The sequence below is a fragment of the Dipteris shenzhenensis genome, chromosome 25 (genome assembly GCF_047967505.1).
Source record: "Dipteris shenzhenensis isolate YYH24624 ecotype China chromosome 25, Dip_SZ_1.0, whole genome shotgun sequence".
In the NCBI taxonomy this organism is placed as follows: Eukaryota; Viridiplantae; Streptophyta; class Polypodiopsida; order Gleicheniales; family Dipteridaceae; genus Dipteris; species Dipteris shenzhenensis.
In genome coordinates, this window is record NC_141620.1 from 26,093,377 (window position 1) to 26,165,465 (window position 72,089).

Consider the following 72,089-nt stretch of genomic DNA (forward strand, 5'->3'; position numbering starts at 1 on the left):
ATAGGAGAGTGTTCACCCTTGGCAAAATGTTTAAGAAGAGATTGGCCCTCCCCACTTGTGAGATTGCCCCTAGGAGTTCCTCCTTTATTTAATTCAAGCCCTCTCCCCTTTATCCCACTCCCCCAAAACAAATTAATTAAATGCCCCCAAATTTAATTAGGGCTATCTATTCATAGGACTTGGCAAAGTGTGTAAGAAGTGGTTAAGGAGGGAAAGAGTTTAAGAAGAGTTCAAAGGAAGAAGGAAAAGAGGGTGGTTTGAGAGGGCTGCTGTGACGAAGGGCCGGCCGGCAGTACATTCCCATTGTTTGACTGCCCACCTAAGGAAGGATCTCTCTCTCTCTCTCTCCCATACATATATATATATATATATATATATCCCGTCTATGGGCACCTCCTCACAACATCATCAGCTCTCCCAGCCTCGCCCTCCATATCATCTCCCTGCACCTCCTCAATACACAAATCTTCTGCCTCAGCCCGCCTCCATATCCTCTCCCTCCCACTCTACCCTCCTTGCCATGCTCCGCCTCCGCCACCCCACCGGTTCCAGCTGCCCATTCTGCTGCCTGCACACCCTTGTCAGCATTTTCTTCTTGGTCGCTCTCCTCGCCGCTTTCCAGCCCGCTTCTGCTCGCCCTGCTCCCGTCGATCATGAGTGGAGCATCATCTCCGCGTCCCCCAGCCCCTGGAATCATAACCATACGCTTGAGTATTACGTCCATGTTCGCACAAACGACGTCGACCTCGGCCAACTCATACCTCCTATCAATCAAACGCTCACAAACTCCTTCGGATCCACTCAGCTGTTCGCCTTCAACGTCACCCGGGGGGCTGATCCTCAATCGACGCAGTTGGGGTTCATCCGCGGATACACAGTGCAGGCTAGCTATGATTCCACTTCCATTGGCATTGAGGTGGAGGGCTTGTCTTACGATGATGGCTCCTTCAAAGGCACCATACAGCTTCAAGGCTTCGTCGCTGCTGGAACCAACGAAATCGCAGTGGTGGGAGGCACCGGGGCTTTCAGAGGCGCAAGAGGTTATGCCGTCGTAACACAAGTGAGCTCCCAAGGGAATGCGCTTCTTTATCACCACCAGCTGCATTTTCTCTAATCTGTTTATGCTATTCACTGTTTCTCATGAATGTGGATATGCGGGAGCCACGAATCGTACCGTTTCAATTTCCAACATGGATCCAATGGTACTTGTAAGCGCCTTGCGCGTTTGATAATAAGATGAGCTGCAATAATTTCAATCATCAGTTGGTGAATTCAGAAAACTTATATGAGCTCTTTTGCTTTACAGAGCAAATGCGAATGACTTTATAGTTCTAAGCTCAATTGGAACGTAATAAGTACCTTATGAGACGTTATCTCGTTGACACAAAGTCGACACAACAAGTAACTCTTCATCCATTCTTACAAACTTACGCGAGATGGAATGTTTGGTCAAACTAAGATGTATTCAAATCTACGTCTATATCTCATAAAAAATCTTCCAAACAATCATCATAAACTAGGATGTTCGATTCCCTATGGGAGTAGAGGCAGGGCGGCGTCCCCTCGAAGGCCTCAACCGGGTGTGTGAGTTAGGTGGGTGAGTTTTTTTTTTTTTTTTTTTTTAACTCTTTCTTATAGCCTTCTTATCACTAAGCTTCCCATTTGTGTGCCTAAACCTTCATATATGTTGCTTTACGTATTCAAGTTCGGTCTTTAAATGTGATCCAATTCTTCTCCAAATTTGCAAAGCCTCTAGCTTCATAGCGGCGCTTGCTCTCTTTAATCTTCTCTTAATATTATCGATAAGATGGATCCTACCCAAGAAGAAGGCATGCCCTTGGAACTCCAAAAGTCCATGTATACTGAACTTAAGGTCAAAGTTATCATCCACTTGGTGATGAGATGCCAAACAAAATAGAATATGTTAGAATGCGGGTTTTTCCATGTGTAAATTAGAAAATTTGGCATGTCTATCATCAGAAACATAACAAAGCAAGGAAGAAAATATTCTACTAGTATCCATTATCAACCAAGGCGATGCCCTAATACATGGCCTACTTCATATAGGCATGTTTAGCATAAAGTCTTCCAAGCCTACTCAAAGACAAAATTTAGTCCTATGGTATACTCTAGAGTATACTCTACACTTTTTATGACATGTTTATACTATATAATGTTTGAACCATGCATGCCAAAGTTTTCTTACATATTCTTGATATTGGGTAAGAATGCATCCAAATGGTAAAACATCTTTCTTGGATACAAGTGAGTGATTATCATTTGTATTTTGATTCTTGAACTAACTACACTTTCAGCAGCAAGTAATTCCTCAGTATGAGGCACTCACATCTCCAGTTGCATGTGGAGATATATGCCACAATGCATTCAGCTTTTTAGGTGACTCCATTCTAGCATCCATCACTAATGCTTACACCTCTAAACAGAGTATTCAATCAGTAATACAGATCAGAAAATCAGTCTTTAAGACATTCCAGCATCAACTCAGTCATGCTGCATTGCACCACCCTTGGATCCAATTATCACCACCTCCGATCAGTAGATCATTCCTCAGCATGAGGACATTTATACATCAGTGCAGTCCTACCCCAGTGCAGTTGACATCATCAGGTTCAGCCATAGCACAACCTGTGGAGCTTTAATGTTTCAGCATGCACTTATGGTTGTCGTATACAGTCCATACTTGATGCAGATTAGTGGTTGGATCCAGGACTTTAAATCAGTTCCTACATCAGCATTCGATACCTCATATGCCTCACATGCTATGGTTTTTTATTGATATTCCAAGCTTATAGTCCTTTATATTATTATCAGCTCCACCTTGAGCCTTTGACAAATCCTACATCCCATGCTGATGACGGATCTTTAGCCATGCACATATTAAATGACCTCCAATTCATGATCGTTGAGCATACAAGTTTGACAGGTTGTTGTACCTTTTCAGTTTTGCAGGCCTCTTCACTAGCACGGTAGTGTATCATAGATGCACCTTCAGCCCCAAAATTTCAGCCCCTGGATCACTCTGTCCACACCGACTATGAGGTCTTCTTCGACCTCGCATCATTCAATAGAGATCATAGTTCTACTATAAGAGGTATATTCATTGCTAGCTAGAGTCTCATTAAGACAGACTTCTAGAAGACTCCACAGGCATTGGGGTAGGCATAGATGAAACCTTAGGATTTCATAACAAACTACTTTTTTAATCAACTATAACATGTTTGGAAAGAAGAAACTACTTATAGTAGCAGAATCCCATAATCTATATGCTTTGCTCTCACCATTGTAGCTAGTGAGAACACACTTTTGAGATTTAGCACTAGCTTCTATTCTAGTTGATATGTTACATGAGCATAAGCAACAACAAAAAATCCTAAGATTTGAAATTATGGTCTTGAACCTATAAATAATATAATATTCCATAAAACAACAGTTGGAGACCTGTTCATGAGATAGACTATTGTGTTACATGTTTTAGCCCAATAGCCACATAGGAGATGCCTCTCTTCCATGATACATGATGCTATTTTAGAGATAACTCTATTTTTTCTCTTAGCCCCACCATCTTAATAGTTGCTATATCCATGGGTGAATTCCCTTCTAATCCCATGGTAGCTCAAAAAATTTATTGAATAGAAAAGACTTGTCTACTCACCACCATTGTTACATCTCAATGTGTTTACCTACTCTCTGTTACAATGCTTTACTACTAAGTAGTCTTACTGCAAGAACAAATTCTATTCCTAACACTCGCGGTTTGTTGAGCCGTTGTTCATCATTGGTCTACCGCCCTTAGCTTTAGGATGACTCCTCCTCGGACTCGAAGTCACTAGCTTAGCTGTTGTTGTTGCTATTGCTCGCCACTCGGGAAGTTGCTAAAGATGTGCTTGCTACTCGAGAAGTTAGCCAAAGATGTGCTACCATGTTACCAACTAGCGGGTGCCACATGCTCGTACCTATGTTGGTAAGTTCTCTGCGGTTCAACCTTTGTCGACTTGACCCAAGGGTAAACATTTCATCTCAGCTTTCTACAACCAACCCCTCACGATTTCAAACTAGCTAGAACTAAATGCTACTAGAAGGAAGACACACGTGGACTAAAGGTGCAGGGTCACCATGCAACACAACAGTCCCTTTTCTTGGAGGTTGGCGAGTAGTTACTCAGGGAGCAATAGAAGAAGGGCCGAGGGCATCATTTGGAGAAGCATGGCAGGAAGATGGTCTTGGAGAGGGAGGGTCAAAAGGTTTAATCATTGCTGATGGATCCAAAGGGGGCCAAGGATACAAGGAGCATATGTAATGGGAGGCCTCTTGAGATTTGTAAGCCAATCCATAGACCATAGCTCAGCGAGTGGGTCCTCGGAGGGGTTGGTGATGTCGGAGGCATTGTCGAAATGAGTCATATAGCATTTTTACTAGCGTGGATCTCTTCTGCCACTTAATACTTAGGTCCTTGTTCAGGTCTCAGACATTTTTGCGCATAGCAGGCAACTGCCTCCGTGATGTGGCTGCCGAGTAGTTTCTCATCCTCCTTAAGTAATGCCACATAATATATTGAAAGGGTTGACATAATTGGATGTGGAAGAGCATGGATTTGAGCTACAATAAGGCGCCTCTCTACCTTATGTATATTGTGATGTGGTAGGCTACTCGATCTTAAACAAACAAATCAAATTTGTGACAGGTGTGGTTATAGATGTAATTCTTCAGGGTGATTGGCCCGAGTGTCGCGCCGTGAAGAGATAGAGGTGGGGTTGTAGGACTGGGACTGACAAGTTGATGTGTTGCCAAGCCTTGTGAATAGGGAATTGGTGTCGGGGCTAGGCACTCGACTTAAAACTTCAGTTTGCAAAGGTGGCAATAGGAATGACATCTTGCCCGTCCAAAATTGGCCTTGCTTCCAAAACCCACCCAAGTAAAGACTGGGTGGTCAACTAAAAAATGAGTGGGGTGAACACCTATAGCACCCTATCAAAAAGAGACACAAAGGGAGTTTGAGTCCCTACATCATATCCTGGCTTTGGGCCTATAAAACGAGCCAAGGTAGACACATATACACCCTTCTCACAAAAACCCAAGTGGGTCTGTGTTCCTAGTTCAACTTTGGCTCAAAAATCCCTTGGCTAGTAGGCTCTAGTAAGAGTAAAGCCTAAGTCGTGTCAATTTCAATAGGTGCTTTGAAGTGACCTGAAGTAGTTGTGCCTTTGGATCTCATAGATACATGCTTCTAAATCATTGGTCGGACTTGACGAAAGGCTGAGAGGGGTGTTGGGGTTCTTCTTGGCCTATTGACAGGTCATCATCATCGAGCTCTCTTCATGTGGGAAGCTTTGCCAAGTGCTCGCCAGGTGCATGGAGAAGTTGGATAAGAGACTGCAATTGAGATTAATGCACCAAATTTTCTTTGATTCGAGTATTTGTGGCTTGCAAATCCTCCACTTCCTCCAGATTTGGGTGGAGCTATGCGTTCTTTGCTCAAACTATCGCTGCCTTAGCATGTGCCTCTTGAAGAGCCAACTAGTCAACCCACACCTGTTGTGCGTCCTTTAGTGCTGTCTGTTATAATCTGTTTCATAAAACAGGTTGATTTGTGACTTGTAATTTTGGTGTACACAATGATTGTCTCAATAATTGTAAATAATCATGATTTTCTAATATAACTTTGTGGAGAGGCCTTGATTACAAGAAGTGATGATAAAAAGCTCATGAACACTCTCACATAACGGCTAACTGGCAAATCCAAAGATCTTTAATTGTGGATCTAGGAAACTAGTAGCTAAGTGTATGTGATGTGGACGATACAAATTGAGGATGTGCATTTTTATGAGAGAAATTTTGTAAAACTGGAGGTCTAGAGTGTGCATGGGTGCTTTTCAGCCAAAAATAGGGGCATATGTCATTTTTCGCATGAAGAGGCCACTTGTAGAGGAATTTAGTGCCAAAAAGATGAAGAGTTTATTTTTTGCTAGAGATAAATGATTGGAAGGTTCTAGGGGCTTCTTTTGAGAGGTAGGTTGTTCTAGAGAGTCATGAGAGCCAAGGAAGCTTATGCTACAATTTTCAAAGACTAACAGGGCTTGTAGCAAGCATATTTGGAGTTATGAATCTAACTTTGCCTTGTTATCTGAAAAAAAGTTGTAGAGTGAGTTCAAGGGATACAATTTTTTATTTTTATCGTGTGTCAATCCGACTTTGGTAGAAACATTTATCACTTCTGCAAGGACTAGTAAGTGTTGTTGAGATTTTGTGCTAAGGTGGACAAAGGTTTTCAGCTATTGTGGTGAGGATCGTCTTGGTGCTGCTAAGAGTTTTTTGTTGTTTGGCAACTTCTTGGCTTGCTGATTGTTTCTAGTTCATGCTAGAGCTTTCATGGTTGAGCAGCAGTCGTTTGTGAAGTCTGCACACATATGTGGAAGCACGTTTGGAGAAAAGGTGTGTCGAATTATTTGTAGGCTTGAGAGGTGTATGAGGGATACCTTCTCAGACTCTGTGGGTGTCAGCTATCTAGATTGATTGTCAAAGAGCTCCCTATCCGATCATGTGAGGGTTTTTTCTACCAGTTTTTGTGTTCTTTCTTTAAAATATAGCACAATGCGTGTGATTTATGAAGTGGAGTCTTCTTGCTTGACGTTCATGTGTTTTGTAGTTGAGGTAATGTGTGCTCTATGTTCAAGAAGTATGTGAAACGTGACATGTCATGCAGCTATAAAGGTAGTTTCTTTTTGCTCTATCCTTCCTATCAATGCCTACATGAGCCTAAATGATTCCATACAAACTTGCACCCTAGCAACTTCCTACTACAAATGGTGCACTATTGAGAGGGGACCGTTATTTAGGGAATGTAATTTTCAAGGACCATAGAAAGGTCACTATAAAATTGAAGCAACAATCCTCGGAGATTGAGGAGGATTGGCAGAGTGAATCCTCTAGGGTGAGCAAGACCATGCTTGAAAACATTGGTTCACACCAAATTTGTGCATGCATTTTTGCAATGTGAGGTAGATACAACCCGCAATCTGACATTACTGATCCTATTGATTATCAATGAAATGGTGTAATTTTTCTTTGATGCATGTAAATACTACCTTCTTGGCATTGAGTATCAATGGAATTTGGTGCTAGCATATCTTGGGTGGAACTCCACGTAAACCAGTGTAGCTCCAAACAAACAACATTTTTAGTAATCAGCAATATGTGTGGCTCCTCGTTCTAACCCAATTCAAGTCCTAGGTTGGTTCAGGAACAAAGCACTAAGTATTGAGCCGAGTGATTTCACCTTGGTCTCATCTAGCTCTTATTATCCAACAGGAGCTCTCATTACCCAACAAGAGCTTCAAACCTATCAATTCTATTGGGCTAGACAATAGTAGTTCAATTGCAACTATGACGAGATCACGTAGATCTTATGTGCCTTCTCAGAGGTCTTTAGTGGAATATTGTGTCCTCGCTAAAATTTGTAGCTCTGTGGCTACTTTAAATTGACTTTTACAAGGACTCTCATTAAGTGACTTTTAGCATATCGTTCCATAATACTATGTAAAAAGTCAATGCAACATGCTATCTAAGAGAAAAGTTGATCATTGCCGATTGAATGGAGCACTACAAAACCATTTTTCTTCATGGATTGGCTAATAGGACGAAAGCCTCTCTTTGGTCCTACACTCAACTAGTATCGAAAACAAATAGGATGATGCACATAGTGAAACAATGTTGAATTCATTAACCAAATAACACACTGCATGCTTGACCAAATTTTGAAGTCCATTGCACAAAATATTGGTGACAAGATAATGTCAACCAACCCTATGGAGAAAAAACCCTCAAGTTGCAACAGATTGTTGCAATGGGGAGCTAGCCATGTGGCTCATGAAATACGTGGATCCAATAAAACTTATGGTTTGATGTCTCCGTTTTTTGGCCTAACATGATTAGAGCAAATGTGACCTAGGGCAACATAATGGAGGGCATATTTTCATCGTAGCATGTAACATATTGTCCATCTTATTGCATCTGATAATATCTGAGCACATATTTTCTAAAACGTGAGAGTTTGAAACATCATGCATTGGGATCTTATGCATTTTGTAAAACTTGAAATAGCATGCATGCGATAATTTATAAAAATTGAAATGTGACATGTCACACACTCCTTGTCCATGAACTGAATATGTCAAAGTGTTTGACTTTATGCATGAAGAATGTTTTGCACTCTTGTTGATTTCATGCGAATAGCAATCACATGTACATCACCAATGTAGTTCATGCAACCCTAGTGCACTCACTGAACAACATGTTGCATGGAGAAGATCCCCCACATTGGTGACAGAGCTTGTAGAGCAAGCAAAGACTTCTAACATGAGAGAAGGCACAAGTGTACGATATGACCTCTTGTAGAGGATTGCTAATTCACCTCCATAGCATTTTCTAAAAACGATGTACCATGCATTAGTCAATGTGCAATGATTTTGTTAGAATCCACTAGAAGGACATGAAAAAATTGGTTGAGGAGGATGTACTTTCCATTTGGCCCCTAGAAGTAGAGGATGATGACCACTGAAGGAAGCCAGAGAAGACATAAGCATCCAGTGTCGGATTCACACATCGTGGGGGAAGACTGGATGTAGTCCGCTACCCTAGCTATTTAAATCGCATGGGAGATAGAAGATCATAAACTATGATTATCTAGAGATCCCATAGATCGCATAATATACAGTGTGGAAGAAGATGGATGTACTCAGCTCCAGCCAATTGAATCAGATAGCAGGATATAAGATCATGAGCTATCATTATCTAGAGATCCCAATAGATCACATGATATACATGTAATGTACAAGAAGCCCTACTGATGTGCCACTACTTGTGAAAATGTTGTTCTTGCACTTTGTGAAAGGGTCCGAGAATCCTCATTGTACATGGACAAATGATGGAAGCCTCAAATTGATATCTTTACAGAAGGATACTACCTAATGCACTAGAGGGATCATGTGAGTTGCTAGAAGACCAAGTAGAGAAGTCAACTCATAGTTTGCAGAAAAATGTGATCGAGGAGGAAGTATTTCCTATTTAGCTCCTAGAAGTAGAGGATTATGATGATGCAGAGGGAAGCATAAGCACGCACAATCTGGTTCACACACTATGGGGAAAGATGAATCCAATTAACCACAACCAATTAAGCACATGGTAGATAGAAGATCACAAACTATCAATATCTAGAGATCCTATTGGATCACATGATATATATGTCGATGTATATAGCAAGGTTCCTTGCCATCATGGGGATGTGCCATTGTACCTTGTAACAATGTTGCTCTTGCATTTTGTGAAGGGAGTTGGGGTTTACTTCTCATCATATAGAGACAAATGATGGAAGCCTCAAACGAATTTCTTTACACAAAGAATACCATCTGATGCACTAGAGGGAGTATTTGAGTCATTAGAAGAGCAAGTAGAGAAGTTGCAAGATGAAAACACAGCTCATAGTTTCTAGGGATTCAAGGCTTGCAAATTGCAATGATAGATGCCAACATCGGCAACATGCGGATAGCTCTCCAAGTGCAGTTGAGGACTTTGTTGGACACAAACTTGTGCTTGAGACAAGAGTGCCTTGATTAGAGAGTTGCATTACATGGAAACCTTGCAAATGACCTGGCAATGATATGTACATATGCTGCCCACATCGAACAAACCAGTTTCAATTGATGGCAATTTCTAGCAAAAAATGTGGATGCACTCATATTCACTGTTTGCCAACCACTTTTTGATGCAACATGAGATTTTATGGAGTAATCAAATCATGAAGAATGCTAAATGGGATCTAGTGGAATTGCCACTAGTTCAAAAACCAATTCCTTACAAATTGATCTATGAAGTAACGTACAAGGTAGATGGGAGCATCAACAAGTACAATGCGAGGTTGGTTGCACGGCTCACATGGGTGTTAATTGTGATTAGAATTTTACTTCTATTGTCAAAGGACAACATCTACATGGTACATCTATTACAATTTGATAAAAAGAGGAAGAGCATCTTGTGTGTAAACTCAAGAAGGAATGTTATGGTCTTAAACAAGCACTGAGAATTTGGTATACACTAATTGACAAATATTCTCTTTAAAAAGGTATGGTTGAGAGTGTTAAAAGGTATATTTGAGAGACTTTGGTATACACTAATTGACAAATGCTCCTTGTAAAAAGGTACGGTTGAGCGTGATGATGTTCCTTTTTTCAATCTATTGAAACCTAAAAATTTGTAGTGTATATTGTCGTATATGTGGATGACTTGATCATAACAAAAAATATCAACATTCAGTGTATGAAATCAAAACGGTCTAAAAAGGCAACTAGTGGGAAGTCTAATATACTTGATGCGTTCTTGCTATGATATTACATATTAACTTGGACTAGTAAGCAATTTCTACAAGAAGAGAACATGGATATCACAAATAATAAGAGGATCTTACAATGCATCAATGGTGTAGTTTGATATGGGTTCTAGAGTATACCAAGGATGGTGAAATATTATTAAATAGATATTCTAATGTAGATTGGCTTGTAATGTAGATGACTAAGAGTAACAAGTTAACAAGTTATTTAGATGAATAAAGATTAACAAGTTATTGTTTCTCTTAAGAGATAGCAATTAGTGTTTGGTGTAGTATGAAATGATGATGTTGCTTTGTTGTCCATGATATCAAGCGTACAGCTAGGAGGGAATGGATCTATGATTTGCGAGATCAAAGGATCAAACCATTTATATCTTCACAAAGGCTCTACATAGATATAAGTTTTGACAATTCAAATTTTCAATATGACCAATTCCATTCCAATTACGCATTGAGAGGGAGTGTTTAGAAGCCAATGCTTGTTAGATTTCCTATGCCAAGTGTCTACATAATAATACATATGATTAGGGCTAATGCTAGATGAGTCATAGTAAACCTTGTCTACTTTGTATGCATATACCCTTTCATTTGTGGGATAATCTAGAGTGCTAGAGTAGTTGTACAATACTCATGTGTGGTTTGTCTCTGGCTTCTCTTCATGTTTTTGCTTCTTGTGAAATACTCACTACTTTATTGTCATTCTTACTTCTGCATTCCTTTTGAGAGCATGTGTGTAACCAATGTATAAAGTCTTAGATGTTTAGATGTAGAATCTAGCTCCAATTCATGTTCATTAGCTTAACCATACATCTGGACCATTTGCAAAATAGCATTTACCAACATTTATCATTTGCCTCATTATTTTAGGCTAAAGTGAGGCTTAAACTCTTTATTACATTGAGAGTTGATACGAAATCATAGAAAAAGACTGTGAACTATTCTAGAAAATGCTCAAATTTGTGACTCATGATAGAGTGCTTACACATGGAAGAAAGTCTCTTAAGACATATGTGAATTATTCTAGAAAATGCTCAAATTTGTGATTCCTGATAGAGTGCTTACTCATAGAAGAAAGTCTACTAGTTCCCTTAAGACATATGTTAACTTGTTCTTGGAAATGCAATTTAGTGACACATTTTCCAAAAAGAGGGGAAATTTTTAAACACAATAACACACTTCATTTTAAGAGGGTCCTACCCATCTTTTTTCCCCTTTTTTTGTGTTTTAAGTAACCCTCTAAACATCGAGGTGAACTAGTTAAGCGCCTCTCCAGCAATTGTTTTGCCAATAATGCAAAGAATAATGAGTTTCCTTTTGTTGATCACAACACTTTATTTTACTTAATAGAATGCAAATCTCAATACAAGTAACATAAAATTTCCTAAAATGCCTTCCAAAACATTTGGGCCCAAACATGAAGTTTGAAGGCTACACTAGGACTTTCTTGCATGTAAGACCACTTCATGCATTGCTATGCATGCACATATAGATCACCTAAGAGAGGGTAAACCAACCACACTTCGTCGTTTTCATGCTTATTGCATATATAAAGCTTAGAGAGCATAAGGATCAACAAATTTGGAATCTTTGAGTGAAAACCAAATTATAACATGTACCCTTGAGTTCATTACCAATGATAGCTTATAGCATGTTCACATGCTACCTCCGTTGCTAGACGCAAAGGCTAAACTAGCCACATAATGGCCAGAATAGCACTTGCTTGCAAGCGGGGGCTACAAGGCTGCAATTTGACTCTAATTGTGTGGTCGGATATGGTGAGTTTGACCTCGTTTCAAGCTAAATTAGCCCTTAGATTGGGCAACACATGAACATGCAGTAGTTGTAATGTACCTCGATGCCTTTACCACATTGTTTGTCTACAATCACTTGTAGAATAATGGTGATAAGCACCCAAGCTTGCCTTAGAAACGAGGTTGTAAGATGTCCCTTTGAGATCATTACCACCATTAGGCGTGAGTCCAAACATTAAGGTCTTCACCATCGTTCCTAATAGGTCATAGTACACTACTTGCACATCAGTATTACAAAGTGGTGTGCAAAAAATGTATTCTCACCTGTAAAATAGGCGTATAAAGACCCCAAGGTACACTTTATTATCTAAATTTGGTTCACTTTCAAAGCTGCAAATTTGTTCAGCTTTGTACCCTCTAAGCAAAATTACAACCTTACAGGTAAAGTCCTATTTGACTTCAGATCCAAGAGCTTTTTGTAGCCAAAACTTTCCTTTACTCATCTGGAAAATGCTTTAGAAGAGGTATGCGTTTTTACTCTCCCATCTTCCCCGTATCTCACACTCTCTACCTAGGAACTCAAAATACCATGCCATTAACAACTCCTTCAATTTCCCCTCATAGAAAAGTAGGGTTTATGTTGAGTACCTCTCACTAGGAGGGCATCATATACATGATGGTGTAATGTGTGATCAGTGCCAAACTAGACACAAAAAAGAGCCACATATTGTTTGGCGAAAGGATCGATACTATCGTTAGTGTGTGTGTGGGAGGATATCAGTCCATAGATTATATAGGAAATAGATATTATGGTTAGTGATAGAACCGAACCTGCAGAATCTATTAACTGTTGACCTAACTTCTTGCATGCTTTTTAATTTGGACACTGGAGGTCTGCATATTTTGAGGTAAAAGAGTTTTAATAGCTGGAAAAAGAGTAATGAAGTTTCTTCGAATTGTGTTCTCCATTCATTACCATCATTTCAAAACTTCCTATAATGTCTTTCACCTTCGACACAGTTTTTTGGCTCTGGTTTACATTGTTCTCCTACCTGATTGGAAGACCAAGTATACCAGCAAAGATGGATTGCAGTTTCCCCAGGATATTGTTGAATATACTTGTCAAGAACAAGAAAATTGAGTGTACTCCGTATTACTTTTACATGTACAGATATTCGTGCATCCATAAATTCTCAGATACCCAACTGTCTAGTGGGTTTTTGGACCCTCCTAGGTATAGGAGGAGACTATAGCCTTCTTGGCAACACATCATAATCTTAGTAGAAATAATCTTGCCATCTCCATTCTGTTGTGTGAGAATGGTTGTACAGCTAATTGTACACATCCATTTCCTCCCCTGTATCTGAAATTATGGTTCTTACATTTCGACTTCGAGCCATGTAGCTTCAAATGGAGATTCACAGCTAGCTAAACATGGCACACAATGCATTAAATGAACTATAGCATTCTAGAAGTGGAGAATTACTTGGGTACCTCCAGTTCTCCTGAACTGTTTATACTGGCAGATGTTGCCACCCATTAACAGCAAGCCATGTGAGAGTCGCACTGACAAGATTGTCAGCACACACTGTAGGATGCCTTAGTGCTGCTTATTGGATCAACGTGAATTCATTTTGTTTCTCCAGCATTAAAAACATGCATCCTAATATTAACCAGAAACAAGAAGTTGCCACAAGGCAGACTTAAACTCATATAGACACTCATGAAGCATTAGAATAGTTAGGCACACGCATGCCTGTGTGCAGATTCTGACCAGCCCATGGTTTACCAATGATGCCATTGGCGTGCATCTGCTCCCTCGTCAAACCCCCCTGACCCAAGTATATTGAACTCAAGCTGTTTTGAGTGCTTTGATTTTCTGCGCCTGTCAAAATCTGGCCATCCATCCATCTGACAGTCCCCATATTCAAATCACTATACTTCATTTTCTTACTCAATGTCATAAGATACATCAGACAAAAACATTTTTCTTTTGTTCCTGATTGGAAGCTGAACAAGCTAAAAGACACTCACCTCCCTGAGAGACTCTATTGTTAGCTCATTTCCATGCAAAGAAAGAGTGGAGAGCTCAACACAACCTTTAAGGATCTCATCAGGGAAGCTTTTAAGAGCATTATTTCCCAGATGTAAAGCCTGCAAAGACAATTACTGTTATCATCTGTACAAATAAAAGAGCACATTCATTGAATTGCAAAAATGCTGATGTCTGTGATTAACCTTTACCTTCAAGCTCTTAAGATCACCCAGAGATGATGGAACCTCTTTCAAAAGATTTGCAGAAAGGTCCACCTTAGAATAAACCAACCATGTTCATTGTGAGCGATTAAAAAAAATATCCATATATACCTTTGTAAACTAGAATATATCCCATCTTACAAATTGATAATTGTCTCTTTTTTTTCTGTGAGTATGAACAGAGGGGAGAGGGAAAGGGAAGCAGGCAGGCGCCAGGAGGGCCAGGGAGGAAAGAGATTAAGAAACAGAGTCTTTAAATCCTTTCCTTCCTAAAGCCTAAAATCAACATGCATGGCAGAAGATGGTATCAGCAAACCCTTCTCCCATCACACATATGACAGAACACGTTGATTCAATTCACTCCAGCCTATCAAAATTTTCTACAATAAGTATCAGGAGAAAAAAGAAATCTGTAAGTACTAAGTGCACCACCTCCATAAGTTGACCGCATCTTCCTAGTGATGGGGGCAGTACGGTCAAGCTGCATATCACAAAAGAGGATTTTCAGATATTCACATCATTTCAACATCACATAATTTACAGATTTTAATCATACAGAATGCAACAGAACCAGCCCTATTTCTGGCTATCTGTTCCTAATCTGACCTTTGTCAGATCTATGCCCTGCCTTTTCCCTAAATACAAAGCAATACATGACCAGGAACTGGATAGGAAAATGTGTAGCTAGCAAGGGAAAACCACACTAGGAGGGAAATGCAGGAGTACAGCAGGAAGTACCTTCAAGGGATTGGAGAGGAGTGTAGGTCATGGGCTGGACCTGACAACAGCGCTTGTGAGGGGCTGCACAAGGACAGGATTTTATTTTGTATTCAGCTTGAATAATCACTCAGCTGTTCAATCACATTAATGATTATCAACAATGACACCCCTCCCAAGTATTCTTTCATCCAGGCCTGAGCTCTCATCATATTGTCCGTGCACTGCTGCAACAGAGCAGTCATTTGGCCAGATCAGCCTTAGCTTGTTGGTTAGTGAGTGCTTTGTCAATAACGGTGGATAGAACATGGGCTTTCCAACCATACAAAGCCGCAAAGGGACTCGTACCAATAGAAGTATGCTTTGTGGCATTGTAACAAAACTCAGCTAGATGTAGCCACTTGTCCCATGCAAATTGAATATAAAAGCAATAGTGCCTAACATACTGTTCCAACCATCTACTAACTCTCTCAGTTTGTCCATTTGTCCGAGGATGATCTGTTGTACTTGGAGTAAGGAGTGTGCCCATAGACCTGAAAAGCTCCTGCCAAAACTGTCCCATGAATTTGGCATCACGGCCACTCACAATTTCTTGGGGTAAGCCACGCAGTTTGGATACATTTTCCATAAATTGTTGAGCAACCATTGAGGCTGAATATTGGGAATGAAACGGGCAGCCTTAGTGAGCCTGTCAACCACCACATATCTGATGTTCCAACCTCTAGAAGTCAGAGGTAAACCTAAAATAAAACCCATAGAAATGTGTGTGCACTTCCCTTCAGGATAGTCGTAGAAGACCAGCAGGACTTAGGTTCAGCTCCCTGTTTTGTTGACATGGCTTACAGCTCTGCACATATGTATAGACATCCCTCCAAAGTCATTTCCAATAAAAACTTTGCTTGACTTTTTCATAAGTCTTGAGCTGCCCTATGTGGCCAGCCATAGGAGGCGAGTGCACCTCCTGCAGAAATAGCAGCTTTCTCAACAAGAAATATTCTGCCATTGTACCACAATAAACCATTGTGCAAACTAAAGTTTGGATAGTATGACAGTCAAGCTTTTGCAAGGCCTGGAATAGAGCAGCAGCTTTGGAATCTGAGAGGTACTTCTCTTGAATCCCATGGATCCAATCCTTGTTAATTTTTGAAATTGATGATAAACTACAGGTCCACATCCTAGAAAGTGAGTCCGCCACAATATTCTCTTTGCCCACTTTATATTCAATATCAAAATCATAATTTTGCAAAATCGATGGCCACCTTCTCTCCTTAGGAGAGAGTTGGGTCTGAGATAGGAAGTATCTACGAGTCTTGACCTTAAAATGGCTGCCATAAATGTAATGAAGCCAATTATAAATTGTGTGCAGGATAGCAAGCATCTCTTGGTCATAAATGTGATACTTCAACTCCTTATCATCCAGCTTACGAATTTCATAGGCTATAACTCCATGACACTACTTAAGAACAGCCCCAATGCCATGCAGAGTGCAAATGCATATGCCCTCCGCCTGTCCGGTCTCATTAGGTGATCAATGGAATGAAACACAAAAATGGCCGATCGAGATTCTCATGGAGTGGTGGAGGTGGATATATGCATAGCCTAACGGATCAATGGATCCCTCCTCCACAGGAAGCTCACTAGGCGCTAACTAGAACCTGTATGTGTGTAGCTGTATAAGATTCTCCCAAATGACTTGGTTAGACTCCTGTGATAAGCGAGCACCACAGAGAGGGCCTCGATCAGTAAGGGGTGCAGCAATTTCTGCAAAGTGTTCAATGAACCTCCTATAGAAGGAAGCTAGCCCAAGGAATCCCCTCAACTGCGTAGTATTCGTGGGTCATGGCCAGTCCCTTACACAGATCACCGTATTGGGATCTGCTCTTATTCCATGGCTGCTTACAAAATGGCCCAGATATTCAACTTCATCAGCCATTAAGGTGCACTTGCTGGCCTTCGCAAATAATTGGTGCACCCTTAGCACTTCCAAAACCTACCTTAGATGCAGTAGGTTCTCTTCTTTGGACATGGTGTAAAATAATATATCATCAAAAAATTACCAAAACAAATTGTGTAGAAAAGGTTGCCGGATCTTGTTCATAAGAGCTCGGAAGGTTGCAGGAGCATTTGTGAAGCCAAAGGCTATTACCTTGAATTGATAGAGACCCATTTCATTCCTCAAGGCAAATTTCTGCTCATCTTCCTCCTTCATTCTTATCTGGTCTGAGATCAATTTTCATGAAGAACTTAGCCCCCTTCAACTCATTCAATACGTCATCTATCCTGAGACTAGGGAAGCTGTTCTTGACAGTGACTTTATTCAAATCCTGTAGTCAACAAACATTCTATAGGAGCAATCCTTCTTCTTCACCAAAAGAATAAGAGAAGCACAAGAAGATTCACTGTGCATAATAAGTTTTTTGTCTTCCTTAACTTATCTTGCTATTGGCTTCTCTTGAGCAGGTCCAGTCTTCTCTTGACAGTCGCACATATATTTTGCACCCTCTGGTCAGCCCTCTTGATTATTGGCCTTGATTTCATTGATCAATTACTTAAATATCTGCAACATAGGATTCATACAACTCTTGATAATCTGCTCCTGGCTTAATTGCAACTGATCTTGATAGGCCCTTCACCACAAAATGAAGCCTTAGGCTACCCACCAGCTATTGGTCCCAATCCCTGAATTGCAATGCCCCCAGTCCTTATTAAATCTTCAATCTCTTCACCATCCATTCTAGGGTCTAAGTCAATTAGTACCTTGGCTCTAGACTACGTTGCAGACTTCCTTCTAGGCATTATAGAAGCAGGAGAACTCACTGATCTGATCCAGAAATGCAATAATTCCCAAAATTTGAAACATAATTGAGTTCGATCATGATCGATGGAACCTGAGCAAAGGATAGAAGTTTGTGGCATTACTCTAGGTGATCACAGCAAATTTAGAAATTTGCTTGCACCAGCTCTCAGCACCAAATGCAGCTACAGGCCAGAAATTCCACAAGGAACAGTTAGGGCTTTTAATCGCGAGACCATTCCAATCACATCAATGCAAAATTTTCTCAAATCTGAGAACATTAGATTTTTGGCTGTTTGTAGGCTGACACGTGGCAAACCAATGATTGGAACATCTTTCTATGACAAAAATTTGTACAGAGGTGTGCCATAGGCTCAGAAACACATACTCCAATTCTTAGGTGAAAAGGATAAAAGATTCTCACAACATCCCATGATTTAAGGCTCTGATACCAATGCAACAGAACTAGCCTATTTCTGGCTCTGTTCCTAATCTGACCATTGTCAGATCTATGCCCTGTCTTTCCCTAACTATAGAGCAGGAACTCAATAGGAAAATGCACAGCTAGCAAGGAAAACTAGACTAGGAGAGAAATGCATGAGTACAGCAGGAACGGATTGGAGAGGAGTATAGGTCTTGACAACAGGGCTTGTCAGGGGCTGCACAAGGACAGGATTCCATTTTGTATTCAGCTTGAGCAATCACTCAGCTATTCAATTACATTAATGATTGATCAATGAACAAATTGTAAGTACAAATGAGCAGCCAAGCCTTTATATTTGTGCCAGCTGTGGTAATTTTACAACTGTATATGTGGGATTAAACCCAAGAGTGCCATGTAGCAGTGTCTGAGCAGCCTACTTTAAAAAACTATTAACTAGCTAAGTAGGTAGCTAACTAACTAGCCCATTTGTTACACAAAAACAATCTTTGAGAATAAGGACATGATACATTCACAAGCCATTAAGAGACTTAATGGAGAATTGTGTGGAAGAAATACAGGCTTTTTTAAAATCCCAAGGAGCTTCAATGCCAACCAATTTAGTAGTAATTTAGTATAGGAGATGATAACACTTTTTCAACAAAACGTGCTTTTAGAAATTAAACTAGGTTCAAAGATTTAGCAAAATTTAGAATCTCTGGACTGCACCATGCTATCAAAGGTGAGGTCATGCGCGTAAGAACACTCTAGAGGAGTTAACCAAGTTTTGGCCACCAAAGTGTGGCTCATTTGAAAAAATTGGTGTTTCAACTCACTTTGGCCTCTTAGGCCTTTTGGCCTTTCACCTACAATAATCTCTCTCTCTCTCTCTCTCTCTCTCTCTCTCTCACTGCAAGCCTACACGACCCTTCATAATACCCAAAAAGGCCTACATGGCCATATATCTTACTTGTTGTTTGTATACACACTCATTATTCATGTTTGTATACGCACTCACTATTTGTATTGGACTTTGCAAGGAAGCACCATCATTGAGACCCTTATTACATTGGAATGTTCCCTGCTTCCAGCCTCAAGAGTAAGGAAACATCTCGATATTGCAAACTGGCTCAAGAGTATTCAAGATCCCTACATATGACTTTCGCATTGAAAAACCAAAGTCAAGATATAAACACATTCATCACCATGTAGGCAACCCATTCATGTTATCTGCAAACTTGCAAAATTACTTAACCCCACCTAAAGAAAGACTCTCTCAACACTCAAAAATCCAAAGAAATGTCAGAAATAAGCATGGAAAATAAATTTACCCCTTGCCTTCAACTACAAATGTAATTTTAGTGAAAGAATCTCTCAGAGAGGCTTTGATTCGAAGCACATACCCAAGCTAGAACCATACAAAAACATGCATGTGTCTGGAGAGGCACACATAAGTACACGATTTGGTGTGCAGGCATATATGCGCATATTTTTGTGTATGCACACATGCACGCACATGTGCACATGTTTGCACATAGATTACCCCCCAACTCACACACACTGTAAATCCAACTCACATCTGAAACTGGGTAACATAAAGGTGCACAGTACTGAATTTAGACAATCTCGCCAACAAAGCCGACCAAGCATTGACAAAACCATGTACAACATATAAATGATTTGAATTATACCATTGCATTGCATTTCTAGTCAAAGAAACTGAACTTATAGATCAAGATTTTCTACAATATATAATACACGCTGAAGACAAGATTTAAGAAAACGAAGATATTCCCTTTAAAGGATAGAAGCTCTCAGACATTTTGTAGCTTATACATTCACAAATCAAGAAGAGAACGTACATCCCATCACCAAATAGTTCACTACGTTTTTTCCACACAAAAAAAGGTTCAGTACTAGTATCAAATTAAAAAAATTGCATATAAAAGTACGAAACTGACCTATTATAACTCAGGTCCAACCTTTCAAGGTTTGAGAGAATTCCTATGTCCTCTGCAACACACTCTAACTTGTTGTGGGCAGCAGAGAAATATCTCAATGAACAGAGCAGTCCCACTTCTGAAGGCACATGAGTCAAGCTGCAGCATACACCCACCACAAAGTTGGACTTATTGGGAGCTTACTATTTAGTTTGTGAACTTAAAACAGAACATGTATACACAGTGAGTAAACAGAGTCAATTCTCGTTACACAAACATCTCCCAATTGATTTCTTACTGCAACACTCCAATCAGTGATCACATCCCTCTTGGACACAACTACAATTTTATATCTAGGATCAACACAAAAATAAGCTCAGAGACAAACAGATTGTGATCCAAAGCCAATGTTGTCAACTGTTTCAGTGTTATAAGGCCCTGCCAATCAATTTGCTGATTGTTGAAACCATTTGCACTTAAGCGCACCTTCTGTAAAATCAAGAAAACATTGAAGTATATCATGACACATGTAACAATAACAAAAGGAACTTCTGCAGAGAAAAACAAATAGCTGATATAGCAGCTCACTACATTACCTGCAAATTTGACAGAGAGCAAACTTCAGAAGGGAACCTCTTTAGGTGATTTCCACCCGCATCCAAAATGCGGGCTGATGAGCCAATTGTCCAAACTTCGCTTGGAACAACCTAGTGACTCTTGCAATATCACAAAAGGAGAAAAGTCAAAATTTCTAAAAGAGAAAGGAGGAGAGAAAGTAAAAGCACAGTTTATTTCTTTCAACTCTCAAGAAACAAATGTGTGCTGCTTGCTTGTGAATCGAGAGTCGAAACACTAATAACTGCATTCTTCTTTCACTGACAGGCACCCAAATAAACTAAGTATTTTATATTCATGCCATCCAAACCAATATGCTGATCCATGCAGCAGTCTCCAGGCACCCAAATTTTAGATCTGAAGGTTCAAGGAAACAAGCCATCCCCATTCAAAACTCATGCAGCACATTCCTTAGCTAAAAGAGATTGTATCAGAGATCAACCATCTATCAGATTTTGAAAGAAATCGATAGGGCGATCCAAATCATACAGACGTAGTGCACAGCAGAAAAAATTTACCTCTAGTGCAGAATCCCTCAAAGAGATGATTCCTGTAGCCCGCCAAGTGTCCACCCTGGTCCTTGTAAGGGACTTTGATATCACAGGAGTGCTTGCTGCACCACGTTTTACCAACTGTCTCTTGACCACCATAGCACTCTGCAAAATTTCCAAGAAGCCACAGGCCTGAAGAAATGGAGCAGGAGACGTTCATTGCAAAAACACTACAGGACTCTATAGTATGCAAGGAATATCAATACCAATTGTACCATTAAAAGCTGCTTAGGATCAAAATCACACGCATCCATCCCCAGACCTCCATAGGATTTGGGGCACATATTCTGCTCCTCATTATTTTGTCTAGGATTTGCATTGGAGATCAGTAATCTGCACTCTAGTGGACGGTGAGACCACTCTTGGATTTCAAATTCCCCTAAAGCATATGGAGTCTTTTTTAGAAATACAACCCTTCCTATTGTACATACTAATGCCCTCAACACAAACTTCTAAATTCGCATGCAACTGGCATTAACAGTCATCTAGTACTTTCTATCATGTATAGCATAGTGTGTGCCCATGCCGGGTGTAGTTCTTTGGTGAAATCTTTGGGAATTCCCTACTTTTTGGTGAGCTTTTTTGGCAATTAGGGATGAAGGCATTAAATTTATCTATATACATCCCAAATACCTTCATGCATGCATGTGTGTGTGTGTGTGTTGGATGCGGAGAGGGGGGGAGCGGGGGGGGTATGTGTGTGTGTGTGTGTGTGTGTGTGTGTGTGAAGGCATCACCTCGGTTGCTGATGTCATAGATGATGCTGGTATTGTGCTCCCCTTTTCTCTCGCAGCCACCAGATATGGATTGGGCTCTCATTATCGTCCTTTGTGGCGACAAATTACTTCTATGCTTTTGCCTTTTGTTCTGATTCCTCCTTTTGGAACTCCAAGACCGGCTGGAAGATTGGACTTTGACTTCTCCAAGGTCCTCTTCTCATCCTTTGAGGCTATCTCAGATTACTGTACCTATATTGTATAAAATCCTTATGCCTCGACCTTGGGTTTCAGAGAGAGGTGATTCTGTTTGGAGAATGCACTGTTTTCTTTTCGCGAGATCTTTTGGGAGTGTTTCCATCTGGACAGCTATTAGCTCATCGACACATTGCTCCTTGTCGAAGACTATGCCTCACTTGTTTTGGCATTGTCCGTGCTCTCGTGAGTTTTTTTATCTGCTTCGACAGCACCTGCGAGCGAGATTCCCATCTATTCTGTTTAGGAAGTTCTTCTAGCTATTTGGGTTTCATCCATCCAGACCAGAGTTTATCTTTTCTTCGTTTGGGTTCGCTACTGGGCACTATGGACTTTATGGACATATAGGAATTGTAAAGTCTTTGGTGATCCTACTTTCTCTCTGTTTGGCTTTTTCAGGTGTTCTCTGCAGCAATCTTTCTTTGATTGCTTGCAAACCCGCTGCATAGATCATGAGGTCTTTTTGGCATATACTGAAATTTTCAATTGATGTAATTGTAGCACCTTGTTTTGAGATTGCCACTCATATAATATAATCAATCAAAGATTTCACCCCAAAAAAAAAGTGTGTGAGTTCCTGCTTATCTAAAGAAGAATCACAAGGGTAAAAAACACGTTCATTTTATTGATGGTGATGTGGTTCCTTTACAATAGTTTTTGCAAGTGAATAATCTCACCTTGGCGGATATCCTCTTGGATGCCTCCCCTGGTGATTTGTGATTATTCACTTTTTCAGTTTTCAGTTAACCTCCTGGATTTTTCCAAGAGCCTACTTGTAATCTTTTTACTTTTGTACTTCATGGTGGGTTTTCACCTCTTCTGAGGTTTCCCACGCAGAAATATAAGATTTCACTAAAAGAAAAAAAAAGTGTGTGTGTGTGAGTGTGAGGAGAGAGAGAGCTGTGGAGAGCCTGCTATGGTCATTTAGGGTTACAACAGCTTGCTTCCCTTCCACATCTCGACCTCTGTGGAGGAGTTCCTCAAGTCGGGCTGCCCTCGTAACACCCTCTTGGGGTCGTTTGCACTCCTCACCAGCTGCTGCCAGCCCTTTTCTGCCTATCGCAATTTTTCTTGGACCTTGTTGTAGATCCCACGTTAGCTTTGGAGCCCCCATCAGGTTCACCTTGCTACAAGTAGCCTACTTGGAGGTTTGCATTTCTCGTGTCACGAAATCATATTTCTCCCAAGAAATAAAGAGGAGTCTTTATTAGATTGACTACGGTCAAAGAAAATTGACTTTGGTTAACTTGGAATAAGTTTTATTGTTTGGACTTTTGCTTTGCATTGGTATAAGAGAACTGGAGGGACGCCCACAAGGGACTAAAATTAGTCCAAGAACAAGGAATGCATGCATTTGGCTAACCTTTCATGGAATAAAGTGTTGGTGATTGTCTAGGACTTGGAAGAGTGCAAAAAGGCTCACAAACGATGGAGCAAGTGTCAAAAAGTAGGTCCCGCAAGCCCAAAAAGCACCAAGAAGATGGTGCCATTAAGGAGGGCCCCACGGGGTTCTAAAAGGATCAAGAAAGCTGCCCCAAGGTGGGCTAAAAGCAGGAAATCTCAGCACTTGTAGAAGTATCTTTAGAAAAGCAAGACTAGCTTTTTGGTAGGCCAAGTCTATAAAAGAAGAGCCTCAGTGCTCCTAGATTCATTCAGGAGTTGTACTTAACCTAATGCTTTTTTATGAGCCGATTGTACAAAGCTTATTCTATTGCAATAAAGACCTTCGGAGGAGTCCAGCCCTTTATTTTGGGCCCTAGTGTGTGTGTTCTCTGTTCTTTCTCCCCCTCTCTCAGTTTGTTTTGTTTCCCAGAAGAAATATGCTGCTGCACCCCATTAGATGAAGCCATCAGATGCTGTTTTTCCTTGTTATTCGTGAAATTTGAAATGTATCTTGGTGATTATCTGGTGCAAATTGAGGATCCAAGCTGTGTTTCTACCAAAAGTGATTCGTTTTTAGGGTTTTTGGGCTGATTACAGATTCGTTTTAGGGTTTCTGGTCCGATTACAATGGTATCAGAGCTCAGGCATGTCACTTTCCCTACTGACAACGATCCAAAGTACTTCTACATTCAAGAGGACAGTAGCGATTTGGAGAAGGGAGATTCCAATGCAAAAAATCCAGCCGAGAAAGCGCAAACTGATTGTGAATCAGTTCAGCTTGCTTCAACCGAACCAATACGCCACAAATCAGTGAACAAAGTCCAAGCAATTTGATTTGCAGCCCCCATAATTTTGACAAAATTTGGATCAGTTCAAGTTTTGAAACAATCCTGCATTCACTCCCTTGAGAGAGCAGCATGGGATGCCTTCCTTTTTCAGTTTAGTGGCAGAGATGTTTGGTATGATGATGCTTTTCACACTCAGCCACAGTCTCTTTTGTTTTCTTGATCAAACAGGAGAGTACGGATGCCTATCCACGCACAGATTGACAAATTTTATGTGGATGATTGGGCACTGGACAAAGGTGGGACAGTATGCATCAGCGCTGGGGTGTCCACTTTAGATCATTTCCGGTTGTTTTGGTGGTTTCAGAGCCTTAGGCGAGAGGCCGCTCTACCAATATCATGATTCCAAATGCCTTTTATGCAGAGAAGGGCCTCACAGAGGCAATGCTACAGATTTGGGTTTCTCACCTATTGGGTGGGCAGTCGTCCCCGTCACATGTCGCTGCAGCCCTCACTGACATTAGCAACTTTTATCATTCTGTTGCTGGTATCAGGAGAGATGAGATTCGCATGCAAAGATTGCCATTCGCCAGCAACTGGCAGCTCTCCAGAGAGAAGAGCAGAAATGGCCTACAGATGCTTGGATTCAGGAGCGCCTTGCTGCAACAAGGGCTCATCAGCAGACACTTTTAGATCAGAGAGCAGAGTATGCCTTTCACGCCAGAGAGTCTTCCTGGACACAGATCAGAGGTACAGTCAACAAGCAGTTCTTCTCTACTCTTGGCCCTAGACATAGTAGAGAGAGTGTTTTGCAGCTTGTTCTCAGACGGGGTACTTCAGACATATCCAGATTCCGTCATGCAGATTGCTTCAGATTACTATGCCTCCCTTCTGACTATAGATCCTAATTCACAGACCAGAGATGATGCTACACAGGTTGTTTGGCAGCATATTCCTATGTTGGTGGATCGAGGTATGAGAGCCTCACTTGATGCACGCTTCACCAACATAGACTTCAGGACTGCTCTTACTACCCTTCATAAGGGTAGTTGTCCAAGGTCAAATGGACTTACACCCTCTTTTTTTATTATTTTTTGGGATTAGATTGCGGATTACATCACCTCAGCCCTGTAGGGTGTTTGGGACTCAGGTGAGATGCCAGACTCACCCTCGGAGGGTCTCATTCATCTTATCCCAAAAGGAGGTTGCAGAAATTTAGTGTCTTAGTGGAGACCGATCACCTTACTGGGCACCTTGTATAAGATCTTGGCGAAAGCCATCAGCCTGTGATTGCAGCCCATCCAGCCAGATCTTATACATGATACACAAACAGGCTTTGTCCATGGAAAAAGCATTTTTGATAACATATTCTCACTTTGGGAGGCTTCTGAGTGGGCTATGCATGAGGGCCATAGACTGGCAATTCTACTCCTGGACTTCGAAAAAGCATATGACAAGGTAGATTGGGGTTTTCTAGAGGGAACCCTTCTTCGCTTTGGATTTTCAGATTTGTAGATTAGAGGGGTTTCTACTCTTTACAGGTCAGCCCATAGCCAAGTACTCATTGGTGGAGTCAGGGGAGACAGGTTTCAGATTTCCAAATCAGTCCGCCAGGGATGCCCTCTAGCCTCCTTTCTATTCTTATTTGTGGCTGAAGCTATGAGCCTCTATATTAGAGCTCAAGATGTTATCTTTGGGCTGAGACTTTCGTTGAGACAAGAAGAGGAGTTGCTGGACAGTGAGCTGGCAAATGACACGGCTATTTTTTTGGATGCCACTCCACAGATACTCACTTCTTTCAAGACAACCTTGGATTTGTTTTGCATTGCAGCAGGGGCTCACATTAACTGGAACAAATCCAATGGTTTCTGGATTAGTGATGAGGATATTCTAGATTGGGGTGCTAATATTGGCTTTACTTGGATTCAAAGGGGTGTCTCTGTCAGGTATCTTGGATGTCAGGTTGGGGTCGGCATTTCTCCAGCACAGCAGTTCGCTCCCGTGTTGGAGAGCATCAAGAGGAAACTCCTATTTTGGAGTTTGGCTAGACTTGACCTTGCATCCAGAGTGGTTGTAAACCAGGTACTGTTGGCTACAGCCCGGTTTGTTTGCTCTTGCTGGTGCCGATCTACAAGCAGTATCACTCAGCTCAAGAGACCTATCAGGATTTTTTTGTGGAGTGGATTAGACGGCACTTCAGATGTGATAGCCAGGGTGGCTTGGGAGACTCTTATTCTACCCACCGAGGAAGGGGGTCTCAATATTATTGATCCAACCTTGCAATGTAGAGCCTTGCTCTACAAGATGGTGGTCAGAGGTTTGATGCCTGGTCAGGAGCCATGGAAGGATTTTTTCTTACGTAGTATACAGACATACACACCTTCTCAAGGAGGAGATTGGATGGACATCCCTAGATGGATCTTTACGTCAGCCCATCTCAGATCTCTACCTCCCCTCTCATGGATGCCATTCTGAAAGCTTGGGACAGCTTCAGAAGTACTCTTCGGAGAGTTCCACCCTCCTCTCGTGAAGAAATGGACAAGCAGCCCGTCATGTGGAATGATTGCATACTAGATGAGCATGACAGATCACTGGGCATGTCACACTACATGTAGTGGTCTAGATGGGAGCTGGGCCCTGCCTCCACGATGGGTGCTTGGAAAGCTTTCAAGATGCTTCCAAAGGATCAGCGAGTTCATTCAGTTAGTGACCTCAGAGGAAGTGCAACCAGGATGCAGCAGATAGATGCATCCATACCAATGGAGTGGATGGATACAAGCCATTTGCCTATCTCGCAGTCCACCTGGTTGGGGGCTTTTATGAGGACAGGTATCCCTCTGCAGGTTATAGCCTTGCAGGATGCACATGAGGATACCCTTGTCTTTCAGGTTCATGCAAGAGGGAGATTCCACAGATCTTCAGATGACATTCTCTTGGAGGCTCCTTTTCAACCTGTCAGGATTGTAGGATACATGGAGATGGGTAGAGAATCACAGTGGTATCTTGATCCAAACCCCGTTCTCTTGGCTCTTGGATCTTGGAGGCTTTGGTTGTATGGAGATTCACCTATTAGATCCTTGGAGTGGGATCCAGGGGAATGGGAGTGGATAGATGAAGGGCACCGAGAGAAAAGCATCCCCTTCTTTCGTTACATGGTCAAAAATGTCAGGAGATTCTAGCTCAGTTGTAGAGGTTGGAGGCCCTCTAGAGCTCCTCATTGGGATACTTTTCAGATTTCTGCAGAGATGCAGAAAAGCTTTTGGAGGAGACTTTGGAAATAGGAAAATCACGTTATTCATTTGGCTTACTATTCATGGAGGGATTGCAGTAAACCTGTGAAGATCCAGGTTCAGGGCTGACCCTACATGTCCTCGATGCCACTCAGCGGTTGAGTCAGTGTAGCACTGCCTTTGGGAGTGCACTCAGGCGAGGACGATTTGGAAGGGTGTTGCTAGGATACTTTGCATTTTTCATAGAGCACCCTTCTTCTTGACCTGGGGATCAATTGCTTGGTTGTCACTCACTGGTCCATTGGCTTTCTTCGAGGGACATAACACGGACACAGCTTTCTTTGTTCGACGGCACCTTGTGGAGTCATGCTCCCTCCGGGATGTTCTGTTTACTCCATTTAGAGCTCCCCACGCTTCTGTAGACACATCTTGGGAGACTCCGGCTAGTATTACAGCATGGCATATTTGGAGAGCCAAATGTACATAGGCTTTGGAGGACTCCCAAGTTCACCCTTCTCAGACTATGGCCACTATCTGAGGAGATACTATACACACTTTGATGGCCATTTAGGCGAACATACAAGGAACCTCCAGGACTGCTACTACTAGGAGGGTTGCTTTTCTCAGAGTCTGGAGGGGTTCTCCTTTCTTCTCTGACTCTTCTTCAGGGATGAGGTGGCACTTTTAGCCGCCACCTGGGATTTTTGTTTGCTCATTCTGAGCTGGTTTTTCTCATGCTTGACATGATGTACTCCCGCACTTGAGCTTGCTCTGCGGTTTTTATTCATACTTAATGAAGTACTTTTCTTGCCAAAAAAAAATAAACAATCCTGCTAAGATTGTGATTTGAGCTGCATACTCACAATCTGGAAATTGGGAGCTGTTTGCACTTGATATGAACCAGCCCAAGCAGTGTCATCAAACCGTGCAATTAGTCAAGAAAGAGAGCACAAATCAGAAGATCAATTCAATATTCAAAGTTGACTTGCACGCTGCTATTTTTGCTAGGGCTTGCAGCAATTGAGAAGGGCAGACAAGCCGGTGAACAACCCATATTTGGTGTTGACAGTTATTTCAGCACTTCAAGAAGATTCGACACAAAAGAGCATTATCGACGTTGATTACGAGAAACCCAAGGATCACAAAGATCTAGAAAACGATCAAAGGATCAGATACATGTGGAAATTCATTATTAAAAAGGGATTCCTAGTAAAGACTAAGTATATGTGATTTAAATAGTTATTTTTTGTCTCTAAGCCCTGAATATTTGTGTGTTGTTTCCCTTGTTTATTTCAAGAGTAATACACACTTGGTTTGATTATTTATCAAAGTTATTCTTCCATGGATTTTGGAAGAATTCCTTGATGGGACAAAACCCAAGTATTGGAGAAAGCAAAGATATTCAAGTTCTTATGCCAAAGATATATGGAGCTACGGTTAATTCCTGTGATCGGCAAGATTGGATGTCTGTTATGAATTGCAAGAGGTATTTGCAAAGTAAGCATGGATGTGCTAAGGAAGAGAACTATGTTCTCTTCTTGCTTATCTCAGAAATGGATTATAGTTCAAAGGAAGTCCGCCTCAATGAAAGGGTGTGTTCGTTGAGTTTCAAAATCAGTTTTCACATAGCTATTTATTCCAAGTTATATTATTTCAGCTCTGGAGGATTCCAGTTATATTGTTTTTGTTAAGAAACCAATTTCTTCTATTCACACAAGAATATGGACTTACATTGCAAAGGATAATGGATATATTTCGTAGATATTGAGAAATACGCAGTTGCACCTTATATGATTTGTGGTTCTATTAAGTGCAAAGCTTGGTATCTTAGTTAATTCCCAAGCAATCAATTTATATGATTCAAGCATAGCTTAAAAGGGAAACAAGTAACCTTGAGATCTAAGGACAAACCTGGGGATGTAGGTCTAGAAGAGCTGGCCTAGCTTCAGGTGCGGCTAAACTTGGGTGGAGTGTTCCCCAAGTTAGGGCAGAGCCAAATAAAACCTAGGTAGCCCTAAAGTAGGAGTTGCTGGCTATAGATGGCTAAAGCCACATAAAACAGCATGCCTAGCCTATAAGTATAGGCGAGGCTAGGGGCTCAGTTGAGGGGTCCTAAGGATGCGTTCCTCAAAGACCAGGGCCTACTACCTGGAAATAGGCGCATACCTCACGAAATAGAGCACGGAATAGTTTGCTTGATTCATGCCTATTAAAATTTAGGCCGAATTGTTCTAGGTCTTTGCTTTTCAGCCACCTCAGATTTAAATGAATCGCTTCTTAAAGGTTAAAGCGCTATATTTAGCTCACCTAAATTTAGACCTGCTTTTTATAGGCAGCTAAATCAGAAATTACCTTCTTTTTGTTAAGGCATTCAAATTGCTTTTGAGGGCAGCAGGGGTTTATCTATTAGCGATGGCACCAAGGCTGCTGTCGTCTGTCCTCCCGCCATCACGAACCACTCTGTACGCCCTGCCTCCTCGCTCTCCTATGTTTTTTCGTTCAGCTGAGGGTTCGCAACCCTTGCATCCCTGACTCAAAATCAGTGGTACTCGACCTCCTCATAGCGAGAAGTGGCCTTTACACTACCGCACTATCTTCTACAGATTGCAAGTTGTTTATTGCCCGATCTTCCCTTGCCTGTCAGCGGAGGGTTACCTATTGTAGAGTCGATTTCATGGAAGGGAAAGGCAGTAATCGAACGCCCTCTCTAGATCAATGCTTCATGGAGATCTATGACGAAGTTCAGTCGAAGTTGATATCTCGACGACCGGACACAATTCTTCAGGATCTGGAAAGCATGGAGGAGGAGCTATGGAGAGCTTTGGAATATTACAAGATTCCATCCTTTGGACGCTCTATAGCGAAAGAAGCTCTGTATTGTAAGAGATACAGGGAGGCTGAGAAGGCATCCATTCACCAGTGGATTTGTCACTCCAAACCAGACTGGGAGCGATCCATCTATGGGAGACCTGCTTGGAAGCCTATCGAAGGCACCTCCACTTTATTCAGCCCTGAACCTCCACTCCGTCCTCTATGAGGACAATTTTGTATTGAGGTCTTCTATCTTATTCTTCCACCATTTTGTTTTGGTACCATAGGTGGAAAGAATTTTATTGAATTTTTTTAAACCACCATCTTATAACATAAGGGTGGAATACAGCATAGTAAATTTTCTCTAAATTGGTAATTGTCTATTTTGTATGCCACAAATATATTGACGATTACTTTTGCTGTCCATGTCTAGTGCTACTTGCATTGAGTTTCTTAAGTGCTCTTTTGAATGGGAACTTTTAGGCTATTACCATTGCTTTTGTATATTGTGTTCCAAGTTAATGTTCTTATCTTGTCGACTAGTATCCCAGACATAAATCTTTCTTTGGTCCTTGGACCCATACAACCTATGTCTCCCTAACGACAGCTCAATTGTCTGGGGCTGCATAGAATGGAATGCACAATCTTACTTGTGATTGACTAAGGTCAATGGGTATAAACAAGGGCACAATGATTGGTTTGTTTAGCCATGGATTTGGCAAAGATGTCTTGAATAGTAATAGGTTGGACAACCTGCTGTTCTGAAGAGATACTGTATAGTGGATGATTTGACTATTTTGGTTATTGGATGAGAACCTTTTAATGCTTGATATCCTGAAGTGAGGATTCACTTGAATATTGACAAGTTGGTAAAGGGACTCAGTAAGTTGACCTTGTGCTTGGATTGAGCACAAGATGGGAACACAAGACAACTTTTAGACTCTATGAACACAGAGAAATTTTGGGTTCTTAGAGAAGCAACACGAGAAGTTGACTCCTTGGAATGTGAATCCTTCTAGTAGCTTTTGGGTAAGTCTGGACAGAGTTATCCTTATAGACAGGGTTTTGGGATGTCGGATGACATCAATCAGCCTAGTGGATACTTGGCTGAGTTCCACCCACACCTCCCTTAAGGCCAAGGTTATGAAAGACAGGTTTGGGATCCCTTTACAAGAGAGAGGGGAGAGAAGAGAAAATCTGGAAGATGATTTTCTAGAAAGAAAGAAAGTTTATTTAAGTCTTTGGAAGACCGATGGGTCTATGAGACTAATAGAAAACAAATACAACAAGCAAAAAGGGTGGAGCTACTAAACGAGCATCATCACCCATGCTGAATGCTAAGTACTAGGTAGTACATAGCCATATCATCAATAATGGCACCATCATCATCATCATCGAGTCAATCACCATCAAGGCTGGCTAGCTCTGGTCAATGCAATGCGCCCCCACAAGGGTATATATATGTCAGAGAGATATTGATGTGTAGCCAATGATGGATCTCTAGCGACTGTCTGTGGGTGTTGCCCGTCTCGGTCTCCTGGCAATGACTATGCTCCTAACGAAGGCTATCGTAACCCCTGTGGGTCGTGTCCCAAGCCTGAACATGGATGGGAGGTCGCTCAATGTGATCTGCATGTCCGTCTGCTATAGAGCACGGCGTGCCTAAGGATCTAGATCTCTGTTGTGCCTGCTATCAGTGGCCGTGAGGCTCGTGTGATTTGATTGAAAGAACTCCATGATCCTGCTCTGAGAAGGGTCGGGCCATGTGCCTGAAGACTGAATCTGTGTCCTGAGTAAGTACTCCGCCTCATTGATGAAGGCAGCGAGGCACCCCTCGTTGGGTATGAGAAGTCTGGATAGTGGCCCAAAACCGGCCCTAAAAAGGCAACAGTATCCACCACGGATCTCGTAGTACACAGGGCATCTGAACGCAAAGTGCTCCTCCGACTCCACCTCCTGTCAATCACATAATGTGCATAGGCGTCTCTCCTTGGGTATCCCGTCAGCTCATCCGCTCTTGATGCGGAGTCAGTGTGATGAGACTCGAAACTGTCCGATAGAGATCGTTAGTGAGTATGGCAAGTGGATCCGAGTGTACCCTGGTGGGACAATGAAGCCCTCCTCAAAGATGCGCAGGCAGTGGTCTCTGTAGAAACTCAACTTCACTGGAAGCTCCCTCGGCTCCAACCACGTCCTAAATGTGTGCATCTGTAGTAGATCCTCTCGATAGATGGAGAATCTAAGCTGTACTGGAAGGGAGGTAGTATGTCTATATGAAGCCCCAATCTCTCAAACCACCTACGTGTCTCGGCATACCAACCTCTCTCGTCCCCACTATCTGCGAGGTCCATGGATGAAAGCAGAGCCAGCCATGGCAACCTGCGCCGCTTCGTTGTACTGGACCCGTACTGTTTGACACGATGTAAACAGGTAATGGTTTGGAATGCCACATCTAGCTGCAGCAGAGACGCGTCGAACTCAACCTGAATTATATGATGTGGCACTGATGGCATGCCTCGAATCATCCGTGAGAGCAAGAGGATCTGTAGTCGCTCTACCCGAGCCTACTCTGTGTCTGAGAGATCCAGCCCCCAACAAGGGTTGCCGTACATGCCTGTTGGTCAAACCAAGGAGTCAAAGAGAAGAGCCTTGGTCCACGGGTCCTGAAAGTGTGAGTGGACGAACTGTCTCTCTAGGCAAGCAAGTGAGGCATACCCCCTCCTTAAATTGGCCTACATCGCTAGCCTCATCATGAAAATTGAGACAGAGAAGACGACACCCAGGTAGGTATATGAGGAGACAATCTCGACCAATGATCCATCGAATGTGAACTGCTCTCTATGCATCACTACACAAGATGTGTTGAAGATCATAAACTGGGTCTTGCCAAGGTTGACCTTCAAATCATGTGACTCACAAAAAAGCTGTAGTGCATCCAAATGTCATTGGAGGCCCTCAGCAGAGGAGGACATCAAAACCACGTCATCTGCGTATAAGAGAATATGAATCAAAGTACCGGCAAGAGAGCAACCAGCCCCCCCTATTGATCCCATGAAGGTCTTGAGCTCGTCTATGTAGAGGCCAAACAAGGTTGGTGATAGTGGGCAACCTTATTCGACCCCAATGGTGCTCATAATCTCCTCCGTCCATCCGGCACCTATCCAAACTCGGCCTGAGACTCTCTCATAGAGTGCCATAACAGCCCATATGATCTCCCAGTCTTACCCCAACGTTTGCAGGCGTCTGATGAGACGAGCTCGTGAGACCGTGTCAAAGGCTTTGCGAAAATCCACAGCAACAATATACTCTCTGCTTCCGTGACCTCCTCTATAACACCCCTAAGTGCAAGTACGTGATCCATGGTCCCGTGTCGGGCCAAAATCTTGCCTAGCCCTCGGCCCTAAGTCCCTACATCTCTGCAAACCTGCTAACCTCCATGTCGACTACTCCTGCATAGATTGTGGACATGACATGCACAATCATAATGGTCCTGTAGTTTTTCGAGCTCATGGGATCTCCTACGTTGTGAATAGGTGTGATAGTGTTAAGGTTCCACCTTTCGCTCGGCCATTGTGGAGCTTCAATGTCGCATCCTTGACACCGCCACTAGTGAATAGAGTGTAAGTGGTAGGGCAAGGTGTGACAAGTCCGAGGCTGGCTGGTTAGAAACGTCATACAATCTACATGTGTAGTTGTGCTAGACTTGAGTGTCAATGAGGGGTAAGGGTGACTTTTGCTCACGGAACTTGCGCCAAAAATCTTTGGAGTTGCTACTGAACTGGTTGTTCAGTAGTTCCCTCCTCATTTCGGCAGACAAATGCCTATTTCTTCTGGCGAACTAGACGACGATACTCGCGTATCATGTCAAGTTCACTCGAAAGGTTGTATTTGGCCTCGAGTCGGAGCTATCAACAAAAAGCCTTACACTCTTCATCGTACCAACTATTGCAAGGTAGGACCGTTGTGGTGTACGGGAAGGCATATAGGGCAGCCTAGTGGAGTGAGAGGCTAATCAAGGCGGCGCGATCCTCTAGTAGGAGTATCTGATCAATGTATGTGAGTAGTATGTATAGCTGTGCGGAGTAAGCAGATGATAAGTCGTGATCAAAGTGTGTGTCATGATAAGTGTTGTATGTGGCCGGCGGTGTGTGTGGTGCTGTGAGATGGGGAGTAGAGATGTTGAAGAAGAGGTAAGTGCGGTCTGCCCCAAGAGGGAGTGGTGTCAGTAATGCGTGATGTGAAGGTAGGAGATCCCATGATGTAGTCAACTACGCTAGAGCCCCCTCCGTGTGGGAAACAAGTGAAGCCACCTGAGGAGGGCCATAGCTCAAGACCATTGTAGATGATGAGGTCGTGTACCCTACCCAAGTCCAAAAGTGTTTGCCCGTATGATGTGATTGGCCCTTGTCTATCCGCAGATACCCGTGTCATCCCTGACAAATCAAGGTCAATGTCTGGTAGTAGTATGGAATCATCCCGGAAGTCTAAAAGCGGTACCTGACATGTCCTCGTACTTGCGTTAAAGTCCCCAACAAGGAGGACTTCCCCACGACTCGAAAGATCCAGAATGCTTGGATAGAGAGAGACATATGGAGACGTCTCACCCTCCTCACGTGTATCCCTAATAAAGTGAGATGCCTCAAGTGGGAAGTAGCATACTGCTATGAAGAGATCACAGCTCTCTGTGCGTCGGATCCGGACCCACATGAATCTAGAGTGTGCACCTCTTCTCTCGATCGAGATGGTCCCAATGAGAGAGGATCTGTAATGCCACTCCTCCAGATCCTCGTACTCCGCCTGTCTCCCTCATCTCATCTCTGAAAGCTGACTCCCATGTGTATCGGCTAACGATCGACAGGGGGTGCTCTGGGCTATGGTGTGTCTCTGTGTAAAAGACTATGTCTCATCCTGCAAAGGATTCCGAGAAGTTCCTTTGATGTTCCCTGGATCAGACCACAAGGTACCATTGCAATTCCAGATAGTGCATGAAAGGGACTCGGTATCCTTGGTCTCATAGACTCCGCCTCCCTATGTGGAAGAGCGGGTGGGTGTCCTACAAGGGCCTGTCATAAGTCGGCCGTGTCTAGAACCACGGTCGACTTCCCCTCCTTGCGGGCCACATCCTACTGTTGTAAGAGAACACGCCTCTCCTCGACCTGCAAGGATGTCAGGTCCTCATCCATGGATATCGCAGGGTGTCGTCTCAGAGCATGGGATTGAGGGGGCCTGACGAGTAGGGAGAGCTCTCAACCGAGAGCAGCCCCTTGTCATACGCTTCCGGGACACCCAGGAACGATTGGCAGCACTTCAACGTAGACAAGCCTTGCACCTGTCCTCACGGTGGTCACCTCCTCCTTGATATGTATGATGTCTCACCTAAGCTCCTAGATGAGGGCGGCCTGTTCCAGTATGACTCTAGCCTACTCTTGTGCACAGCGTGACAACTCCGCCTCTCGCGCTCGTCTGCTATGTATCTCTATGAGTAGGGACTCCCATGCAGCAGGCGGCTCGACCCTGGGGTACTCAGGTCCTCGTGGGAGCTAGAACTAGTGAGGGGCTGATATGAATGTAGGGGGATGTGGCTGAAACGTGGATGGTGACTGAGTGAGCTGGGTGAGGTGGAGAGATGTCTGGGGGAATGTCTGGCAATGGCGAAGACATCCCAAGAAGCTAGAACAAGGAGTGTGGCTGACTAAGAGGGAGAGGCGAGGGCGAAAGGCAAGGTGAGGGGTATTGTGTCCCACTGTGTGGCTCCTGATGCCGGTGAGGCAAGTGTACCAGTGGGGATCAAATCTGTAGTGGCCAGAGTCGAGCTCGCTGATGTAGATGTGGTAGTTCCCAAGGGTGAGGCAGATCCCTTGTGTGTCGTCGTGCTGTCGACTTGGAGCCCACTGTGATGTGAGCTTTGTTCGCATCATCAATCGTGGTTTGCTTCATGGCTCTTGCGGTTCGGTCCTTGTCCTTTTCAGCTCCTCCTTTCGCCATTGTTTCTCTTACTGTCTGGCTTTATATGAAGTGGCTGCAGTTTATGGAGGGGGGAGGGTCACACAGACCTTTCTGCCTTCATTAGCTAAATGAGGATGAGTTGGACTGAAGGAGGCTCCTACCCGCCAATTGAGGTCGTTACTAAATCACAGCTGGTCTCTATTGGTTCACAAACGGTTAGAAGGAAGTGGGTAACATTGATCTTCCCCCTTTCTATGTTTGCAGGTCCTGCTATTTCTTTCTGTCGTTCTTGCAAGATCTTGCCAATTCTTGTTTAGTTCTTGGAGGCGCTCGAGCTATGGCAATGGTTATGGCAGGTGAACAGGCGAAGGCACTGGCTATGGCAACCAGCAGGCCTGGCCTAAAGCAAACAGGCGGGCGCCGCGATGCAAGGCGGGGTGCAGAGGGTAGCAGGAGATGGCGGGCTGAGGGGGTAGTAGGAGATGGCGGGCTGAGGGTAGCAAGAGAGATCTCAGTAGACCTTAACTTGAACATTCAGATCCTACCAAGGTCTACATTATAGATGACCCAAATACTAACACATGGATAGGTGGTCTGCAGTAGTATGGGATGCTGTAGATGCTCTTTTGGGTGCATCAGAATTCCTTAGTGGCAGGGAATTCAGAACCTCTACCATTGGGCCTGCATTTGGTAGATGAAGGTTCATTCTTTGGTGATGCCTTCCATCAGAGAAAGATCAGTTTTCATTTGGAGATCTTACTGCACGCGAAAACACACACACACACATGATTATTACTCCATATAAACGAATATTATGATAGAAGAGTTGAAATAGTCATGAGATAAAAGAGACTTACAGACTTAAATCCCTATATAAAAACTAAAAATTTTGAGGCATCTAAAATTCTGCATTTTTGACACCGGAAATGAGCTCTGAACGCCCCGAAATCCTAGGAATGACCATAAACATTGATACTTTCCTACGACTTTTTTACATATTGTCCACCCAAAAAAGGGCATCTGTGGGCCCCAACGCAAATGAAATCCGGGCCCACAAAGGCCCTTTTCCGGTTACACGAGCTAAAAAATTTGGAGCCCTAAGAGGCCGTTTTCCAGGCAAACGACATATAGAAAAGTCATCCGAAAGTATCCATGTTTATAGTTGTTCCTAGGGTTTTGAGGCGTTCTAAGCTCATTTCTAGTGTAAAAAATGCAGAATTATGCATCCCTCATAATTTTGTCTTTGGGGCATTCTAAGCTCATTTCCAGTGTCAAAAATGCAGAATTATGCATCCCTCATAATTTTGTCTTTGACATTTCTTATTGTTTTTCCCATTTTTTTATCATTGAGGTTATGAATGCATGAGGGTGCTATTAATGGTGAAGAATAGAGATATCATTAATGTAATGATATATCTTGGTAGTATAATCCATCTATCCATTTCTACAATTGGTGCACATGTTGACATAGGAAAATTACATATAGATGGAGATGATATGAGTGCATGGATATTTCCTTGGGCATCAAGATGAACTAGTATAAATCCTAGAGCACCCAAACCCAACATATGAGGAAGATTGATATTGTATGTCTTCATACCCAATTGTCTATATCCTGCTGTACTCAGTCGTACACAGCCCGTAGGCCCTCCGTGCACAGCCCGTACTATCACACGAACACAATAAGCCGTACACAGGCGTCAATAGCAGTCCATATACGATGGTCCATTTGCAGTCCGTACTTCCCCCACTGTACACTGTCGTATGCTGCCATAAAAGCGCCGTACATAATCGAACGGGATCCCTCCTTTTGTCGTCCAGCTCCCAAATGCTTCTCATGTGCTCCATACCAAGTTGGGAAATTGCCACGTGGCAATTTCCCATGTGCTCCATTGGGCCGATTCAGGGCTTTTTTCCCCCTTTGCTCCCATGAAGGGTACCAAGGCCCAATGTTGGGCATATAAGGCCCATTTATGACTTTTGCACCTTTCAAGAGCTCTAAGGGCATTTAATGCCAAGGGCCCCCTTTGTTTCGACCATTTAAATTCCTAGTGGGGCCATGCACACTTAGTGCACCCCCAAAGTACCTTTGTGCACTGGCATCCCAAGGCCTTACCTTCAAGCAGGCTACATGCATGCACATTTAGATTTCACATTACAATATGAAATTCACGTCCTCATGACACTTCACCCCCAGTCGGCTGCCTATACAGGCCGACCAGTTGCCCTATATGGGCCGATTGGCATGCTCTAGGTGGGCCAACTCCTACCCTAGATGGGCCGCCATGTCTACCATATGAAGGACACAGCCATATAAGGGGCCTGCCTATAAGGCCGACTGAACAGCTAGTAGGGGGCCGACCAGCAGGTGGGTCCTCCCCTCCCCTGCATTTGGCCGTGGTGTGCTGCCCTAGGAACCCGACCAAACAGGTCAGGTCCTACAACCAAGGGGTGGCCAAACAGCCCCTCAACCTGGCCTACCAAGTGCGGCTCCAAAGGGGCTGCCACACGGCAGCAAGCAGGCCCGTATGGGCCTAGAACAGCCACGCAACCCCTCCTCGAACATCCGCATGCAGCACAGCATATAGGCAGCCTACCAACATGCCCCATCAGGCCCCGAGCCATGGGCTGAACTGTGCCTCACTGGCCCGGACTGACAGTACCTCCAAATAGGCAGATCTGCCCTTTGCCCTACTCTACACTAGGCTAACCTCCACATAGGCAGATCTACTCTACACTATGCTCACCTCACAGGGGGGGCGGGCACACCCACTACAAAGGCCCTCACTCATGACCTAACCTAACCATGGTACATCAGGAGATGCTGACCTCCAACAGCTATACTGGGGGGCATTTGAAGAGCGTAAACTCTCAATTGGAGGAGATGATAGAGAACAGTCATGACAGAGTAACCACGTCAAGCAAAAAGAGGGGGGGGGATGTGGTGGTTAATGTGGACAAAGCCCTAAGAGAAGCCAAAAACATGAATCGGAAACATACTGGAATGGTTGGATGCTATGCAGGCTAAGTATGATGCCATCATGGAGATAAAAAAGGGCTGTTGGTAGACCTAGCAAAAATATTTGGGGGTGGTGAACAAAGTATGCAAGCTAATCAAGTCTCTTTATGGGCTCAAACAAGCACCTAGATCTTGGTATTAGAATAATTCTTTGTTGCAATTGTCTATTGGAAAGCTGCAAAAAGTATATTAAGTATGTGACAAGTACAATGCATATGCGCCTACATCGTGATAAAATAGAATATCAAACTTGTGGGATCTTTTGACTCAGATTGAGCAGGAGATGTAGGGACGAGAAGATGTACTGCAAGTTGGCGCAGCCATAGTCTCTTTGGGCAGTAAAGAGCAGGCTACAGTAGCTTCTATAGCAGCACAGTGTAGAGCAACCACGGCAGCAACTTATGAGAGCATAAAGCTTTGGTATACACTTGCAAATTTGGCACCACTGGCAACAATGGAAATCTTATTACAGCTACAAAGGCAATGCTACCAGGTTCTTTATGACAACCAGATCAGAACAACACACATGAGAACCAAATCACAAGGCATTGACTCATGAGAGGTTCTTTATACAAAACTTAGCTAGTCCCTTGGCTCTCTTCCCATTTTCTTCCACCTATGTGCTAACCTTTATCCTGCTGATGGTGTATCTTAAGGAGGAGGAGCTAACACCTTTACAGACTTAATCTAAGTATCTTTTATGGATGGTTACTTTCTCCATTTTATTTCTAGTTCATTGCTTCGATGTGCTAGCTGTTTCAGATCAGTCGGGTACATTGCATGAAACTACACTTAAAGCATGAAAACTATCCTTTGCATAGGAAGGAGGAGAAAGTTCTATCAAAACCCCCCAAAAAAGCACATTCCAACACATTAAAGTGTACGTCATCTCTTTACCCCTTGATGTACACCTTGAGAAGCAACTATCATGACTTTGGAACCATCTGCTAAGCCTGCATCCTTCAAAGATATGTTCCTATCCAACACTTTACCTGTAAAACAATTCAATGTATGTTTTAAGCATGAACCTCTGATAATCTATGAAGCAAACGATTTTCTAAGTCCTCAAGCAGTCCGCATCGTGACATTAGTTAAAAGAATAAAAACTTTAAAACACTCCATGTAATCCTTTTGATCACCTTATATTATTATTTCATTTGAATCATCATCACCATCTCTCTCTCTCTCTCTCTCTCTCTCTCTCTCTCTCTCTATATATATATACACTAGACTGGCTGAAAATCTGTATGCTTGAATTTCTCCAAGGAATTTGCTTTATTCACTTAACAAACTTTTCAGGATTACACATTTACATTTTACCAAACTAAAGGCAACGCATGAAAAGGTTTACATAGATTCTCTGTTGGGGAGTGGGAGAGTAGAAGTGCATCATGGAAAGAGGGAGTGGGAACCAAAGAGTGCATTCCATTGATTTGAGAGGGAAGCCTCTCATTTTATAAAAAGAAAGAGAGGGTGGCCTAAATCATAGAAGGAGCATAAAAGGGAAGGCATGACATGGGTAATCGCAGCAAGGGAAGCAGGGAAATGGGCTGCCTACAGGGATGGCAAAGTGATTATTCGAGAAAGAGCTGATAGAGGTGATAAGGGAGAAGGGGAGAAGGAAGAGGGGGAACTATGACGGTCAGGGTGGGGATTCCTTTCGGAGGGGAAGCCACCCATCCCCATCACGGATCCGGGCGTGTGGCACATTTATGCATGCTCCTTATGTGATGTCCCGAGGCAAACACCGGCAGACATGTCCTCTATGCCCAGGCCCACTACTTGTCATCTATTCACTACACAGAATGTGCGGGCTGCACTTAGCCGACTCCACAACCGGAAAGCACAGGATCACTAAGGCCTTCGGACAGAGCACTTCGCACATGGGCAAGAGGTCCTAGAACCGGATCCTTGCACATATGTTTAACCTTGCAGTTTGTCACGGCTTCTCACCAGCATGGAGCACCACTACTATCGTACCGATACACAAAGCAGGAGATCTCATGGACACCGGAAACTATCGCACCCTCATGATTGGCCACACACTAGCCAAGATCTATGGATCGGTACTAGAGAGAGAGATCAGCAGTCATACAAAGGCACGAGGGCAGCAAGCACTAGGGCAGGCAGGATTCAGAAGGCAGCACTCTACTCTAGACCACATCTTCACTCTGAGGGCTATCATTGAGGAGGCGAGGTCCAAACATCAGAGAGTCTACACATGCTTCGTAGACTTTCGAAAAGCCTTCGACACTGTTCCACGATCCCGCATGATCAGGAGACTACAGGAGATGCAAATCCCAAAGACGCTGATTTGGGGTGTGATGAGCTTATATGAGTTAGTCAAAGGCAGGGTCCATGCCCCAGGCGGTCTATCAGATTGGGTCGAGAGCACCATTGCGGTGAAGCAGGGCTGCCCTCTCTCACCAATTCTCTTTGGACTCTACATTGATGAGATCACATATTTCATAGATCGCCTAGGTGGCGAGGGCTCATTATTAGGGGATCTCCTCATACATATTTTTTTATATGCCGATGATATAGTCCTTATATCCTCTTCAACGAAGGGGCTGCAGAGAGATCTGGAGGCATTAGAGGTGTTTTGCAAAGAGAGAGATCTAACGGTCAACCTTGGGAAAACTAAGGTTATGATCTTCAACACCTCACGAGCAGTGACTAACCGACTTACTTTCACCTATCGTGGTGAACCAGTGGAGATAGTGCAGTCATACACATATTTGGGAGCAGTCTTCACAGGACTCATCTTCAATATGAAACGTGCAGCCCAGGCACGACTCACATGAGGGCGTAGTGCTTTGGCTAGACTAGAACGGCAGTGTTTCCAACGCACTTCCAAGATCCACCGACGAAGGGCTGGCTTTTCAACATACTAGTGTGGCCGACTGTCATGCATGCAGCACCTTTCTGGGGGTGCGATCTTCCAAGGATAGACTGGAGGAGCTTCGAGCGGCTACCGGTGACGATGGGATCCAGGATGATCTGATGTAAGCCCTATGTTCCACATGAGATAGTACAAGCAGAGTTCGCCATGACACCTCTCCAAGTTGATGCCATCTTTCAGACAGTGACTTTCATCCACAGAGTCTGGGACTTACCCCATTGGAGACTTCCGAGGTTGGCCCTGGAGTCGTCCAGACAACTCGCAAAGAGCGAGGCAGACACGTGGTATGCACGCATATCTACATGGCTTGCCAGGCATGGTATCCAGATGGACAAGCTTCCCCCTTTTCAATACAGCATAGATGCACCTCCTGAGTTGATCCCGCGAGATGAGATCAACCGTATCATACGGTTAGACCTCCTCCAGCTTCACACTTCCCGAACTTGGGAGTGGGACCAAGAGCTTCCTACCAAGACCCGATTTTATCACGACCACTTCTTGAGAGTATCAGAGGAGGGATTCATTATCAGACCCAAGTATCTCGAGGATAGAGGAGTATCTCATGCACTGAGGATTGCCATTGGTCAGATGCGGGTTTCATCCCATCAGCTCAGGATTGAGGCAGGGAGAGTAGCGGGTATACCTAGAGAGCAGCGGATCTGCACGCTATGTACACTTGGGGCGGTTGAGACAAAGGAGCATTTTCTTTGTGTTTGCCTAGCCTACTATGAATTCAGGGACGCTACCACTGTCTCTACCTAGAGGGAGTCCTTTGTCACGACTGATCCATTTCCATGACTAGGTCTGTATCGGGCTTTATCTGATGGAGATGCGGCGACATAGGGACACGCTTCTACAACAGATCAGAGAGCAGCAGGGGATGGTCAAACCACTACAGGACATAGAGGGTGACCGGGCACAATAGCACGTCACAGACTTCTATACATTTGAGTCAACCCCCAGGCACAGTGGAGTGGAGGAAGAGGAGCTAGCCAATATGAGAGCAGTCTGGATGAGCAGCAAGCACAGTACCACCGAGAGGGGCGCAGAGGCCACATGTGCGACAGAGAGCTCCCAGAGTACACTCTATTGGAGTACACTCTATTGAGGTCCGACCTATCACAGCTTTCCTCAGGGGAGACCGACAGAGACGAGGGATCACTCTAGACATAGCCCAGAGAGTCCAGAGAGCGAGGAGACCGCGCCTACCACTGCAGCACGAGACAGCTCGATAGACGCAGATACGAGATATTTTTGCAGCCCACTAGAAAGCCATCACTGTACCAAGCTTTGGTTTCGTCCCAGCGCCTGGATAGATTGATTGATATGATTATAATTATGATTATGATTATGTTAGCATAGACTAGTACTCAGTAGTACTCAGCAAGGGTCCTAGCGTACCCTTTGCTTCAATCCACTGACGCTTGCATGAGTTCTCTTTTCTGTGCACTTTGTCCCATAGGCCCGCGAGGTCTCCCGTGGACGTTGATATTTCTTTCTTTTTCTCCTACATCAAAGGAGATAACTCCTAAATCAGTGACACCTCCTCGAGAGGGAACCTTGTACTACATCCTCACCTGTGTCATGGTCCAAACACCTCATAGCACTAAGTGTGCTTCACACAATCACACACACACACACATGATCATATGACTGCTACTAGAGCAAGCCTTGATCACACAATTCCCAACATACCCCTCCTCAAGGGTTTGCCTCATACTATGTCAAGGATACATCTAGTCACATAGTTTCACAGACCATCTCATGGTGGTAGGGGAGAAATCTATGGCTAGGATCTCATGCCAGCAAAGATGCCCAAGGGTCAAGGTTTACAAAATGGGATAGACCCCCCCAAATGGTTCTCGCTCTTGCATGTACAAGGATTAATCTTTGTGAGGAACTAGTTTCTTATGTCTGCAAGAGGTATTGGAGGCAAACACATATCACATGGCCTACATCATATGGTGACCAGAGGTGATTTACAAAGACTATAAGGACAAAACACATAACATTCTTGCAGAGAACCTCAAAATTGCAAAAATGACCAAGTGATGATAAAAGCTCAAAGATATTGAACCTTCAAGGATAAAATCTTTATTTTCTTCTACCACAAAGTTTGTTACTGCATTTGCTGATGGAGTTCTTTCTTTAACCAGATTTGCCATGCCTTTCTTCTTTTCATTGCAAAACTTCTCAGAGTAATTGTTTGCATGCTTTATACGTGCTTTTTGAAAACTTCACTATAAGTGCTTGAGTTTGATCTTAAACCTTCCTTGAAGTCTTCTTTCTCTCTTCTTCGTGTAGAGCATTGATGATGCCCTCTAGTGTTGGTTGGGAAAAATTCTTCTAAGTAGTCACAACATAGTCAAAATCCTAAGGCATACTCTTCAAGAGCACAGCCATTGCATCATCTTCAATGACTGGATACTTGATTGAAGCCAATTTTGTCATAAGACTCCTCATAGTATTAACATGAGATGCACAAGTGTCTCCATATCCATCTTAAGTTCAAAGAACTTAATTTTCAAATTCAACTTAGAAGTATGAGAGCTAGCACCAAATAACACATCTAACTTATGCCAGGCCTCAGGAGGGGATTCCAAATCTGAAATATGATGCACATAATCATCTCCCAAACCTAAGGCAATAATTGCATAAGCTTTCTCTAGCCTCTTAGCATCTCCTGGTGTAGCTGAAGTAGAGTCACTTGCCTTCCCTTTACCTTTGATTATGGTGGATTCACCTTCTTGTAATGATTGATTCCCTGGCTTGACCAAATCCCACAAATTCTCCTTCATAAGCAGAATTTGATTTTCATTTGCCAAGTGTGAAAGCCTTGGCCATTGAACTTGTCTATCTTAAAGGTGGCCATGAGAGGGTCTTACCTTTATATTTAGGCAGTGTCTGCTCTCTTACAAATGGCTATGAGTCTCAACCATACAAATGCATATTGCAAGCCATAAAATTAGAAAATCCTAATCTTTTTGCATCAAAATAATTGTATGGTTTATGTGACTTTTCCTTCACAAGTTTTGTCCACCTTCCTATTGACATATCTAGGTTATTGTTTCTTCTTCTTTGCTTTCACATATGAAGCATTGGAAGAGGAACAAGAGCTAGGCATTCTAAAAAAGCATTACTAACTGAAAGTGTTACTAATAGAAAATCATCCTCAACACTAACATGAACTGAATTCTGTCATCAAATGTCAAAGATTGCCAAATTGATTTGCAGAGTACTAGATCAACTTGGAGGGCAAAACTCACACAACTGGAAAAGAGAGGGCTTTCTGTGCAAAAGTAAAGCTTGTATACCAAAGAAAATCCAGCAGAGAGCATTGATGAAATTATGCACTATTTCGTCTGGGAGAAGTGCGCTATTACCGACTGGTCTTTGTGTGATTTCTCCTCACTCCAGCAAGCATTTGAGCTCAGATTTCATCAGGAGCAAGCTCACAGCATTGCCTAACTTGTGCTTGAAGGGCAGGTCCAAATTCTGTCTGTGGAGGCACAATTTTGTCAAAAGTCGTCGGGCGGTTATCTTGTCGGCACGCGCGGCAAAGGCAAGCTATTCCTTAATTCCACCCGGCCAGAGATTCGCCCCAAGACATGGAAGCTTCGGCTCAGAGGGCTTGGCAAATGGCGCAATAGACGTGAAGAACTAAGCTTTGCAAATTTTGGAGAGAAAGGATGCATTTTGGAGAAGAAGGTGGAGGGTGGAGAAGAAGATGATGAGCTGGCATTTTGGAGCTAGAATGGGCTTAGGGGATCAAGGGCTCTGATACCACATGTTGGGGAGTGGGAGACTAGAAGTAAAAGGATGCAAAATGGGGAAGAAGGTGGAGGGTGGAGAAGAAGATGATGAGCTGGCATTTTGGAGCTAGAATGGGCTTAGGGGATCAAGGTGGCTCTGATACCACATGTTGGGGAGTGGGAGAGTAGAAGTGCAGCATGGAAAGAGGAGTGGGAACCAAAGAGTGCATTCCTAGGCACCTCTCCTACATCAAAGGAGATAACTCCTGAATCAATGGCACCTCCTCAAGAGGGAACCTTGTACTACATCATCACCTGTGTCATGGTCCAGACACCTCATAGCACTAAGTGTGCTTCCCACAATCACACACACACACACACACACGATCATTTGTCTGCTACTACAGCAAGCCCTTGATCATACAATTCCCAACATTCTCCTCCCTCGTAGCTAGGATCGGAAAGTCTTGCAGGCTATACGAGGCTACAATCTCACATACAAGAAGGCCATAGAATTCTCTCCTACTTCATAGTCTACAGTACAGATTGTATATTCCTATCAAGACAGAAAAACCTCGGCCATTACAATGGCCTTGGAGCACAATCTAGGAGAGCTTGAGGTGAAGACTAGAGACTATATCATATCTCCGCCCTAAATGAACAAAGGGAACGAGCCTACCTAGATGCTCTAGCCCAAAAAATACAGCAGAAGTATCACAACAGAAAAGCTGTCAACATCCAAATCAAGTAAGGAGACCTAGTCATCTTCTTCAACTCACGGCATGAGCTATTCCCTATCAACTCAATGTCTCTAGCAGGGCTGTAGCTTGTTGATGTGGTCCTGCATCGATGAAGACTTCTTAGGATCCAACAAAAAGGTGTACAATGAGTGGACGGAGACTTATATAGCCCCTCCACATGTCCCACCTAAAATCCCTCTAAAGGGCCTCTAATTAGCCCATTTCCCCCCCTTCATTACATTCGCCTAAGCCTCTTTCCTTTTGAAGGGCTATTGCCCAGGAATCTGAGTCTTTGAGCAATTAGTGCTCAGTGTGTTGAATGAGGCTACCGCCTTTGCATAGCCAATCGTAGTCCCCGTTGCCTTTTGATAAATCAATTCAAGCTCAACTTCTTTAGCACGATCATTGGTGGGAGGGTGACCCTCTAAATTGTGAGGCCGAGACTGTGGCTCTAGCTATGAGAAGAAACCTGAGGCGTCATCAATAAGCATCAAATCTGCATTGGCTGAAAGAGGAGGACCGCCCTCCTTGAGAGTGTCAGAATCCTCTCACAATAAGGAGGCGAAGGAGGGAGAGGAGTGATGTGAGGCAAAGGAGGAGAGGACTTGGAACCCTCTCATGATGAGGAGGGAGTGAGGTATCATGAGGAGGGGATGAAAGACGTTGATCAGCCCCGCTTGATCCCCTTGTTGAGAACCACTTCCCCTTGATCTCATGTGCCATTGGTGACGCTTCAAAGAAGGACCCTTTGGTTCCTTGTCACCCTCAATGTTGATAAATTTTAGTTCTTTTCGTTTCTACCGTCAACTCAATGGTGGCCTTTATACTGCTTTCTAACAGCACATGGCAGGACACGCTGCTGGCAGGCATTCTGGTGCCAGATGGAGGATTGCTTGCTTGTGTGTGGTAGCGGTACCTCCCATACGGTGTAGTGGTGTAGAGGCAGGACCTAGAGCCATAGGAGTATTTTCCAGCTCACTCAAGTGGCCATATGCATACCAGTTTGTATTTGTTTGGATGTTATGACCTGGCATACCCAGAGGGGGTTTCCTGTTGTTCTGCTACAGCTATTGTATGATGAGCTGCTGGAAATCCGGATGGGTCAGATGATTGCCAGTGTAGGATTCCAGACACCGCAGTTTTTTTATCCTAGTGAGCAGTTGGGTACCCCGTTGTTTCTGGAGCACAGTGGTTCATTGATTTGGTGTCAATCTAACAAATTGGACCTCGGAGAGGGCTATATAGCTTAGTGATGCAGTGACCATGCAGTGACCATGCAGGATAGCAAGTATGATATCAGTACAGGACCGGACAAGAGGAGTTTACCTTGCCCCTATAGCCTGGGAGCAGGTGGTTCAGGTTTCCAGTGATCATGCCAAAAGGGGGCTTCCTCTGACTGTACACGTAGCAGTCTTTAGCGACGGTGGTTCACACGATGGATTCCTTCAGATGCTCCAGCAGCACACATGGCCTCCTAGAGGTGATGCTACATCCAGGAGCTCAAAGGGGGTGTTAGAGTTTAGCATCTCCTGATGTATCATGTGTAGAGTAGGAGTGAGGGCCTTTGTTGTAGGTATGCCCCCCCCATGTGAGGATAGATTAGGTAGGGTTGGCTGTGTACCTTGGCTTGTGCCTGTGCCAGGGTCTTGTGGAGGATCCAGCCAACCCTGGGCCAGATCTGGCTGCTTGCAGGCTGCACCTGGGTGCCACACAGGTTGTGGGGGCCTGTACAGCTCAGGTCACAGTAGAGAGTCAGTCCTTTGGACCTATATGCAGACCACCTTGGAGGCGCACTAGTTGCAGCTCTATGCAGCGGGGTGCAGGGCAGTTTAGGCACACCCGTCTCTTTTGCTGCTGCCCCAGTCACTAGTGCAGCTCTATGCAGCGGGGTGCAGTGCAGAGGTTGCAGACTACAACCATAATCTGCTGAGAACTGCTCTGATGCAGCTCAGCCTACCCTCCCCTGCCTGCAGATAAACTGCCCTGATATCCTTCTCAAGTGTGGGCTCACTGGTGGGTCAGTGATCTTCCCGTCACTCACAATGCAACTCTGGTTGTCACAGTAGATCTCCACTATGCAGGCTGCTCTGTACTCTGCCTTTGTAGATGAAAGAGCAACCGTGGGTTGCTACCTACTAAGCCAAGAAATGACACCTAACCCTAGTAGAAGACAATACCTAGTGGTGGAACTCAAGTATCCCCATCTCTATAGAAAAGGGGTAGTGGCAGATCTAGAGAGAGGGATAAAATGAGCGAAAGGGGGAGAGAGAAAGGGGGAGAAGGAAGGAGAGCTGAAGGAGTGAGGTAGGAGAGAGAGAGAGAGAGAGAGAGAGAGAGAGAGAGAGAGAGAGAGGAAGGAAGATAAAGGAATCTCAGGAATGATATTTAAATGCTCCAAGGTTTGATAAGGAATAGTTTTTGGTTATACATATATCCATACGGAAAACGTATAGATAGTGCACGTACGCCCTTGGGACCCCAAGGATGATGTAAACTCGTTCTCATTAACATAATGACTAAAGGCAAGAAATGCCGAAAAAGGGTTCGTAACTTAACCACACAAAAGGCAGGAAATCAAGACATCTCTGAGAAAAGGCAGAAGAAGGAAATAAATAAAAGCTAATGCGAGAAATCTACAATCTACTGTTGCTGGCATCGATTAGTGTGGTATTGTCGTAGACGATAGAATGGGAGAGGAAATGCTGACCCTTAGAAATGAGCTTCTGTCCACGAGGAAGCACGTTAGTGGCGTGCTGCAGCTTCTCCTTGAGATCTTCAAGAGTGGCGTGTGGGGAAATGGATATGGGCAGCGTATCCTTGCCAAATTTGCATTGAATTGTGATAAACTCAGGGGGCTGTGAGTCCTCAGGGGTTGCCATAGCTTCGGCCTCTCTGCTCTTCCTTGTCAGCTGTCTCCTTTGAAGTCTTCAACCTCCTCCTCTCTCACTCTCGGGAAAGTTCCGGCACTTTTGGCAAAGTTGAGGCAAGGAAGGCAATCGGATGCCTGACTGATGCAAGCGGTCAGGCAAGGTGTCAATAGAAATGAAGAATGTTGCTTCTCAGGTCGGCATATCTGACCTCAGTAACACATGGAGATCTCACCGGGATTGGATCTTACAATTTTTCAGAATCATTTAAATAATTAGCTCCTGTGCCCAGGAGGTGAAGCAAAAGTCTGCAGGAGCAAGGTATCCAATAGAAATGAAGCAGCAAAAGGTATCCAATAGAAATGCGGATTTCAATCTCCACATGTGCTATGAGACTTCAGGGATTGCCTTCAAACCTTTGCAATCTCTCTATCTCTCTCTCTAATACACACTGAAGTGCCTCCTAATGGAGAACTCACATAGTTGTCCAACGGTCCTCACTTCATCCTCATGTATATGAGAATGGACCTGGGGTGGACTTTCTTCATAGGAAAGTCTTCCACATTCCAAGGACTTTCTGTCCAGAACGTCCCACCAACCAATGATGGGAGGTGGTTTCATCATTAGCCTTGGGTGAGAATTGTGATTGCATACAAGTTGAATTTAATTGAAGTCTAGTTAATTGTGGATTAGGTAGTTTAGTTAGAATTGTCTCTTTTATGCTAGTTGAATTTTCTTGTGGTTGGTGGTTAGTTTAGTTAGAATTATGTGTTTTGTGCTAGTTGAATTTAATTGTGGGCCGGTTAGTTTGGGTTAGTTTTAGTTAAAATCTGGTAGGTTGAACCCTCTATACTCAATCAGACGGTGAAGTTTTGATCTCCACTGACCTTGGACCTTTACATATAGGGGAATGGGATGGGGGAGGACTTTCTTGGAAGGAAAGTGCCCGAAATGTGGCTCACAGCATGATCTATTCCCCCACGTGGAGGCTCAGAGGGAGGGGTTAGGGGAATAACCATGGGTGGAAATTTTAATTGTGGATAGTGATTTAGGCACTTTAGTGGTCAGAGTGTTAGTGAATTTAATCATGGGATGGTTAGTTTAGTTAGGTTTTCTACACTTTGATAGATTGAAATCAAGTTAATTTAATTGTGGGCTCACTTGGACAGGTTGAGGAATTTGATAAGTTGACATGGATTCCCTCTATGAAAGGGCCGAGACCCGATGGCAAAGATTAATCCTCCACTCTTTACGTTTTAGCCTTTGGGCAGTATTTGCTTCACACATTATGGACATTGTTTGATGACGTGTGGACATTGTCTATTGAGCTATTAATGGATTCTTGGTTCGATGGCCCACTTTTTCAGATGTTCACGCCTTGGGGGCCACCCATCAAATTCTCTAGTAGACAACAAAAACTTTTTGAATGGCCTAATAAAGATTGCCATGTGCAAGTACGCCCTATTCCAGAGCCATTTGGTGGATGTTTGTGAATCCTACCCTATTAGATGCCTTTTAGCATGGCTTTTGATGTTTGCTTTCCAATGTTTATTAGAATAAGAGTGCACAAGTACACATGGGCAGAGCCTCCTACATTGGGAAGTACATATACCTTACATATATAGAGAACCTCCTAGTCTTATTTAAAGCTTAAGGTTTATAAGAAATCATATTTATATAATACTAATTACACTTGAAAATTCACAAAACGAGAATTCAACTCTCCATTATAGCTGTGCCTTAAGGAGGCAATGCTAATAAAGTGTAATGTGTCTTTTAAAAAGGCTTTGGCCCATAGGTCACTAAAGCAAGCCAAGTTGGCATAGGACTATGAAAGGCCAGCATAGAACTATGAACTAAAGCTAGTAGCCATAGTTTGAGGGGCACCTAACAAAAGTCACAAGCAAGTCAAACGCCGTTGTGTAGTCTCTACGATGACTCACATGTCGTGAGGATCTTGAAGGAATGCCGATGGAGCCTCCACTCTAAGCTACTCCTTGTGAGAGCAATGCAAAGCACAAACCGTCCGCATGTGTTGCTCAAGTGGCTCCTGGATTGTTGTTGCAATGTGTTTCCACAAGAGAAAGAGGGAAGGGGGAGAAGGGAGAAGAGAGGGAGAAGGGGAGAAAAGAGGGGAGAAGGGAGGGAGGAGGAGGAGGGAAGGGGAGAGTGAAGGGAGATGGAGTGGCAAATACAAAGGCACTACAAAGGAAACAATAGAACACCCAAGGACACTCTTGGAAGAGAAGAGGGAGCTTGTATTCCAAATTTGTGCATACAACAATAAAGACCAAAGTCAACCACTTGGCCTTTTACACATGTCACCTTTTGAAGGGAGGACCAACCCCAATGTCTTACTATCACTCTCTCTTCTCATTCTCTTACCATCCTCTTGGGCCCATTCTAGCTCCAAGACACAATCCTGGCTCTACGGACTTGTCCATCAAATCACATCATTAACCAGCGGTGGCATATTGTTCACAATGTCAATCAGTACTTCCACAACTCTAGAACTAGCAACCCATACATCTTGCTCACGATGCAACATCCTTTCAAAGCACCCGAACATACCCATTAAGCTCTTTGGTGGATATAGCAAACCATTGAGCTTAACAACCTGTAGGAAAAACTTTGAGAGTGTCTCATTGAGAACCCGATACTTTAGAAAATCCAACTTGACATCTGAACCATCCCTATAGATTCCTCTAAACATTGAACTACTTGCAAGCTCATTCATCCTTCCTGAGACTCCTATTACTCCCACACTACCTAACAATCCTCTCCTCCTCCTCATCCACAAGAAGGAAAGTAACAGCACCACAAAAAACTCCACTCGCAATAGAAACCCCACACAAAGGACCAAAAACCACAACTACACCAACCTCACAAACACTAACACAAGGATCTGACAGACAGCCCCCAACCGATACCAAATAGTCAATACCAAAAAGACACACACCAATGGAAACAGCTACCCCTGACAAAACCTCAAACACAACACCCAAACTAAACAAAGGCTCCTCTACCTCCTCCATTGGAGAAACCAACATACCACAACCATAACTCCTTATATATAGAGAAACAATAGAATCACCCGAAATAAACATCGCCATTGGAGCATGCCAACAATATAAACCTCTAGCACAAACTTGCACACCCAAACAATCACAAGACAAAAAGCCCTCTAAACACCAAACCTGCACCTCCCCATGGCCATCGACCCCAACTCTCCAACACAAGCCCATCACTCAAAACTATCCAAAAGCAACAAGCAACCAAAATGAAGTGGAATACATTTGAAAAGAAAGAACAACAACCATGTGATCGAATGATCCAAAACCAAAATCCCAAGAGAAAACATGCGACCAACCAAACACACACACACATGGCACAATAAATCACACACGCGGCACACATTCACATGCACCCACCGACTTGCCAAAACCACCAATAAAACACAACACATGAAAACCCATGCGTAATCAACGATAAACACAACTTCACCAAATCACCAACACCCAAAAACCCCACCACATCAACAATGTCATCACATGCCATGTGTAACACCCGATGCCAACTACCATACCACACCATGCATCTCAAAACCACCACACGTAATCTAGGACCCACCTCCCCTAGCCATTGACGGCAAACTATCGACGCCGGATCCTCGGTTCTTGGTCGAAAACTAGGTGATCTGGCTCTCGACCTAGCAGCCATTTGCCAATATGCTCGGTTTCTTTCAAGAATCAGCTCTCGATGTTGATTCCTTATGCCATCAACAGTCAAGTGTTGCAGCAATATAGAGAAGCAAGAGGAAGGTTGTCACCATTTGAGTCCAATCTGGCTCTATTGGTCATGTTGTTTGTGATGTGTGATAGATGTAGAACCTTGCTTCTACAGGCTATGGTTGCCTACCATTTGAATTGCAATCGTGCTTTTGAGGTGCCACTTAGGTCACAGGAGACTGAATGAGACATTAGGGATTTGGAAGCCTTCCTTTACATAGTTGCACTTGGAAGTCAAGCTCTACAAACTTCCCAAGGTAGCATGAGATTTTGTAGGAATGAAGGAGATAAAAGCTTGTGAAGGCACAAAATAGAGCTCCCAACTATGTAAGAAGGGACAAAAGAATAATTGTTTCAAGATCCTATTTTCACAGTCGTCCGCATCGCCAAGCCTTCCTTCACAAAGTCTCTCTCTCTCTCTCTCTCTCTCTCTCAACTATCTCATTACACTCTTTTGACACATTCTAGATAGGGCTCTACCGTTGGTTCATGAATTTAACTCAGATGGGGAGGGAGGGGGCAGCAAAGGAAGAGGGAGGGGAAAATAAGGGGAAGGAATGGAATGGGAGGGAGGGTAGGTGAGGGAGGGAATTCTTAGGAGGTAGGGCATGAGAGGGGCTAGGGGTTGCAAAAATAGAACCAAGGGTGGGGGAAGCACACACAGGTGGGGGAGGGGTTGCACGAGGTCAAAGGATGAGAGAAAAGTAAGGGAGGGAATAATTTTTTGTGACAAAGGGAAGAAGGGCAGGGGGTCAAATGAGGGCAAGGGGAGGATGCAAAACGAGGGTAGTGGAGGGGTTGAATGGGGGTAGGTGGAGGCAACTAAACAAGATGGGGGGTTTGAGGGTGGTGTGAAGGGTGGGGGAGCCAAGAAAAGTGGGTAGGAGGGTTTTTTAAGCGTGGCAACGAGTGGTGGTAGAATGAGTTGGGAGGAAGGGTTTGGGTAGTGCACAGTGAGGCAATGAGGGGAGGGGAGAAGCACAAGTGAGTGGGGTCGGCCAGCAAGGATGGGGAGAGGGAAAGACAAAAGGAAAGAGGGAGAGGAAGAGGGAAAGGGAAAAAGAAAGGGAGATGAAATCACATACCTAATATATCTAATGAGACACATTTAAAACATAGTGGGACTAGGAAGATGATCTCCTATAAGTAGTGAGTCATCACATGAATCTATTGTACATGTGTATGAAGGTAGAATTTGGAACCCTTGCTTTCTTTAAATGCCTCTTCCTGTTGGAATTGAACTAGTCAAAGTAGTCATTATTGAACCATTTCCACTCCCTTCATCCTTTGTTTCACTCAATTTCTCTTCTTAATTATTCATCAAACATTTCCTTATTATTGGCATCCACTTTCCTTTGTAGCTACCCATGACTTGTATCACCAATCAATTGCTCTTTTTACCTCTCTTCCTTCTAGGCAAGTGTGTCAATCACCTTCTCTTACTACCTCTCTTCCTTCTGGGCAAGTATGGCACCCATTCTACTCTTTCCTATCCATCCTTGTCTTATCTGTAGCATGGATATAGAATAGAATGGGTAGTTGATGGAGTGAAACATTCTCATTCTATACCTTTGAGAGATGGAAGAATCATCGCAAGCTCATTTTTTCTTCAAAAACTTCTTACTCCTATCCACAGCAACACCTAAGACTAAATGTTATTATTGACAGATTGAAGGAAGCGTTGAGGCAAAAGCATGTTCTCACAAGGATATGGATGGAAATGGATTATTGACTCAAGTCTTTCAAGCACTTGACAAAATGTATAATATTGAAGAGTTATGGTCATCAATGTGTGTAATAAGTGTGAAAAATAATATAAATTCTAGACCAGTACTGAAATTGAGGATGAAAAGTAGAGATTGATATATTCAAGAAGGCTTACTACCATTAAATAGATAATCTGAGAACATCAAGAAATCATCAACCGTTTGGCAATGTATAAGAGGGTTTCATAGGCAATTTCTTCAACTAAGTGGAGGGGGTATATTGACCATGTCAACATCCAAGATCATACTAACAAAGATAGTGATGGTGCTTGCAAGGACAAAAAGAAATCAACCATGTTGATATCCAAGATAATAGTGACTATCATAGTGGCAACAAGGACATTGAGGATGATGACTATCAACTCCACGAAAGTATTTTTACATGAATCATACAAAAGACAAATACTAACCTATTAAAACTACATCAAAGATACGATTCAAGTGGATATACGAAGAGAGTACAATGGAAATCTCCACCTTGTTTGGAAAATTACTAGGAATGGAATGCCATGGAGCAAAATTTCGATGGTCACATCTGGACTAAACCCTTAATATACGACGAGGCTAAGCTAATTGTTAGGGGCTTTGGAATGCCATACGGAGAAATGCACTTACTAAGTTAATAATAATAAATACAAAACAACTTTCTTCGAAGGCTCTTTACCAAAGAGGTTAGCATTGGGGTTGATGACTATGGAGGGATGCAATAAAATTCTATGGCACAATTGCAAAAAACTAGGATCTTGTGTAGACACCTATCAATGTATGGTTATGTAATGCCACATGATGCTTCATATTGGTGAGCATCTTCATCGGGCCCAATGTTACTCCGTGGAACCTCAAAGGCAATGATAGAGAAACTAGGGAGTTGGTATCAAATTTTTTGCAGGTGGACAAAAAGTGGGGCCTTGCAAAGTGAAAATGAGCATGGCAAGGGAAATGTTATTGAATTTGATGATGTGTGGTAATGAAGGCTTTCATAATGAAGGCATTATTGGGGATGCAAAACTAAAGAAATTATTGGAAGAGATTATTTCACTACTAGAAAAACAGTGGTAGTATGCATGTCACCTATCTATTTGGATAATATTTGCCACCCATTTATTTCTAGATTCATTGTCTTTGTTATAGGCTTTGGTGCATTGGTGCTCAAGAGAAGAATATAGAGATGCCATTGGGAGAAGGATATGACATTCTCCTATTGTGGAAGAAATATCATTGTACTCCTTCTTTGATGGTAGTAGATTACTATGTGAGAATTGCTTCATATTCAAAATGTCCATTAGGGTGCCAACATCATGGATTGATCTTGTGAATTGCATGACACAAGGTAGGAATGGAAACCTTTGTGTATCATGGGTGTAGTTTAAGCACACCCATCAAGTCATTCGATGGATACAATGGCATGTCATGTATAATATCCAAGGTAAGGCTAATATCAAATGAGTATCTTATGTTTTTCATGGTAACACGGTACTCATGTGTGTGAGTTTTAGTGTCCAAGAATTGATGACCATAGCCAATTATGAATGAGAGAGGAAGGCATGACAAACCAAGTTCTTATTTTGGGAGTTGCGTAATGGGACAATGAGATAGATAGGCTACCCAGCTACTGATTTCCATGGGTTCATGGAAAACCATACCTAGCTTGCATGCTTTTGTACTATGTGGAAGAAAATATCAATGTACTCCTTCTTTCATGGTAGTAGATTTCTAGGGCAAGGGCAACCAAGTGAGGAGTGCTTCATATTCAAAATGTCCTATTAGGGGGCCAACATCAGGAATGAAATTTGTGAATTGCATGAGGGGAGGTAGGAATGGAAACCTTCGTATTCCATGGGTGTAGCTTGATCACACCCATCAATCATTCGATGAATACAATGGCATGCCATGTATAATATCCAAGGTAAGGCTAATGTCAAATGAGTATCTTATGTTTTTTGTGGTAAAATGGTATTCATTTGTGTGAGTTTTAGTGTCCAAGAATTAATGACACCAGCCAATTATGAGATGAGGGAGGAAGACATGACAAACCAAGTTCTATTTTTAGGAGTTGTGTAATGAGGCAATGAAATAGCTAGGCTACCTAGCAACTGATTTCCATGGGTTCATGGCAAATGAGGATGGGGCCAATAGAATGCATTAAGAATTGTGTTGAATGGTGGTGAAAAAAAAGTGATGGTGGGACAAGAGCATATGTTTCCACTAGAAATAACTGCTAAAGCATACATGTGTTTTATATTGCAAATGAGGATGGAGGCAACTAATATGTGCATATAAGGATAGACCTCATGTGGATGTACCTTTTTAGAAAAGGGAGCTTGCCAAAAAACCATACCTAGCTTGCAAGATTTTGTATTATGTGTTCCTCCATGTTCTAGGGTTACATAAGACTATAGATACGCTCATTCACTAGCCAACCCTTTTGGGTGCATAGATTGCCTCAATGCTTTGTGGGCCTAGAATCAACATACTATAAAGCAAAATAAGTTGCATATATGTTTTAGAAAGACTACCTAAAGTATTTTTAGAAAGGCTACCTAAAGTATTTTTGCCTCTATGGACTTATTGGCATCATAATTTCTTGATTTATTATAATAAATAACTAGGCAATAGAGTGTAGCTGTATACTCATTTAGCATGATGCTAGAATCATTCACTTGTCCTAAGAGTGTAGCCTTTGGGTATAACCAATAAGTTCTAAATATAGCCAATTATGGTTTATTATCAAGGAGGCTTGGTAGTAGAAAAGTTCATCAAAATTTGGGGAGTTCCAAAAAATATCTATCACCAAAATATCTCCTCCCAAAATGGCTTCTTACTAATGTGAATAGCCATAGCTCATCATCAGTCATCATCCCATCGATCTAATTTAATGCCATATGCACTATCCACAGACCATAGGTACAAGCCTAGAAAAGGAAAAGAGTTGCAACGGATCTAACTATAAATGTCAAAAATAATTCAGTGCTTCCACGAGGTTTGTAGAGGTCGGAACGAAAATGATATGCTATTATATACATTCAAACATTCCACAACTGCTCAGTGCTCACCTACATGCATTTGAGATCCATTAGTAGATCTAGGAATAGAAATCGAATATTAGAACTGGCAAAATCCCCTGCTCAACACAAAAATAGAAAGCCCCAAATGTGTTACTTATTCGTAGACATCGACGTTTAACTAGGAATAGAACTATTTCCAAACATATAAAAAGTCTATCTCTCTATCAAAGAGCATCAAATAAGAGCTATTATATCTAGCATCGCCATAATGAACCCCTAAAAATAAGATCAGATCGAGCATGTCTATTTGTGCTCCCTTATTCATTCTCATTTGCAAGCTATAAATGCTTGCAACATCTTCCAAATGATCCCACAATGATATTTGGATGAGAAGCACAAGATCCATCATCCCATTGCAGAAAGTGGCGATATCCACCCTTTGTCAAGGAAATTGGAAATTGCATTATACAATTCACGCACATAGTTCAAGATTTTACATTAGTACTCTAGTCAAGGTATGCATTTGGTCCATTTATCATGGATAGTGCACATATAGCTTTTAGGCTTAGAACAATAGGCTTAGAACAAGAGCTTTTCATTACAATAACACCACAAATGAGAATAAGTGCGCAATGATTTTTTTTCTCTTTTCCCATAAAAAATGTGCATAATCTTACACCACCTTTATAGATGCCAACATCATCTACATGAAAGTGCAAATGTCAAATTTTAAAAATGATCTGTTTTGGTGAAGTGAAACTTGCTTGAAAATAGATATCCCAACTCTTGTATCCTAAGCTTGAGAGAATGATGTAGACTTTATGTAATGTATCATGATGCTTATAAACAACACTTGCCAAAACACTTCGAGTATATCGTCATTCTCCTTCTATGAGGCATAATCTTTGCATTGTTGTGCACATAGACGTGGATGATTTTGTTTGCCATATCCACATGTTCCCATGTTTCCAATATTATCATTTGGTTCCATGTCTTAGTTCCTAGCCCTTTGGTCATATATAAAAGTAGTGGTTTAATCTACATGTATTGTGACACGATAGTGACATGATTTTCCACATATAAACCATCCAAAAAAATACCATATTCATACCCCTTCCTTTCATTTTATATTTTTCGTGGCTTGGGGTATGTCATAAATGTAGGTGAACTTACTGGACGAGCTCAAAACATGTTATATATATATAACACTATCAGATGAGCTTTTTCATATATTTCTAAGATTACCCCCTAATAGGCCAAGATGGACTTGAATAGGAAGGGGATCTAAACATCTTAAAGCATAACCCCCTTGCCTGGAAAGTAGAACTCCAACCAGATTGACATATGCTCAGAAAGGCAAAGCAATTCAGGTTGAAACCACCAATTATGCTCTTATGACTACCATCATGGCTACAGAAGAGCCAGTGTACTTCAAAGATGCAATTGACAAGCCAGAATGGCAAACTACTATGAATGGAGAAATGGAAGCTTTGTATAAGAATAATACTTGGGAATTATGCCGCCTTCCACCAGGAGAGAAGGAAATTGCAAACAAATGGGTATACAAAGTGAAGTACAATCTAGCTCTAGTAGCAAAGATGGATTCCATAAGGTTCTTGATATCACTAGCAACACTCAGCAAATGGCATGTGTACCAGCTTGATGCCAAGAATGCTTTTCTCAATGGTTACCTAGATGAGGAAGTCTACATGCAACAACCGGTAGGTTATGTTGAATCAGGAAAGGAGAATCAGGTCTACCATCTCAAGAAAAGTCTCTATGGCTTAAAGCAAGCACCTAGAAGTTGGTACAACAGAATCAACAAGTATTTTGCTAATCTCGGATACATGAAATCAAAGGTAGATCATACTCTCTACTACAAAGTTCAAGGGAAAGACATTACTATTGCACTTTTGTACATAGATGATCTGATTGTGATCGAAAGCAATGATAGCTTCATCAAAAAGTTGAAACAAGACTTATCTGCTGTAGAGTTTGACATGAAAGATCTTGGAGTTATGCACTATTATCTTGGTATTGAGTTCTGGAGAGATTCAGACAGCACCTTTATGAGTTAGCTAAAGTATGTTGACAGTCTCCTGAAGAAGTTTCATATGGCAGATTGCAAGATTGCAGCCACTCCCATAGAATAGAGTTTGAAACTTACAAAAGATTAAGATAAGCCTACCATCAATGACAAGTAATATCGGTAGCTCATCAGATCTCTAATATATATGACTATCACACGACTAGATATTTGTTATGCAGTAAATTCACTTGCATAATTTATGGCAAATCCACAGTCTGACTGGAATGCATTCAAAAGAGTCTTGTGATACATTAGAGGTACAAGATAGTTTGGGATAGAATACAGAGGAAGTCATCCAAGGTCGCATGGGTATTGTGACACTGACTATGCAAGAGATCATGAGACCAGGAGATCGACACAGGGATATGCATTTTTATTTGGTCAACGTGCTATATCATGGTTGTCAAACAAATAGCTAGCGTTTCTTTGTCTTCAACTGAAGCAGAATATAGGACACTCACTACTACAGGTCCATGTGAGGCCATATGGCTCAGAAGACTATTGTCAGAAATAGACTACTTTGATGAATCAAACCAACACCAATATACTATGATAATCAATTGGCTCAAGCATTGGCCAAGAATCCAGGATATCACTCCAGGACAAAACACATTGATGTCAGAGAGCACTTCATCAGAGAAAGGGTGTTACTTGGTGACATCACACACTGTAGCATTGTGATAGCAAAGAGAATGTTGCAGACATATTTACCAAACCACTTAACTAATCCTACCCCTAACCATGGGCCTTAACCAGGGTTTAATTTAACCACACCCAACCTTATCTGCCACATGTTTTTTCCCTCTGCTACCATGTGTCCTAAGGTTTACAACCTTAGAGAATAAGGAAATGGAAGCTCTCTGCAGATGGCAAAGTGGTGAGGATGCGGTGACGATGATCTCTAGTCATGGTCGTGGTCGTGGTCGACGCTGGAGCGGACATGCTACTGGTCGTTCTATGATGGAGCATGGCTGTTGAAGATCTCTGGTCTTTAAGCTATGGCAGCCGAGCATAGGCTCATCGCTCTCTCAATCATCTGCTCTTTCTTCAGCTTGTGAAGAATGGAAGCCTTCTCAGAGGTCGTTGCTTCTTCAACACTAGCAGTCATGCCTTCAGAGCTATGGCTGCCACTAGGAACCTTGCTTGCCACAGTAGAGTCGCAATGTCTGTCCTCCTTTGGCCCTTGCCCTTGGAGGCTCATCACTCTATCGATCATCTGCTCTTTCTTCAGCTTGTGAAGAATGGAAGCCTTCTCAGAGGTCGTTGCTTCTTCAACACTAGCAGTCATGCCTTCAGAGCTATGGCTACCACCAGGAACCTTGCTTACCATAGTAGAGTCGCAATGTCTATCCTCCTTCCGCTCTTGCCCTTGGAGGCTCGTAGAAGTCGTAGAAGGTTTGGGGCTGTTGGATGCGTCATTTGTAGAAGAAGCTGGTCGAAGAGATGTCTAGAGGCGCTGAGGGGTTGTAGAAGGAGTCATTGGAGTCGAGGATGGTGGCTCTCTTTGGTTGGGCATGAAGTTGGATGTCGGGTAGCCGTTAGCCAAGTCACTAAAGGAGTAGTGGTTGAATGGAGCTGTGAGCTCCTTGTGCTTAGCTGCAGTCTCCTATGGCAAGAGGCTGAAGCCATCTTGCTTGAGTGGAAGGAGCGTTGGCTGTGGAGGCTGCACTTCCGGTTGCTGTTGCCGTTGTGTACTCATTTGGCCCTTGAAGATGGACGTGGGTTCGATGAAGGAGACACTTGGTCTGTCAAGCCTTTGGTGAAACAGTGTTGATTCTCTCTCAGAGACTCCTTGAGTTCTATCTCCCTCTCTATCTTGTTTTCTTCTCTCAATCCCATCTCCTTGAGCTCAAGATCTATCTCAGGATGTCTATCAATTTGTTAGCTTCCTTTCAATCTCAGAGATACATATCCTCTCTTTCAAAGAAATGAGATCTCTCTCTATCTCTTACTGAATAAAGAAGAACTCAAACTAATTCTCTCTTTCTCATAAGAAGAAGAAGAAAATCTCTCAATTTAAGAGGAATGAACGAAAACTTCTCAAAAGAGTCCTCTCAAAATATACGGACAGAAATTCTCTCACATGAACGGAACTTCTGTCACTCAACGGAAATCTTTCATCAACGGAATGAAAGGTGAACACTCAATCTATTGATCACTCTCTCACACTCTCAAGGATCGCAATGCCTCAGTGGAAGGCAAGGGAGCTCTGATACCATGAGAAAACATGTGTGCCTCAGAATCTATGGAGCGCTCTAAGGTGGATGGAACCTATGTGGAAACATGAAGAAGAGAATGCTCATGACATGTACCTCAAGTCAATTAGGTTCCAAGATAGATTAGCTTGGACTCATAAACATAATCTTGAGTAAATGTGCATTTCTTTCTACTCAACAATACATGATAGGCCTCTTTTATAGAGAGTGCCTTTTGAATAGTCAACCATGTGGGATCCTCTCATCCACATGTCTCCTTTTGAATACCCTCAATCCACATCTCCACATCATGTAGTCCACATCTTAGGGTGGCTACTTTAATACATTCCTTATCACATACCTTTGCCCTTTAATCTATGTGCTCATGGCACCATATCTCAACAGGGTTGTGATAAAAAGGTTTGGGATACCATGATTCATGGTGTAGAGGTGGATATCAGTATCACGATGCTTTGGATATCCAAATTATGCATCTCGATCAAACAAATGTTTTTCTAGGTCGAGAACACGGTTGTATAGTCTTGGGCATATATCCACACAGTGATAGTCAAAGTGAAAGGTCAATCAAGTCATTGAGGATATGCTTCGAGCGTATGTAAATAAATGGCAAACTAATTGGAAACAATATTTGCCCATATTAGAATTGCATATAACATTGCCAAACATAGGTTTTAGTCCATTCATGATGATGTATGGATTTCAACCTAGAGCCTCAGTGGCAGTGGGACTCAAAAAAGAGAATGTTCAAGCGGCCAAATACTTTTTTGAGGATATGAATCAAATGCTTAAGTTAGCTAAAGATATCATCAAAAGGGCTCATAGTAGAGCAAGAAGTTATGCAAACCCCCACTGTAGAAAGTTGGAGTTTGAATAAATGAGAAAGTATATCTCAGTGTACCTGAATCTTCAGAATCCCTCAAGCTAGGTAAATGTCCAAAGTTGTCTCCTAGGTATTGTGGACCATTCACAATACTTAAGAGAATTGGAGAACTTACTTACAAATTAGCCTTACCAGAGGGATGTAGAGTACATCCAATTTTTCATGTAAGTAGGCTAAAAAGGACATTAGGAGATGATGATAGTCTCATTGAAAATGAAGTCCTAGTTGAACTCATTGAGCCTACAACTTTACCACATGAACCCCCAAAAAAAAATATCGAAAAGAAAAATGAATACGAATACATTGAATAACAAGGAGCCATATGATGTGAGAATCTCACGTACAGTTCTATAGAGTGACACTGAAACTAATTGTGTCTAGTTAAGTGGAAAGATAGACTTGAAGAGAGCTCAACATGGGAAAGGGTAAGCAATCTCTAGAGGAGGTTTCCCAATTTTTTTTTGAGAATGTAAACCATTTTTACAGGGAAGTGAATGTAACATCATCCATAATCATGAAAGGATGATGACATGGTTATATAGCAAGGCGGGAATCTAGGAGGGCTTACGGACATGTGGCCGTCTAGGAGGTCCACATGACATGCATTGGGCATGGGGGAGAATTCTAGGTGGAGGAGCTCCATTATCAAAAGGAGGTCACATGAAAAGAGATCTCAAGAAGAAGAAGAAGAAGAAGAAGAAAAAGAAGGGGAGCTCTTAACTGAATCGATGGGTATAACATGAACTAGAAGCCTCTTTAGTTAATGGATGTAGCCCATAGCATATCGAAGCACGATGACATTATCTTCCTTGATCACAATAGCAAATTGGGTGATACCAATTTTGGCATTTGTAATTTAGAATCGATAATATTCTTGGTCTAATGGAACATTGTTAATGGCGAAAATACATGACCTATAATTGATGCCAATAATTAGGTAGAATCGAATGAGAGAGCTAAGCAAGATTTGTACATGATCAAGGTGAATGTAAAAATGAAAGCATACCTATCATTCATGAGAAAAATAATCCTATTGAAGCATGAAATGCTCTTGAAAATAGATTCGCTACCACAAATATGTCAAGTGTTCTAAATAATACAAAGAGAGAATCATCTGAAGTAGATCTAGATTTTTTGTTAAGCCTAAAGAATTTAGCATACCCATTGGATGCAATTGATCACAAAGGCTAAAGCACAAATTGGATTCTTTCAAGCCAAAAAAAGGTTATCATAGATGTTGTGCACGACCCACCTAAGTCAAAGCTTATTATTAGTTATGCAAATAGTAGACAATGAGTAGGATGTGCTTCTTAACAAAAAATTTATAATCATTAGTGAAGAACCAGGTCCAAATTTTTTGTTAAGGCTAAAGGATTTAGTATACCAATTGGATGCAATTGATCACAAAGGATAAAGCACAAACTAGAGTCTTTCAAGCCAAAAAAATGTGATGAGAGACGTTGTGCATGTACCAAACGTAAGTCAAAGCTTGTTATTAGTTATTCAAATGGTGGACAATGACTATGATGTGCTTTTTAATAGAAAATTCGTCTTCATTAGTGAAGGTAGTGGAGAACATAGATTGGTTTCCAAGGAAATCAATTTTGACAACCTTTTTCCCTTGGTCACAAACTCATCACTAGGGCATACGACTTTTTTCCTTGCTAAGCTAGGTGGTACTACTGAGGTGCAAGGGAAAAAACTACAACTAAGAATTGAGCCTCCACATTTAACAAGTTATTGCAACATGACAACAAGGCATATGAGTATGCTTAAGCAAGAATGAAAACATAAAGAATTCATGAGCACATGGACAAATATGAGGAGTGGTGAGTTATACTAAAGCAAAGTTCTTTTGGCCCATTACAATAGTTGAGCTATGTGGTGATAGTGTTGCCTCTCATGAGTCATGAGTGTGGAATAGTGCTCTCTCTCTCTCTCTCTCTCTCACGTGTGTGATAGAGCTTATTGGTCTCTTTTGTTGTCAACATTTTGGCCTTCTTCGAATGTTAGAGTCATGGCTCACCCTAGATTCCATCAGCCACCTCATCCCATGATCATTCATCCTTGTACTTGGTTGTGCAGTAGTTTGTATCCCATCATCTCCTTGCACATCTTCTTGCATGATCCACTCTGCACACCACTTGCCTACCATTCCGACCATGTTCTTTTCCCACATGTGAAGGTTTTGAATGTGGAGGCTATGGGTTAATCATTGTGGTCCGAATCCCAAAGGAAGCATGAGGATGGCAAGTACCAATTTGGAAATAAAACTTGCGGGCGTAGAGCTACATGCACAGAGTGGTCATCGAGAGGTCTCATCACTTGGGTTTGCTTGGGAGGTCACTATTGATGGCCAAGGCCTTACTATTGGCACTGGGTGCATAGGATGGCAAATTTTTGTTTGGCTACATTGGTGTGGGTTGGGATTGGAGGTGTTAAAATAAATGAGGAGGAAGGTGGCAATGGGATTGACCTCAATTGAAGGAACCTATGGTGGCCAAGGGTAGATGGCATCGAAATTAATTGGTGCATCGAGGAATAAATGCCATTCCTCCTACTATTTGATGACATAGAGGTCCTCAACAATTAAGTTGTAGTATCACCTACATCAAACAAGACTTGATGAGGGTGATTGCCAACATTTTCCTGATCACTTTGACGACTTAAATTATGTATTCTAGCAATGGCTTGGTGGTTGGTTTCTCTAGTGCTACAATGCACTTCTAGAATACTCATTGTTCCACCACGTAGTGTGAATGGTTGTAGAGGCTCATGGTGGTTCGACAAGTAGGAGAAGAGGATGGTCTATTTGGTTGTTATAGACCATTAGTCTAGGTATTACTTTTAGCAATTATGTTTGGGGGGAGCCATGTGTAACATATCAGCAAACTCTCATATATTTAGATGGCCTTGAGCTTCATATAGAAATGGGGATGGCTTCTAGAAGCAAAACTTCTAATGGCATAGTGAGGGGCTCTGCCTCATACCTTGTGGGGAACTTTAGGGGAGGAGTTTGTTGTGGATTTGGTGAGGCTTGTGGTGGTTGGGCCAATGGTGGGGAGGGCTTTGTGGCCCATTCTTGGGTAGCTCGAGTCACATCTAAGGAGAATTGGGGTCACTGTTCGAGATGATGATTGTCATAGGAGGACCCCTAGGATGAGAAAGCTACAGGGGTAAAGGCAATGATGGTGGAGACTTGGTTTTGCTTTTGTGTCACCGCTTAGAAGGAAGGGGTAAGTAGTTTGTATGTGATGGACCAATGGCCTTGTGAGTCTATTCCATTTGTAGGGCCCTTAGGGTTGTAACGTCGAGGTAGTTTGGATGGGTGTTCATCCAAGTGCGTGAAGGGTCATGTAACCAAATCGTTGTTGAGAAACCATGCTCAACATCATGTGATCATATGTGCATGTGATCATATGTGCATAGCACTCACCCAATAGAATGCTATAAAGGAAAGGGTTAAATGCCATAACCCTAACCCTAAAAGGGTCTAGTGTACAGTTAGTCATTTTTGGTGTGCTCTCTAGCTGTGCCATCTCTCCTCATCTCCACTCTTCTCCTCTGCCCTCTTCACATTTTGTCATGGTATCATAGCATGGTTGTACCTTCCACCTGAGCGCCATCCTTCTCATGAGAGTGATTGAGTGATTGAGAGATTGAGCAATCAAGTGTTTCCATCCTTTCACTCCGTTGAGATGAAAGAAAAGTTATGTTCATGTGATAGAATTCCATCCATGAGAGTTGAAGATTTGTATTCACTTGTTTTGTAAGAGATTTAGTTCTTGAGAGAGAGATAGTACTTTGAGAGAGAGATATAGAGAGAGATCATACCTTTCATGAGAGGCTTATGAGAGTTCTATTGTGGTAGAAAGTCTATTCTTTCTATGAGAATTGAGAGAGGATCTTTGTAGAGAGAAAGAGAAAGATTGCAACTGCTCCAACTCACTTGACCTACAAGCAACAACTCGACTTGCTTCAACTTTGATGTTCACTATGTTGTTGATGATGACCACCTCACTAGAAAGATCTACCTCTGCCTCTACCTCTGCCTTTGCCTGTGCTTCTATCTGAAGGTGTAAATTCTTGATCATTGGAATGACCTTTGCGTGCATGAATGGCTTGCGTCCCGAGTTCTTCCCCAAGTAAAACTAACTAGAGCTCTTCAAGTTTTGGAATTTGCCGTTGGATGGCAATACTTTGGCCTAGATTCTCGTATCCCTCTCCTAGTCCATTCAGGATGACTTGAACCATTTCTGTTGGATTCATGGTCACTCCTATTGCTGCAAGTTGATTGTTGTAATCCTTGATCCTGAGTCCATAAGCATGTCTATTTTAGAAACTCTGGTTCATCTGATTTCTCAGTGTGAGATTCCTCGAAGTGTTCTTAGACTCATCAAGAGCTGTGAACATATCCCATGCTTCTTTGGATGTCTTAACTGTGTTGAGCTATCCTAGCATGACATTTTGCACATTTTTCTTGATCAGATGATATGTATATTTGTCTTTCTTGTCCCATTCTGCCTATGCTTGAGCAATGGCAGGATCTGCTCTACAAGTGTGATCATTGTTGGTGTAGCTATAGATCCTACTACTGGTGTTGTGGCAAAAAGTGGAGTAGAGCTACTACTAGCTGGATCGTCCAATGGTCTAGGTGTAGACCCATCGACATACTCCCATTTGTCTTGAAGTATAAGAGTGGTCTCCATTTGGTATTTCCATGTGCCGTAATTGGAGTTGTCTAGCTTAGTAGATGCCTCCAAATTGAGGTTCCTAGTCATAGACATGGTGCAAGAAAAGTACTCAAAGTGTCATGAAATCACTATCTGAATCAATTGCAAAACATTGGCTGTGTTGTCAAGTGAAATTTGAATTGTTGGTGAAGATAGAATTGCAATATATAATCCAATCTATTACAAGGCTTGTGGAAAATGATGCTGGGAATAGCCAAGAGGCTTTACAAGGCTTGAAATGATGTGCACAATGTTACAAAATAGCCAAATAAGGATTTACAATGATGGCATGTGTGTGTGAAATCAAATCATGTGCTACCTGCCCACTCAACAATCAGTCAATGCCTCTGAACACTCTGAAGTTGAACTGTGGAACGTCAGGTTTTAGGAAATGTGATGATGTGAAACCGCATGTGAGCGAAGGGCTTGACTCCAAGTAGGAACTATTTAGGATGATCTAATCTACTTTGGAGTTCTCTCCACTATGGATGATCTAATCTACTCTGAACTAAATCTAGACCAACTGTCGAGCAATGTAAAAGCAACAAATAATTCCTTTTCTTTGTTTGCTTTAGGTGTTGGGTCAGATGCGTCGATGTAGAGACTGATGTGCAAGAAGTGGATTTATCACGTGATAAGGCTTAAAAGTGTGTGATTCTTGCACTAAAATGTGTGCAAGATGTGACGAGCACGCAAAGCATAAAAAATCGCGCATTTTTTCTTTTCAGAGTGCCCTCAAATTCTTCCTAGATCAAGAGATATGGCTTGATCTAGGTGGAGGGGCAAAAAGGGTGAAAAGTGCTTAGTGATGATGTGGCAATAGAGTCACATGCAGAGACTATGCCTAGCAACGGTGGGTAAGCCTATGAAGCCTTGTCTAAGGTGGCCGGTGTGCTCACATGCAAGATGCACAAGGTGCTAATGAAGGGGCAACTGTGCCTAAATGCCAAGTGGTAGATAAGGTGGTAGTTTGACTTTGACTTGATGATGCGTCACTATGGATAGGGCTACTGACATGGCAACTGATGTGCACAAGCTGATTGGGCATGCCTATGTGGCATGATGATGTGGACCTATAGATAAGGGTGCCACGTGTTAAATTCAAAACCCAATCCTAGGTAGTGATAAGCTTATGATGACATGGCAGTCCTACTACCATGTGACAGTCTCTTGACCATAGTGTGTGTGGTGACCCGTGGATAAGGTCTATTGATGGAATCTACCTTGGAGTATGGCGGTGTGGAGCATAAGAATCTCCAATGTTTGGAGAGTGTGGTCCTACCCATCGATGGAGCTGGGAGTCTCGTGTAGACTTGTGGTGCTATGCATGTGCCGTTGGAGATGGAGCATTGATGCTATGTTGGGCTGTAGTTGCCCACATGAAGGTAGGCTGGCCATCAAAGGAGCCTTCATTGCAGGAGCTTTGAATCAGGAGGTGCTATGACACCATTTTGCTCGCAGTTCCTTGCTATTGGAGGCGTTGAATGGAGTGGGTTGGCTATGGAGTAGCATGTCGGTTGAGTACGGTGGCTCTGGCTGGAGGAGCTTCTACTCGTATGTCATTTTGGAGCTAGACACCTTTGAGGCTTGAAGGATCGTGAGGTGAAGTAGAAGAAGACTAAATCCTTAAGAAGCAGGATGTTTGAGGAGGTGAGGCAGCAATGGCATCCATAGTTGATGCGAGCATTTGAAAATGAAGGACGTTGGTGCCTAGATTCAAGGCAAGAGCCATCGGTGCTATCGAATCTGGGTTGACAGCGGCTGGCAAGTCGCAGATGCTTTGTATGCATGAGCTCCTGGGTGTTGGCATCTACTGCTGAGCGTGGGCTGCCCATGGAAGCTGTTGAAGCCATGGGCTGTAGAGGCTAAGCCTTTGGTAGAGAAGGGCTCGCACATTGAAGGAGCCATTGATAAAGCAGGGCTAGAGGTGGTGGATGAAGGCAAATGAAGGCCTGAGTCAGAAAAGGTTGATCAAGAAGAGCAAGAGTTGCGAATAGTTAGACTTGGCATTGGAGGCTTATGATATTGTAGATATTTTTTTTTCCCCATCCAATAGCACTATCAAGGAGCAAAGTCTAGGGTATTAAGGAGTAGTTGCGATGAAAGTAGTGAGAGAGGTGCAAATTCTATGGCACATCTAATGACATTGGGTTCCCATCAAAGTGGTGCAATTCAATGACACGAAGGAAAAAGTTAAGCAAAACTGCCGCTAAGAAGGAATCATAGAGCTACCCAGAGAACTCATTCATCAACACCCTCCATGAGAAGTACGATGCCTCTTGCACCCAAGAGGGAAAGTTTCACATGCAACACTCAGCTTGTGACTCTAGAAGGAAGGAGATCTAGGCATCGACAACAATAGAGCAACAAGAGTTCCATGTATCAACAGAGATCCAATGCCAAAAATCAAAGGCCAAGGTGGCATTGTACCCCACAAAATGCAAGGCATAAAGTAATAAAATCTATGCCTCAAGGTTAAGCTAGGATAGAGACTCAAGCTTATTGACATCACACTTCTAATTGAAGTGGGATGCACTAAGGACCCAAATGGAGTAGTACTAGGAGCAAGCTGTTGAGTAGGCTTGGAGGTTAGCATGCATGCCCACACATACAAAGGACATTTAACCCATATTCTCTAACCAAATCATCGACAAGTTTTCCAGGGACCTTAAAGATTCAAACAGGAGTAATTTCACTAATAGGAACACCTATTTCAATATTTCCCATACCACCCACCATCGGAAGAGTATGAAACATACACAAATTAAGGCATAAACAAAATATGAAGAGGGGAGAGGAGAAGAGTGGAGATGAGGAGAGAGGGCATAGGTAGAGAGCACACCACAAATGACTAACTGTACACTAGATTTAGTTGAAATCGTAGAATATAGACAAACCCTTTGGTTAGGGTTAGGGCATCTAACCCTTTCCTTTATAGCACTCTTTTGGGTTAGTGCTATGCACATATGATCACATGATGTTGAGCATGGTTTCTCAACACCTTCCCTCAAGATCAACATCATGAAGTAGGCCTTCCCTCAAGATGATGATTATGGGGAATCGAAGAAGAACTGAGCATTACATTCCATCACACCCCTTAAGCACAAAGTCCCTTGCTAAGCACAGTATGGAATTCAGCATGTGAATCCCTCTGCCACATCATCAAAGGCCCTCTTCTTCACAGAAACTTCGACAAGCCATAACTTGCAATCCAAGAAGAATTTGGCCACACTCCAAAAAGGAAAAGTGATCATCTTTTTGTGCTCTACGCGTCTATCAAGTCAGAATCATTGTTAGCAATTAGACACTGCCAATATTGAAAGTAATCAATTGGTAAGACCTTTGCAATAAATGACAAATCAAAGCATGAATGCACACATCATTGTCATAAGCATGCCAAAAGCACAAGTGCATGAGATGACCATAGCACGAAGCATGGCATCCACACATAAAGCATCAAGGCACATGGAAGAACAAAGCATCATGCATGAAGCTACACAAGGAAGAAGATTGCAGATTGAAGAACTAGCAGGTCAACTACACAGCATCGTCATCAAGCCATAAGCAGAATGATAGGAACAACATGTATTGAGAAACAAAAACCTTGCCAACCTTGCGTACATTTTGTAAATCAAACCTGACCACCTGAGAGTAGCTATGAAAGCACCCAGGGGAGGTATTGACATGTAAAAACCACACTTGACCACCTTAAGTAGCAATGCATGCACTAAAGGGGAGGTGATGGAATGTAACTCACATCTG

At 42.7% G+C, this 72,089-nt stretch overlaps 1 protein-coding gene across 1 annotated transcript; it reads right to left on the minus strand.

The window, feature by feature from the left end:
• Positions 1-13,122: 13,122 nt before the first annotated feature.
• Positions 13,123-50,422, minus strand: LOC147885667 (LRR repeats and ubiquitin-like domain-containing protein At2g30105). The gene is made up of 11 exons (XM_087396418.1): positions 50,242-50,422; positions 49,691-49,878; positions 40,487-40,581; positions 21,412-21,549; positions 20,875-20,985; positions 20,667-20,767; positions 20,300-20,437; positions 14,839-14,887; positions 14,395-14,460; positions 14,185-14,304; positions 13,123-14,061 (listed from the first exon to the last, which is right to left on the minus strand). The coding sequence occupies exons 2-11, from the start codon at positions 49,860-49,862 to the stop codon at positions 13,936-13,938; spliced, it is 1,116 nt and encodes a 371-aa protein (XP_087252544.1). The 5' UTR covers positions 49,863-49,878; positions 50,242-50,422; the 3' UTR covers positions 13,123-13,935.
• Positions 50,423-72,089: the final 21,667 nt, after the last annotated feature.

Bases quoted from the DNA above. Each gene is read 5' to 3' on its own strand.
- LOC147885667 (XM_087396418.1), bottom strand. From the start codon at position 49,862: ATGGCAACCCCTGAGGACTCACAGCCCCCTGAGTTTATCACAATTCAA. The intron at 40,582-49,690 runs GTCAGCATTTCC...ATTGTTTTACAG, and splicing joins ACAGAAGCTCATTTCTAAGG to GTAAAGTGTTGGATAGGAAC. The intron at 20,768-20,874 runs GTAATGTAGTGA...TTGATTTTACAG, and splicing joins GCTCTCTGTCAAATTTGCAG to AAGGTGCGCTTAAGTGCAAA.